The 60,948-nt window shown below is 52.5% G+C and overlaps 1 protein-coding gene across 1 annotated transcript; it reads right to left on the reverse strand.

Annotated features, from left to right (window-relative positions):
- Positions 1–12,845: 12,845 nt before the first annotated feature.
- KREMEN1 (kringle containing transmembrane protein 1) lies at positions 12,846–60,498 on the reverse strand. The gene is made up of 9 exons (XM_043977991.1): positions 60,308–60,498; positions 42,041–42,203; positions 38,604–38,695; positions 24,733–24,857; positions 23,022–23,175; positions 19,259–19,591; positions 18,381–18,539; positions 17,424–17,508; positions 12,846–16,481 (listed from the first exon to the last, which is right to left on the reverse strand). The coding sequence occupies exons 1-9, from the start codon at positions 60,447–60,449 to the stop codon at positions 16,313–16,315; spliced, it is 1,422 nt and encodes a 473-aa protein (XP_043833926.1). The 5' UTR covers positions 60,450–60,498; the 3' UTR covers positions 12,846–16,312.
- Positions 60,499–60,948: the final 450 nt, after the last annotated feature.

Below are 60,948 nucleotides of genomic sequence, written 5' to 3' on the forward strand. Positions count from 1 at the left end.
CAGTTTCCTCATCTGTCAAATGAGCTGGAGAAGGAAATGGCAAACCACTTGCCAAGAAAACCTCATGAAGAATTGGACATGACTGAAAGTTTTATTTATTTTTTAAAGTAATAAACATTTTGGGGTTCCAATTTTTATCTCTCCTGCCCTCCCTCCCCTCCCCCTTCCTTGAGGCAGTAAGCAATCAGGTATGGGTTATACATGTACAATTATGTAAAACATTACCATATTAGTCATTTTCTATAAAAAGACTCAAGTAAAAAAAAAAGCACAAAATAGCCTGCTTCGTTCTGTGTTCCATCAATATCAGTTCTTTCTCTGGAGGTGGATAGTATGTTTCATCCATAGTCCTTTGGGATTGTCTTGGATCATTGTATTGTTGAGAATAGTTAAGTCTGAAAGATTTATTTTTACATATCGTTTACATATTATGGAATACCTTTGGGATTAATGAAAATGGCAGTTGGGAAATGTTGACCCACAGTTAATGTGTATATTTTTCTAAGCATCATCATAATAATCCTTCTGGCTTATTTAGATCTTTGTTCTTACCAAAGCACTTTCCCCATCCATTCTTTTCTCAGTCTTACCAGACCTATTTGCTCTCATGAAAGGCATTTTTTTTTTGCAGGGCAATGAGGGTTAAGTGACTTGCCCAGGGTCACACAATGAAAGGCATTTCTGTTGCATGGTCTCTCCACAGAGAGTCAGTGTGATGTGAGTGGCGGATTTGGAGCCACTTGCTTCGTCTGTGACATTTACTGGCTGCGTGACCGTGGGCAAGTCCCATAATGTCTTGGATCTTCAGATTCTTCCTCTGTAGAACAGAGATGATAAATAGCTGCAGCTATTACAGTTGTGAGGATTAAATGGGACCAGGTTACCAAAGCAAAAGTTAGGGCGTGATAAAAATGTATGCTATGGTGCTTATTGTAGCTATTATTAATTATTAGTCTGGACCTAGTGCAGTCTAAACATCTCTGCACATAAACTCTGCCACTAATGAGCCAAGTGGCCTTGGGCAAGTCAGTCTCCCCTGCTGGGCCTCAGTTTTCTCATCTGTAAAATGAGTAGGTCGGGCCAAGTGATCTCTCAGGTGGACTGACAGACCTTTCTCCATTTGGAGGGTCAACAGGGAGGGTGGCTCCAACCCATTCATCTTGGGGGCACCCCCCATCACTGAAACTTAATCAGGGATTTTTTTTTTTGTTCCTTTTAACAAGGTCTCAATGGACATGCCCACACCTTCTGAGAGGAGCAGTTTGGACTTCCAAATAAAGGGTCATCTTGTTAGGATCATCACATTGAGAACTGATTTCAGATGGATCCTCTTTTGTGGTTTTGGGACCCCCCACTGTCTCTTGTGCTTATAGATACCTCCAAACTTCTTGTTGGATTGGATTGCTTCTGTCTGAAACAGTCTGACTTGGAGTCAGATAAATCTAGATTTAAATCCTATCTTTGACACTGTGTGACACTGTGTGAATTGTCTAACCTCTCTGAGTTACAGGTTTTTTTCATTTATGTAGTTGGGGCAGGAGTGTGTGTATGGAGGGGGGAGTCAGCTCTTGAGAGGAAGGGTGAAGAGGAGACCCTCTTTCCTCTCTCCACTATTGGCCCAGCAGTCAGAAGGCCTAAAAACAAGTCAGGTCAGGAGATGGTGTTGAGGTGTATGACCCTGGAAGTGAAGAAGAGAGCCAGCTATGAATTCAAGAGGGAATTAGACATGGTGGTCAATGATCCATCTGTGGAGAGATGCAGTCCTGGGGAACCCCCAGGACCCCCCAGAATGAGGACACCCATGAAAAGAGAAAGGACACTGGGGCCCAGGAAGGCCAGAGGTGTGGGTTTCTATGCTTCTCTCTCTCACTGTACTCATGCACATGTCCACTCTTCCTACCAATGATGTGTGTATTTGTGGCAGAGTGTGCTCCAGGTTTACCAGAAGAATGTTTTATAGCCATTATTCTTACTATGATATCACAGTAAATGCCTTTGCTTTGAGCCAGTGGTATCTACTGGCTGATTATTAAAGTTAAGTGCACCAGTGGGGCTCATGAGCTGTCATTTTAGGAGGTCAAATCTGCAGCCTTTAAATGCTTAATTGGAGAGGTAGCCCTGAGGATTGTGACTTCTACACTGAATTAGATGTACTTTCTAAAGTACCTTTTAATTCTAAAGTTAAATGCTCTGTTTCTAGGATATTTGAGGGGGCTTTTCAGTTTTGCGTTGAAGTTACCAAGTCTCTCATGCTTTATTTAGAATCAGCTTTGTTAGCCACATTTATTTATTTGTTTGTTGGCTTTTTCTTTATTTATTCACTCATTTATTTATAAATAAATAGTAATTTACAGGGAGATTTTCTCAGCCATTGCTGCCTCAAGAATTCTGAGAAACTGACATGATCAAAGAGCTTAAAGACTCTGGAATATATGCTAAAACATTCCTCTCTTTGCTTCCCCTAATGTGCTTCTATTGCTAATATATTATACAATATCATTTGTTATAGATAAATATTATATATTACATACCTATCATATTGATAGTAAATATAAATATATAAATATATGATATAGGGGCAGCTAGGTGGCGCAGTGGATAGAGCGCCGGCCCTGGATTCAGGAGAACCTGAGTTCAAATCCAGCCTCAGACACTTGACACTTACTAGCTGTGTGACCCTGGGCAAGTCACTTAATTCTCATTGCCCTACAAAAAAAATTTTAAATTATAGAAAGAAATATATGATATATGATGTTATAGTATATAATATCATATATCATATAACTACTGTTCTTGTATCTTATATCCTATAAATTAAAATTCTCTCCTAAAGGGGATGGTAACCATTTGTGTTTCTGTCCTGAGGAAGTTTTCAGGTCACTTTCAGAATATTATTTGTTGCCTACACTCCTAATTGGAGGACATGCTAAAATTCACTTAAAGGTCAGAAAAAATCAAGCTGTGATTTTTTTCATCCAAGCTCACAGATGCCATAAGTCTATCCATGGTATCCTTCTGAGTCCAGGGACCTTAGGTTAAACCCCCGTGTTTTAAGGGGTTATTTTGGGTTAAATCCCTGCATATGGCATTTTTCAGAACAGAAGTCAGAACGTTTTCTGGAGGGCCCTCTAGATATTTAAAGAACCAGATGCCCTAATAATTATAGCAGTTAACATTATATAGAACCTACTAGATGTCAGCCACTATATCTCATTTAATCCTCACAGCAACCGATCTGGGAGGTAGGTACTATTATCTCCATTTTACACCTGAGGAAACTGAGGCAGATAGAAATTGAGGGACTTGCCCAGGGTCACACGGCTAGGAAGTGTCTGAGGCTGGATTTGAACTCAAGTCTTCCTGACGTCAGGTCCCAAGCTCTCTGCACTGTGGTGCTCCTCTAGCTGTTGCAGTTGGACCGTCTTAATGGTTTCATCTTTTTTTTGGGGGGGGGGTGAGGCAATGGGGGTTAAGTGACTTGCCCAGGGTCACACAGTTAGTGTCAAGTGTCTGAGGCCGGATTTGAACTCAGGTACTCCTGAATCCAGGGCCGGTACTTTAGCCACTGCGCCACCTACCTGCCCCCGGTTTCATCTTTTTTAACAAATAAAGGTTTTGGGTTTTTTTGAGAGTCAATTACTTCCCTTCTCACCTCCTCAGAGTATCCCTACTTTATTCAGGAAAATGGAAGCCCCACCCCTACCCCCCGCACTTGTTCCTGCACCTCTAGACTCCATGCTTCTGTCTCCTTTAGTCCTCAGACACCAGCCTCACCGAGCAGGGCGGCTGCCACTTTGGCATCTGAGTGAGGTGGAGGATGAAGCTAAGGACCAGTGGCAGGCAGAAGCAGGGTGGGATGGGCCAGAGCTTTGGGAGAAACAAGAGACGAGCCCAGAACCTGTTCCTTCTCCAGCGGAAAAGGGGAGAAATAAGGACCAGATGGGAGGAGGAGGCCTGAACTCTGTTATACATGAGACTTTTCTCTGTTGGATGTGGGCATTTGTTCGGATCCCTGTGTCTGATAGCCTGGCTACTCACTATGCCTGTTCCAGACTGGTGACCGTCCCTGGAAGTAGAACCAGGGCAAGGCATAGGCAGGCAGCAGGGAAAAGGGACACTTTCAAATAGAATAACATCAGATGTTTCAACTGATAATTATCAGACCTGACATTCTGTGATCTATGTTCTAAGGCCCCTCCCAGCCCTGCCATCCCCTGTTCTAAGGCCCCTCCCAGCCCTGACATTCCCTGTTCTAGGGCCCCTCCCAGCTCTGCCATCCCCTGTTCTAAGGCCTCTCCCAGCCCTGCCATCCCCTGTTTTAAGGCCCTTCCCAGCTCTGCCATCCCCTGTTCTCAGGCCCCTCTGAACTCTCAGATTCTCTTGTTTTTGTTTTTTGCAGGGCAATGAGGGTTAAGTGACTTCCCCAGGGTCACACAGCTAGTAAGTGTCAAGTGTCTGAGGCCGGATTTGAACTCAGGTACTCCTGAATCCAGGGCCGGTGCTTTACCACTGTGCCATCTAGCTGCCCCCAGATTCTCTTATGATTACAGTTTCTTCATCCTCCTGTCCATTTTTCTCCCCATGGGTTCTCCCTCTATGCTCCTACCATATTTTGCTCTGATCTCTTTTTCTTTATTCTCTCATCTCCCTGATTGTCTAAGCAGGCTTCTCTGCCCTGTCCTACATTTTCCTCTTTCTCCCCCTGAGTTTTCTCTTTTCTTTCCCCTCTGTTTCCCTCCCCAGGCTGCTGGGAAGAGCCGTCTTGCTCTTTGAAGTCTCTATCTTTCCTCCTCCATAAATGTTTTTTGAACATGCCCCAGCACTTTGGCATCTTGAAAGGGAGCGGGCTTCCCTCCCTTTTGAAGGTTCTTCTTATCACATTTTTAATTTCTTCCTGTTTGAACAGGAATTTGCTCATCTCCCATGTTCTGCTGCCAAGTCTGCCCGCGTGGGAGAAAAAAATCCCAGCTCTTTCCATGGCATGATCAGAAGAGATGAGGCGGTATCTTTCACTGTGCATTTCACAATCTCTATTCTTCCTCTCACAAAAATCCTCTCGACTCTATTGTCCTGCTTCCCCTTTTCAAAGTCTATTCCAAAGCATTCTCACAGGTGCCTAAACAAACATTCTCTAATCCTATATTGTCAGGGACTGCTTCTCAGGAGCTGGGCTCAGAGGTCCCTTTCTGGTTTTGTCAGGTGTAGGTGAAATCCTCTGCCCCAAATACTAATGACTCCAATTTTGAGATTACTTTGGAGCCTGCAAAGTTCATAACAAACTGGTGCATTAGAGAGTGTAAGGACTAGCATCCTCTTTTTACAGATGGGGAAACTGAGGCTCAGAGTGATTAAGTGACTTGACCATGGTCTCACAGTGGAGGAACCAGGGTTCAAACCCAAGTCGCTTGACTCCAAGTCCCACACACTTCCCACTGCTTCCCACTGCCCCCTAACTTTGCCCTTCTTAGTTTATGCAAGTGTAAAGGTAGGGCATTTCCATCCATAGGAGCAAAAACTTTTGATTGGCACTGAGGCAGAAAGACAGGGAAGTAAAAGAAAGGCCCACACATGTGCCCACATAAAAGTTCTGGTGCCTCTTTGGTAGGCTGAACTGGAACTACTCAGGGTGTAATTTCCTGTGCATGCCACAAGATGGTGCTCTGAACTCATGCTGCTCCAGCTCCCTTTTTGGGTAAAGGTGTGAACAAGAGCTAAGTTGCTCTAAATGCTGAGTTACCTTATAGTACCTTTACATGTATGTGGATAAAACTTCCCTGGGTCCCCACCAGGAGTTCACCATTGCCAGCTGCTTGAGAATTGATTGTTAAATTTTCAGTGTAAGCATTTGTATTTTAGAAATTAGCAGGGGGCAGCTAGCTGGCATAGTGGATAAAGCACGGGCCCTGGATTCAGGAGGCCTTGAGTTCAAATACAGCCTCAGACACTTGACACTTAGTAGCTGTGTGACCCTGGGCAAGTCACTTAACCCCCATTGCCTGCAAAAAAAATAAATAAATAAAAGGGGAAAAAAGAGAAATTAGCAAATGCTACATGCGATTTATTGTTTTTCTAGACTTAAGAAAGTGATGGAGAAAATTTTCACAATGAAGATTAAACTTATGTGTTTATAAATGAACATGTTTTTCCCCTTCAGAGAACTGGTTGTTAAACATTTAGCAGAATATCTAGATGTGCTTTCCAGCTTTTTTGTTAGTTTTGTAGCTTGAATCTATTTTAGTATAGTCTAAGGGTCTGCATGCATTCTCCAAAATAGTCACTGATTTATCAAATGGCCCAGTCCCCATCCCATTTTCCACTTTTTATAGGGTCATAGTACTAGACCTGAAAAAGATCTTGGGGATCATCTTTTCATGACATGAAAAGATTATTCACTTATGTATAAACAAGAGGAGAGGTGGCCATTATGGGACTGTAATTGGGAAATATATAACTAAATAAATAAAAATATGGTAGAACATAGCTCATGTTAATAAATAGTTTTCTCAGCCAAAAAGTCACCAACAGGGATCTTTTTTTTTTTTTTTAAGTGAGGCAATTGGGGTTAAGTGACTTGCCCAGGGTCACACAGCTAGTAAGTGTTAAGTGTCTGAGGTTGGCTTTGAACTCAGGTACTCCTGACTCCAGGGCCAGTGCTCTGTCCACTGTGCCACCTAGCTGCCCCCCAACAGGGATCTTAATGCATGATTTTTCTATTTGAGTTTGATGCAACAAAAAATGAAAGATACAACATTAAAACTCCAGAGTAGCCGGATCCAATTTCTCCTCATAAGGTTTATATCTTCCACTCCTCCTATCCTATCTTCAACCTGGTTCTCACTTGAATAACTCAAATGACTTCTTTAAGGAAAGCACACTTTAGTACTGCTACTAAAATCTCACGGGAGAAGGAGAGAAGGGAACAGCTATTTATTAAATTCCTATTGGGTGCTAGGAACTGTGCTAAATGTTTTATAAATATTATCTGAATTGGGGGGGGAGGGAGAAAACCATCTCCCTGTCATCCAGTTCTTGGAGTGACTGTTTCTGAAATTTTTTCAGGGTTCCTTCAGGTTCCTAGGTAGCTGCTAGTGAAAACCCTGATGAATATTTGATGGGTTTGTCACTGGAGGATCTCCAATGAGGGAAGCATAGTCCTGATGTCTCTCAAGATTGTCTCCAGACCAGGTGAGGGGTCCCTAGTCAAACTGAAAGATGGATCACCCCTAAATTAGAACTGTAACCCTAAGCACACACTCCCCAGGAGCACTCAATCCCTTGCACCTCTGGTTTTTTGTTTGTTTGTGTTTTGTTTTGTTTTCAGCACTTTTCCATTCAAGCATGAGAAACTCTCTGTTCTTCTTTGTCTTGTCAGTTTCTTCATCTGTAAAATAAGTTCAATAATGTTGTTATTACTTAGCTCTGATGGGGCAGATCCTAGCAATGGGTGCCATGTTTATTTATGAAAACAAATCCCTAGGGATTTGTGTATGAGCTTAATAGCTTTTAGTGCTTCTTTCTAGTTTAAAAGAACAATAATCTTGGGGCAGCTAGGGGGCATGGTAGATAGAATGCCAGCCCTGGAGTCAGGATGACCTGAATTCAAATCTGGCCTCAGACACTTGACACTGGCTGTGTGACCCTGGGCAAGTCACTTTACCCCAACTGTCTCAAAAAGAAAAAAAAGGGGCAGCTAGATGGCGCAGTGGATAAAGCACTGGCCCTGGATTCAGGAGTACCTGAGTTCAAATCCAGCCTCAGACACTTAACACTTACTAGCTGTGTGACCCTGGGCAAGTCACTTAACCCCAATTGCCTCACCAAAAACAAAAAAAAAAAAAAGAAAGAAAACAAAAGAATAATAATCTTATGGAAGGGGAGGGTAGTAGGAGACATGGGATGAATTTAGATGAACTGTATCCTTTTTCTGAGATGTTTGGACCCCAGGGGGTTACATGGGACTATGATGAACTGGTTGCTTTTTTCAGGGTATGTGTGTGTGGGGAGGTGGTAGCCCTTTAAGCAAGGCCCTACTGGGACTCATCATGTAAGGAGATGCTACTGATCTCATACGGCTAGCAAGTGATGAAGGCAGGATTTGAACGCAGCTTTACCCGCCTGCAGGTCCAGTGTTCTATCCACTGGGCTGTACTGCTTCTGACTAATGTGGCATGTGCCGGGTCATGCCCTCAGAAGCCAGGGCCCCCAGGGTGAAGTCACCTAAGCCGGCCTCAGACGGGAAGATGAGTGAGGCACATTTAGGCCAATCCTTCTGCTTACTTTAGGGAAGGATTTGGGTGACAAATGGAAGCCACGTGCAAGGAGACGTGTAAATTCCCTACCATCCACCTCCGTCCACCAGAGCAGACCTCTGGGGATCTGAGAACTCCGACGAAGGGCCCGGAGGAGGGCCAGAAAAGGAAATCTTGGTCTTAGCCCAGCCTGGGTGTCTCACAAGCAGGCAGCACCAGCCAAGAACCAGGAGCCAACATGAGTGAGGAACCGCTGAGGGGGGTGGATTGGTTATAATTAAGAGACCTTGAGCGAGGGGGAGCGGCGCTCAGCCCTTCCAATGTCCCCGACTGACTCCCGGGCCTGACAAGATGTTTGGAAACCTTCCTCCTCCAGGGAACCACTGGCCAAGCTGAGTCCCCCACAGCCCAGGCCACCAAGGCAGAGCCATGGCCCTCCAGGCCCGATGCGAGATGAGCAAGGCACAAAGAAGGTGACGCTGAAGTCCCAGCAGCTCCCTATTGCCTTGAGGGCCAGCTACAAATGCCTCGTTCAAAGGCCGTCACAGACCAGCTCCAGTGGACCTTAGCAGCCTGGCTAGCATTGCCCTTTGTGCCTCTATGTCAGGCCGCATCGTCGGGCTTGCTGGTCTCCAAACACCACATTCCATCTTCCGGGCCTTTGCACAGGCAAGTCCCCATGTCTGGCTGCCTTTTCTCTCTACCCCTGATACTTAGGATCCCTAACTCTTTCAATGCTCACCTCGAGGAGTACAGTGGAGTGAGGGTTGACTCTAGAGTCAGGGGACTTGGATTCAAATTATGCTTATTACCTGTGGGGATGTATGGCAGGTCACTTTTCCTCCTTCAGATGGGGGCAGTTAAAGTAGATGACCTCTGGAATCCCTTCCAGGTCTGGAGTTTGAGGCTTCCCTTGATGTGAGCCCCCCCCCCCGAAACCCCTAATTGCTATCTCCCCATCCCCAGTGAAACCGCTTTGTGTAGTGCACGTCTAACAGTTATTGTAAGATAGAAGCGATTTGGGGCAGCTAGGTGGCGCAGTGGATTAAGCACCAGCCCTGGATTCAGGAGGACCTGAGTTCAAATCTGGCCTCAGACTCTTGACACTTACTAGCTGTGTGACCCTGGGCAAGTCACTTAACCCCCATTGCCCCACAAAAAAGAAAAAAAAAGAAGTGACTTGGGGGAGGGGAAGGAGGAGAGAGTTAATCAGAAGAGTTTCCATATCAATACTTTGATTGGAACCTTTGTTTATTCATCCTCTCTCCCTATAGCATATACCACTGATATCTTGTTAAATAGACCCAAGGCAACTATTTGAAGTTTCAGGGACAGGAGCTGCCTCCAAAAAGATCTGATTGACTCCTACCCTTGGGAGGACAGATGTTTATGGGAGGAGACGCCCAAAGTGAGCCAATCGCTTTCCTTGGCCTTTTTTACTTCTTCCCTGTTCAGAGTGCACCTAGGTTTCTGGGACTTTGCTGGAAGTGGAAGGGTTGTCAGAGGGAGCAGGGGAAAGTCCATGAATACCTAGGCCCTGTGGTTATGTCTTCTCCCTCCATCAAGAGCTTTGGAATAGAAGCCCCAAAGGCACCCTTCCTGAGCATTTTCTTTTGAAAAAAATTTTAATTTATTTTTTATTTTTTGTGGGGCAAAGAGGGTTAATTGACTTGCCCAGCATCACACAGCTAGTAAGTGTCAAGTGCCCGAGGCCGAATTTGAACTCAGCTCCTCCTGAATCCAGAGCCCTGCTTTATCCACTGTACCACCTAGCTGCCCCTTCTGAGCATTTTCTAGGACAAGAGATGGTAGTAATTAGAGCAGTGGGACTACCAAGAATTCCCACAGAAACTCATGACAAAGGTATGCACATGCATGTTTGCCTACATGGCCTGAAAGGGTCATTCATGGATGATGTCCTCGAACCCCAAATTCCTTGGTAGAGGAGGGGACATTCTGATTTCCTAGGTGGCATGAACCTAGAATCTAGCCTTCTAGACAGAGGAGAGAGATTTCTTGGGCTACCCAGGTCTTGCCCTCGGTGGAACCCCAAGTTCAAGAATTTGGAGATTTGGCTTTCTAGAGAGGAGAGTTCCTAAAAAGTGGAGAAAGAAGATTTGGACAGTGATGATCCTATGGGGGCCCCAGAATGTGTTTGCCTTCTGAGAGGAAGTGGCACCAAAAGGCTGGAAAAGATTGTGTAGGACTCTGGGAGAGGAATCTCATAGGAATTTCAGGGTATTCCCCCATTGGCAATCCCAAGTTTAGTTCCCTTCTGAAGGGAGATCATGGGCTACTGTGAGTGCCCCGTGCTCTTTTTGTAACTTTTTATGGGCTCCTCTAAGTTGTTTTATTTTTAATGTGGAGGGAAATACAGGCTGTCCTCTACTGGACATGCATTTTTACCTAAGTGCTTGTAGAGGAACTGGGAACTTTATTTCCCATATTTTTGAACACCTAGACATGAGCTATAAACAAGCTATCTTCAGATATTTTCCAGAGTCAAATATGGAAGGGAGCAATAACAAGCCAAAGAAAATTGATCTTTTACAGTCAATCCCTGGAGCTTCAATCTAATTTCTATGAGCCTTGAGCAAAGTGCTTAGCACAGTGCCTGGCATGTTAGTGGGTACTATATAAATGCTTATTTCCTCCTTTCCCAGGCCATGTGTTATGGAGATAATGGGGACAGCCTGGTGAGGTGGATAGAGTGCTCCTGGATTTGAATCCTACTTTTTAGCTAAGTAATTTCATGCCCGTTTTCCTAATCTGCAAAATGGACCACACAATACCTCCCTCATGGGCTTGTTGTGGCATGCTAGCAAACTTTAAAGCTCAGTAATGACTATGATGGGCTAAACAGTCCTTTGAAATTCACCCATCAGGCCTCTGAGTGTTTGGGGGGCCCTTAAAGAAATCGAGGGGTGCAGCTGCAACCTTACAAGGTGGTCACCAGGCTGTGAGTCAGTGTGGCTGCCGTCCCTAGCATCTCCAGCATCGCCCCCACTATGGCCTCCCTGGGGGCCTGTTGGAAACCCAGTCCCACAGAACTCCAGCTGGAGACCAGAACCAGAGATTTCCAGCTATAAGCAAATGTTGCCTGTTCCCGGGCCTGAAACATTCCACTCCCCCCACATCCCTCCCCGCTCCCAGTGCCCCTTTTAGGAGAGGAAAAACAATCCCCCCCATGGGGACTGGACCTAGCCATGGAGAAACAAAAGGCGGCCAGTTTTCTGAGTCACAAGGTCGCTCTGAAGTTGCAAGTCTCCCAAACACGCACGCACGGTCGTGGCAGGGGACATCACGTGACTTCCAGGCCTGGAGACAAGGTCACCCTTGTCCGGCTCTTTTCTCTCGACAGGAAGAGGGGCCTTTGAAACCCTGACAAGTGATGAAGCCAGAGCTGCCCCTGGGACCGGCTCCCTGATGGGGAAAGATTGGCATCTCGGGCACCTCGGAGGCTTCTAGTCAGGGTTGACAACCTCCGAGTTCTTTCATCAATCATAGAATGGAAAAGCCGGGAGGAGCCTTGGAGATATCTGGTCCAGCCTCCTCCTCCTTTTGACAGGGGGAACTGAAGCAACCATCCCTCACCCCTGGTCTCTTCTAAGCCGGTGAGTTTTTTGAGACACAGCAGCCACATGCTGTTGCCCATAGGGTTCATGTTGTTCAGTTATTTCAGTCGCGTCCGACTCTCTGTGACCCCATTTGGGGTTTTCTTGGCAGAGATACTGAAGTGCTTTGCCATTTCCTTCTCCAGCTCATTTGACAGATGAGGAAAGTGGGGCAAACAGGATGAAGTGACTTGCCCAGGGTCAAAGAGCCTGGAAATGTCTGAGGCTGGATTTGAACTCAGGAAGATGAGTCTTGCTCACTCCAGGCTCAGTGCTCTATCCTCTGAGCTACCCAACTGCCCCAGACAAGAAAAGTCACTAGATAAGGACACCCCCACTCCTCCCCCCGCTCCGGCTTGGAGTGGGAACTGAAGTCTAGCTTCACAAAGGTACTTTTCCCTTGGGGAGGGCATGTGTTGTTGGGAATGCCATAGAAAAAGGAGATCAGGCAATCTAGAAGAGAAATAAAGCCAGAGAGTAACTTCAAGGGAATCAGGTTTCCCACTATGGGGCCCTACTTCCCCAGAGGCATGGCTCTTCCAGTAAGTGGGGGCCAGATAGTGAGCATATGGAGGGCAGAGGGAGTGCAGCACAGTGACCCTTCGCCAGTTTGCTGCACCTGCTACCTAGTTCCCTCTCCTCCTCACTGCCCACTATACACGCACTTGGACCCGAGTCCTGCTCTTCTCTGTGACCCCAGCACTTGGCAAGAACACCCGACATACCATAAGTGTCTAATAAATGCTTGTTGGCAGGAGGACTCTCAGGCTACTTTCTAGTATATGAACCTAGATTAAGGCTGATGCCATCAGGTGCCTTTAGCCTAAATCCTGTGTCTGGACACAGCTCTGACAACTGAAGCATCTCTACATTAGGAAGGAGCCTAGAATAAGCCACAGGCCAGCACTTGGGCTGCCTCCCTGAAGGCCTCTGGAGATGGCTGCAACCCAGGGGGAAATGAAAATGTCTGGGACCACCACTGGATTTACAACGAGAACATTTATTTTCTCCAGACAGTAAAATAACATTTCTCTCTTTTCTGTAAAGTACCAGCACATTCCTTTTTCTTAAATAACAAAATTCCTAAAAATATATATTAAATTGTATACAGTGTGTCACACTTCATCTTCTAGCTCGAAATTCTCAACGTTTCTATTTGATTCCCAAAGTTGCACATCAGGAGCGTATTTACAAATCAAGCTTCATCTTCCAAAGAGAAACGATCCAGACGGAGGAGAGACTCGGAGTGCTCCCCCCGCAGAAAGCAAGAACGCCACTGGTGGCCTCTCTCTTTGGCCAGTGGGGAGGGGACCTCCATTTCAGCCTTCACACAGGCTCCTCATTTGGACAACTGTAAAACGAGGTCCAAGTCTTCTCCCTCCAGTTCTTGATAAGGGAGGCCATTCTGCTTGGCAGGTAGATGGCCAGAGAAGGGGGGGTTCACTTGAGGGGACTTGGAGAGGGGACAGGGCTGAGGCCCAAGCTCTTTAGCAGAGGGGGAAGTGGAAGGTTAATAGGGTCAGAAAGCTTGGGACTCAGACCCCAGGCCAGAGAGGCCCCTGCCCAGAGATCTCCAGGGGTCTAACTGCCAGCAAGGGGAAGGTAAACAAGGGCAGCAGAGGAAGTACCATCAAAGGCTGTCAAACTCCCAAGGGGATGAGAAAAGCAGACACACCAAAAGAAGAGAAACTCATGAAAAAAGCCAAGAGGAAATGGCCTGACCTGAATCCAACAGAGGATGCCAGGGGGTGTGGGTATGGGTGTGTGTGTGAGCGCGCGTCCAGACTTACAGAGAGGCTGGCGGGTCTGGGATCCACCTGCCCAACAGTGGGGGAGTCAGGGGAAACGCTGCTGTGCTTCTTGTGACTCAATGCAAACACCCCAGAGTCCACACCTGCAGACCTCGCTCGCCCACAACTCAACCCCGTGGAAAGTAAGGCCCCAGGGGAGACCGAGCATCAGGCAAATGGGGGATAGAGCTGGAAAAGCTGCAAGAGGTCTGAGGCCGAGGGTCCCGTGGGGGGCAAAGCCTCAAAGCTCAGTGGCATTTCCCTTTCTCCACACAGCAGCAGCAGCTGTGCCTGGGTACTGGGTATGATTCTGGAAGCAGGAGGGCTCAGGGTCCTCCTTCAGAAACACTGGCTTTGAGAAGGGGGGGTCATCTGGTCTTCCAGTGCTTCTCCCTCCCAGACCTGTCCTGAGCTGCAGTTCCTGGGCCTGGGTCCCAGCAGACACTGGGAAATTCAGCAGGGCCCCTCTGTGCCAGGGGCCCTGACCCACTTGGGATTAACAATGGGCACACTGTATGTATGTATCACAGGGAGAATTTCCCAGGGAGGTTCTGAACCACCTACAAAAATGTACAGGAAGCACTGCCCTCTCCTCCTGGGAGGGAAGCTGGTCCACTGGGGCACCAGGCCCAGGGATGCCCCCAAAGGCTCTCACCCAACAGAAGCCTGCTGGGGAGTCTGGTGTCCTGGGGCAGTGCCACACAACAGCTGATGAAGTCACGCAGTTCATCTATCACTTCCGTCCTGCGAGGGAACTCGCAGAGTTTGTCTGATGTTCCTTGAGTTTTAAGTCTTTTTGATTTAATGGTGTGGTCAGTCCCTGCTTCCCCTGGAGGTGATTCTTAAAAAGGATGGGCCGTTGGGCCTGGGCTCCTACTCCCTTCTCAGGTGTTTTCTTTGAGGTGGGGCTGTTTACCAGCTCACTCTGGAGCCTGGCCCTAGGTCCTAGATGGCTACTCCTGGCTTTTGGCCTCATCTCCCACATGCCTGAGTGGAGGTGGGGTTGGGGAAGATATCCCCGACCGCCAGCATGACAGCTGCTCCTGTCCTGGGACAAGACCTCAGAGAAGGGTAAGTGCCTCCAGCAGGGCTATTCTCAGCCCTGGCCCCTTGGCTGCACACACCTGCCCCAAGTGTTTTAAGCAGATGCCAAGAGCATCAAGAACAGCCCATTGGGATGGGCTGGCTGCCTGGGCTCGCCTGCTAGCAGACGGCCCTCCCCAAAGATCCCCAGCTATGAAGACAGCTCCTGTGCCCTTGCCTCCTTTGCTGTGTCAGAACAGGCCCCCGGAGCCCACTGGAGATGCCTGCTCCTTTCACTCCCATCCCAGTGGTCCCTTAAAGCAAAGCTGTGGCCACGTTTCTCCACCTCACTCAGCCTGTGAGGCATCTGGTTTGTGTGTCCTCTGCTCTTCCTTTTCCTTTGTCCTTGCCCCGACTCAGGCTGCCAGCCCCTGCCCCCTGCGGCAGACGGGGCCCAGCTGTTCTTCCCCTCCCTCTACAGCCTTGGGATCGCCAGTCTGGCAAGGCCTTGGGACGGGCCTCGCCGGGGAGCGGCTTGGGGACTTTGGGGAGGTATGCACAGAACTGAAAATACCGTGTGTGTGAAGTCAGAAGTGAGCCCAGCACGAGGCCCCTCCTCAGACAGATGGTACTGGCCAGACACCCACACAAAGCCCAGGGGCCCCCAGGAGGCGAGCAGCTCTGCTCTCAGCTGCTGTTGACACAGGGGCTGTTCTTGCACGGCCTTGGAGCTCAGCCCTGAGCAGGAAGTGTAAGTCACAGCCTGGGCCAGCTGGGGCTCTCAGGCTTGGGGGCCCAAGGACCAGAAGCCTGTCAGAGGTCCGTGTGCGGGGCCCCCTTTGGTCTCAAGGTGGAAGGGATGGAACGTGTGGGGTGGGTGTGAAGGGGGAGGGGAGAAGGCAGCGCCCTCCCTGCAGTGGGGCAGCATCCCAGGAGCCTCAGCCACAACGACTCCCATCCAGGGTGTCGTGGTGGCGTCAGAAGGCCTTGCATCAGATCGGGGGAGCGCCCACTCCTCAAGCTCCCTCTAACAGACCAGCCACCTATGGCGACAGCCTCCCAGGAAATCAGGCCCACGCTGTCTGCTCCCGGCCCCCTAGGGAAATGACCTGCCTTGAGTAAGCAATCTTCAGCACCAGGCAGGGACTCGGCCAAAGCCCAGGGGCCAAAGAGTGTCCCACAACAGCCTCTCTTGGACTGCTGAGAGGACCAAGGCCTGGGGGTGCCGGGGGGCCAGGGAGAGGCGCTGAGCAGGCCACAGCCTAAGCCAAAGTCCCTCTGCCTAGAACTTGATACTCAGAGAGCCCTTAGATTGATCAAGGCCAGACCCAGGCCAACCTAAAGCTCCTTGGGCCGATCCTGCTTCCAAATGCTTACTGACCAGTAAGACTTGGGCACAGTGGTGGTGTCCCCAAAGGGCAAGGTAGGAGAGGGCCCCCTGCCCAGGCCAGAGCTTTCTCTAAAGCCTACGGCTGCCTTCCCCTGGACCAGATAAAGGGGTGGGGGCCCTGCCCTTTGTGGTGAGCACAGCTGTGGGTGAGGAGGGTGAGAAATAACAGGGAGGACAACGGCCGGGCCTGTCACCCCTCCCTGGCTGTGGGGGGCCCTGGTGTGAGGACCAGGCCCAGCAGCCTCTTTAGTCACCCACGAGGGGGTTGCGGTCATCCTGCCGGCTCTGGCCCTTGAGTTTCTTCTTGAAGATGGAGACAGAGGTGGAGGGCTTGTAGAAGATGCTCCAGACCTCTCCCGGAGGTCCGCCCTGGCGGCAGTCCCTCAACTCCCCGGGGGCAGCCACGCGCTGGGCCCTACAGAAGCCAAACACACAGGGTTTTCCCAGGCCAAGCATCCAAGAGGGGTCACTGAGTCAGCACCTCCCCCAGGGTCCCTGGACCTGCCTCGGCCCATGCCCCGGGGAGCCGCGCAGACAGGAGCGGACCAGCTCGGGCAGGGGGAGGCCCTCCTGGGACGTGTAAAGGCATGAAGAGGAGCCTGGTAAACATTAACGAAGGGCATTCTTGCAGAGACAAATGAAAAGCTTGGAGTGGAGAGGCTCTCGAAGGGAGGGAGCCCCTGGAGGGCGGGCAGAGACAGACTGTTTGAACAGGTGTTCAGCAAGGCCATGGGACAGGAGAGCCTGGTGGGGGCGGCGGGATGGGGAGGTGGGGGCTGGAGATGGAGGGAGCTGCCAGGGCGCGCTTCGGAAGGCACACCCAGCCCCAAACAGGCTTGGCCCCGCTCTGGGGGCCGGATGCTGGGAGAAAAGGAAACCCTTTTCCCAAAGAATCCAAGCTGAAGGCTCCGACTTCCCAGAGAAAATACCCGGAGCAGGAAACAGCTGGAAAGCGGGAGGGAAAGGAGTAGAACGTGCCCACTGGACACTGCTCCCTTGGCACGGCGGGTGCCTGGGCTGGAGGGCAGCCTGGGGTCTGCTGTCTGTTCCCCACAAACCGACCTCGATCCCGGGGCATCAGATAAGAGAAGAGCTGCTCACTCCCTGGTTATCCTCAAATCGTTCCAAGCTCAGGCAAATTTCGGGCCCTTCCTCCCCTGAGACCTTAGCCCGGGGACAGCACAGGGACCGGGTGGCAAGGAGGGGGCGAGAAAAGTCTCTCTCCCCAGGCCCGGGAGGGATTTTCCCAGTCATGTTCCTCAGTCAGCAGGATTGTGGAATACACACCACCCAAGGCTGGGGGCCTGGGGCCCCCCACACCCTCTCCCCCCACTGGCTGGGAGCGACCCCTACTTACTTGAACGTGATGTGCAGGAGGACCTTGGCTAAAATGGCTGTAACAGTGAGGATGAGGAGGCTGGCAAGGCCATACACCGTCCACCCTGTGAAAGGCAGACAGTGGGGATTACCTGTTTGCTCAGTCTTCATGGGAAGACCCCCTGCTTCTCCAATCCAAGGGCAAGGGACAGGGGTTGGGAAGGCCTGGGCTCAGATGGGCTGGGGGACTCTGGACAAGCCCCTCCCCGAGCCTCAGTTTCCCCCTTTGGCCCTCACTTCTGGGAGTTGCTGTGGGGGTCAGATGAGCTAGTGCACAGTCAAAGCCCCCACCAGCCTCCTGGGGCTGGATATGGGGCAGCTGTGGTGGGCCGGATGACAGGCGATGCTGCTCAAATGTTCCGAGCTCTTGTTACAGAAGAGCTCTGGGGATCAGGGAGCAGCTGTGGTCTGGGGGGAGGATGGAGACTGGGGCTTCTGAATTCTAACCCTTGTTCCACTGCTCCTTGCGGGGGGGAGCGGGGCCAGGATTATGTCACTTCCAAGAATCAGAGAATGTCTGGCTGGGAGTCATCTCAGCAGTCACGGAGTCAACATCTCTCATTTTACAAATGGGGAAACTGAGACCCAGAGAGATGCCGTGACTCATCCAAGAGCTTGCCTAACGAAAGGCAGCCTCATAAGCCACAATTCAGTAAACATACAATAAACACCCAGTGTGCTAGACACAGCAAAGAGAGACAAGAAAGTGAACTGACCCCTGGCCGGGAGGAGCCCACACGAGGAAGGCCCTGGGGCCTAGCCCTCCTGTCGCTGATGTGCGGGAGTGCCCGGCAGTGCCCAGAGCCGGTGCCCTCTGAGTTCCCAGGCTGCGGAGCTCAGCCTTCTGAGGGAGGCAGCCAGCCCCATCCTAGGGGCCGTGCTGCATGCCCGGAGATGCCGCCCTCGCCTGACATGGGGCTGCTGGGGCGGTGACTACCTGGGACAGCCCGTGGAGGGTGGCTGGGGCTGGTGGTGATGACGTAGAGGACCTTGGAGGCTCGGGCAGCACTGATGCTGAGGTTTGCTTGCTCGGTGATCACCTCAGTGAGGCTCTGGTTGAGGGTGGGCCCTGCCTGAGGCAGCTCCTCCATGAGCGCTGAAAGGCAAATGAAACGTGGGAGGTTTGGGGTGGAACGGGGCTGGGGGGGACCCTGAGGCTGGAGCAGCTGGAGGAGGCCACAGTCAGACCCAACAGCCAATATACACTTTTACTTAAGATGTGGGGACCCCCCGATACCCCAAGAGATGACAGATCTCATGGGCTCCAAGCACATCGAATCATTTCCTGCCTCTTCACCTCTGCTCATACAGTGCCTCCTGCCCAGAGGGACCTAGCTGCTCCCCCCAAACAGCAAGATGGCACAGTGGGCAGAGCACGGGGCCTGGATTCAGGAAGGCCTGAGTTCTGATCCAGCCTCAGACACTTCCTAGCTGTGTGGCCTGCCTCAGTTTCTTCATCTGTAAAATGGGGGTAGTGGCACTGGAACCTGTGGTGAGGATCACAGGAGATAATGAATCTTGGCAGCTGTCTGCCAACACTGGTTTAGTGGTCGCAGCAGTGCCCTAAGCGGAGAGTGAGCTCAGCCTCATCTGGAAGCCCACCCCTGTCATCTGTGCCCCTACCCTTCACTGCTCTGAGGGCACGGGCTGCCTGGATGGGAACCTTTCCCAGAAGAGCCTCATCATGTGACTCAAAGGCGAGTGTGGGAAGAGTCAGCTTCAGAGGCGCCTCCCCCCAGCTCTGTGACCCTCTCTGGCTCCCATGTCCCACCCACAGCAGTCAAAAGGGTCTGCAGAGAGCAGAGGACTTCTTACCTTGGTATAAGACAGCAAATCCCTGGGCCTGATTGATCCGATCAGAGAAGAAGTATAAAATGACAAAATCCAGGGAGATGTTAAAAGACGGGGGAGGGCGACTCCGGCCCCCGAAGCGCACCAGGACGCGATGGGTGTAACCGTCTAGCAGCTCAACCATGTCTGCTGAGTCCCTGATGTCAAAGAGGGTGAAGTTGAAGAGGATGTAGGAGGCCCCTGGGATGTGGATGGTCCAGTAACAGGCCCGCCCAGTGGCGTACGCATCGGGAAAATCGGGAGAGTAGATGACCGAGGACACGGCGGTGTAGTTGCCGCCACAGGCTCCGACGAGTGCTGCCCAAGAGAAGGAGACAGAGGGAGTTGGGGGGACAAAAGCCACTCCCTGGTGCTGCCCCACTCGGCTCCTGGGGGGGTTTCAAAGTCTGGCACCCTGTGATATCACAGGCTCTTTCGCACCATCTAATGAAGGAATTCTGCCAGAAACTGGGAGATGGGGTCTGATAGAGGAGCCTCCCCTGGCTCCCTGGCCATCCCCTCCTGTGCCTCTACTCGCCAGCCACCTCCACAAAAACTAGGGTTCCTCCCCACTGCCCTGGAACGGCACTTCTTTAGTAGCTTCTGCCCCCAGTAAGAGGGAAGCTCCTGGAAGCAAGGACAGGCTGGCTTGCTTGGCTTGGCATCTTCACGGCCTGGCATGGAATAAGCATTTGGTAAATGCTCACCAGCTATCGGCTGATCTATCCATCTACCATCCAATCACTACCCACCACCCACCATCTATCTACCTATCCATCAATATATTCTATCATTGATCCATTATCTATATCTCTCTGTAATCTAACACCTGTCTATCCATTCATCTATCATCCATCCATTCACCAGCTACCTATCACCTATCAAGCCATCATTTATCTGTCTGCCCGTCTGTCCGTCCGTCCATCTTTCTTTGTTCAGTTCCCATAATCCTCTTGCTCTCGGTAAAACTTCTCCTACCCCAAGCTGAGCCAGAAAGAAAGTGGATGCTAGAATGAGCCAGGCCTATGTAAGTTTCTATGGGGTAATACACTAATTTACCCCCTATTCCCTGGGCCCTTTGGCAAGCTGCTTATGACCCTCGCTTAAGTCAGTGAGCCCTGGCCTAGGATGGTGGAGGCTGGCATGAGATCCATCTGCCTCCTCCTCTGGGCTTTGGATAAGCCTGCTCTGCTCTGTTTTCCCAGTCCGTCCAAAGGGAATGAACACCCCAGGCTCTACGATAACTAGTATGGAACAGAAAGAATGTGGGCTAGGAGCCTGAGGACATGCATTCAAATTTTGCCTCGGCCACTTCCTGGCTGTGCAGCTTCTCAGATGCTCAGCCTTCTCCTCCAACCTGCCCACACCACAGAGATTTCTTCGGAGATCCAAACGAGACCATGCCTGGAATGGGCTCGCTACCGCATTGTGCTGCTCAAGTGTGAGCTATCGTCAAGAGCACAACAAAATAATAAATAATAAAAGTAGACACTCTGAAGTGTCTAAAGCAGAGATGCAGCAGAAGTGTATAGAGAGCTTGGCCTGGAGTCCGGAGACTTAAGTTCAGATTCAGACTCAGACACTTACCAGCTGTGTGACCTTGAGCAAGTCATTTCACTTCTGTCTGCCTCACTTTCCTCAGCTATAAAATGGTGATAATAACAGAATCTCCCTCCAAGGTTGTTGTGAGGATCAACTTCGATCACGTCTGCAGAGTCTTAGTGCAGTGCCTGGCACACCAGAGGGGCTGCGTAACTGCTTCTTCCCTAGTGCTGTCAGGGTGCTGAGCTCAGCAGTAGAGCCTGCATTTGAACTCTGAACCCATGGGTCCCAGGCCCTAGGCCAGGGCCCTGCTGTTCCCATATCTTACCCCAGATCTGATAACAACCAGATGACATCAGCCATCCATGCATGACAGACCATTACGAATCAGTGATAATTCAATAGGACACTTGAAGCTAACAAGGACATTCACCGTCTTCTCTTAGAAGGGGGAGATTAGCCTGGAGAGTGGCCATGTCGGCCACGGAGGAGAGCCAAGTGTCATCTGTGCTGCCTGGGATTTCGCACTTGTCCTACTTCTCCCAGGCCCTCATTGATAGGAGCCCAGCTAGCTTCTCAAGGGACCAGGAGCCTGGGTCGTCCTCTGGGAACATCTGGTCTGCACAGGACAAGGAAGTGTCCAGGTCAAGAGAGCTGACCCTAGGATCTCATGGCTCTGAAGTGGATTCACAAGGGACCAGCAGCTGGCACAGGAGAGGCCTGTGGAAGTGGCAGGGCCCCCAGAGCCAGCTCCCCCTCAATGCCAGCTGCCACAACCTTCTTACTGCCTCCAAGGGGCCTGTCTGCTGCAGCATTGCCCCCCCCCCCCCTGGGAGGATCTTTACTCCCAACAGGGAGTCTCTGAAGTAAGACCTTGAAGGGATCTCAGAGATCCAACGCTCAAAGTTTACAGAAGAGGAGACTGAGTCCTGGAGAAGTTAAGCGGCTTGGCTGAGGTTGGACAGAGGGCTGCTATTTTGGGGGATAAACAGCTTGAAAGGAAGGTCAGCGCTCAGAGGAAGGCATTAGGCATGGCCATGAGCCAGGGAACCGTCGAAAGCCTAGGGGGTCCAAGCAATCAGGAGAGCTGCCTTCTAGCAGGGCCAAAGAGCAGCCATTATTAGAGCGAGACACGGAGGCGAGGACGCTGAGGTCATGCCCGCTTTCTCCCGTGCCTGGTGCTGCCCAACACTTTGCAGAATCCAGCAAACCAGAACAAGGAGATGTGCAGTCTGAGCAGGACAGACACCACCCTCCACTCCCCAAGTGTGAGAGGGGGCAGCCACAGCCAGATGTCACAGCGATGAGAGGAGGGGAGGGGGCTGGACACAAAGACGTGCACCGAGTGTCTAGGCCCGGCGGGTGGCAGGCGGACTGTGCCCGTCCTGGGCCCCCCGAGAGCTGGGCGCCACCCCAACTAGGCTGCAGGGGCTGCCCATGGCCTCTACAAGTGGATGTTTGGCTCCTAAAGCCTCGCCACTGGTCAGTGTACCTTCTACGACATCTGTGACAAGGAGCCGTCTTCCTTTGATTCCCTCCCTGTCTCTTCCTAGTGAGCTCCCTTCCCTTCAGCCTTCCTGCCTCCCTTCTGCTCAGCTGCTCCCTGGCCATTGCAATGCAGGGACAGATTCCTGGGGCTGGGGGTGCACCTCAGAGACCACAGACCCCAGCCCATACCTGCTCAGGGATCTCGACTACAGCCCCTGACAAAGGGCAGCCAGCCTCTGCTCCCAGCCTTCAAAGGAAAAGAGACCAACCCAGCTAATTTGTCCTGGCGGGAACTCCAGTGTCGAGGGAGACTGTTCTCTGCCAAGTGGAAGTCTCCCTGGAGGGCCTCATCCCTCCCCCACAGGCCAACCCTGTCTAGGTGGTCAGTGTCCTTCAAACAGTTCACAAGCATGAAGGAAGTGACCACTAGGCCCTGGGTGGGGTGTTGGGGGCTCCATCAGACACACGACCGAAGCAATGAGGACTTGTTGGGAGGGCCTGGGGGCAGCTGGGGTGGGGGCTCAGCTCTGAGCTGAAGAGAACAGGTAGATGGGAGGCAGGGAGGCCCGCTAGGGCCAGGGATGCTGGAGTTAGGCGGGGTCATCAGCCTGACCCAGGCAGGTGCCCTGTGGCCCTGTTTCTCATCCCTGCCTCCACTGGGATGGGGGCCAGCTCTTCCTCTCACACATAGAGATGGCGGGACACAGGGTGTACTCACTGTCGAAGAGGATGATCCGGCCGTCTCCGCCGCAAGGCTGGGTGTGGTCCCCAAAGCAGATGCTGTTACATTCAATGCTGGCGGTCTCTCCGTACTTCCAGTAATCGGGATTGTTGCCACAGAAACAAGCGTAACCAGATTCCATCCCGGCAAACTGTGGTGAGAGAAGCAGAGGCACTGGGACTGATGGGGGCTGAGATGGGATAGAGGGAAGAAGCCGCACCCATCTCCAGGCCCCCCGCCCGGATGCCATTCTGACTCTGCCTCCCCCGGCTGGCCTGGTCCGTACCGCAGTGAGGGATTGTGGAGGATGAGACCAAGGCCCTTGGTGTACAGAGGAGAAGGCCGAGGCCCAGGGAGAAAAGATTTCCTTTAGGTCACCCCAGGAGTGGGCAGCCATGGCCCTCCTTCTATAGGAAGAGCCCAAGGTGTGGAATGACCTGTCAGGTCACAAGGGCAGGACTCAAACACGGGGCTCTGCACCGTGCTTCTCCTGTCCCCTGGTATCTTCTCTGTGTCGGGACTGAAGGGTGAGCAGACGGCACTCTGCCTACTCAGAGGGCTGTGACTGGAGCGGGCTCTTTCTGGGATCAGACGCAAGGATAGATCCGTAGGGCCGGGCACGAGCGTCCCCCACCCCTTCTGCTCCTGAGCAAACCCCCCCCCCCCGCCAGCCCGGCCCCAAGCCGGCACCATCATGGTGCGATGGGGCAGCCCGAGACCCTGAGCCCTGGCTACAGGATCAGAGGCCCAGTATCCAGACCAAAGGAGATGGCCCCCTCTCTGCACCCTGGTTTCGGCAGACTGCAGCTGAAGGTCTGGGTCAAGGCCCTGCATTTCAGGGGAATGTTTCATCAGGTCCAAAAGGGCCCACTGGTGAAGGGCTGCAAAACCCTGTCCTCTGAGGACCCGTGGAGGGTCTGGGGAGCTTAGAAAAGGCCAGAATCGCTGCCGTCACGAATCTATCTACAAGGGCTGACATAGGTAGGAGGCATGAGATTTACTCTCTGTGGCCTTGAAAAAGAGAACCAATGGGAGAAGTCAGAGGGAAAGGGATTTCAGAGGCCCAAACTGCCCAACAATGAGAGCTGTCTGAAAAAGAAATGGGCCGTCTTGTGAGAGAGTGAGCCCAAGCAGAGGTGGAAAGGGCTCTTGCTAGATTCTGAGGTCCCACCCTGCTCTGACCTACTTTACATAAGAGGATTCACATAAGTTGGGGGGAGAGGCAGATGGAGTCAGTCTCAAATCTAGATAGTCACAGGTTCAAGTCCCACTTCTGAGGCATGTGGGCTGTGTGACCCTGGGCAAGTCACTGGCCCTCCCAATGGCCCAGGCTAGAAGTTGCAGAGAAGGTGTTGCTCTGCCCTGGGTGAGGGGGCTTCCTTGGTTTCCCTAGACCAATGAAAACCCAGGCCCAGCCCCCAGCCCTCTTCCCCCCCCCCCTTAAGGCAATCGGAGTTAAGTGACTTGCCCAGGGTCACACAGCTAGTAAGTGTTAAGTGTCTGAAGCTGGATTTGAACTCAGGTACTCCTGAATCCAGGGCCGGTGCTCCATCCACTGCGCCACCTAGCTGCTCCAGTGCCACCTAGCTCCCCCTCCCCAGCCCTCTTAAAATGATTCTAAATCCGCTGAATCAGACCCGGGGTTTGGGCCTTCTCAGAAGGTTCTAACAGGAAAAAGCCCCTTTGTAGTGGGTGGAGATGTCATCACCTTGAATTTCTGACTCCGACAGAAGCTGATGCAGTTCTGGATCGTGAGCTCATTGGATGTCTTGCTGGTTCCAGTCAGAGGAGGGGGGTTCCCATGGTCTCTGTAGCAGCCAAGATTACCAGGCACTAAATGAAAAAAATGACAGAATGCTAAAGATGGGGAGAGACTCTTTAGAATAGATACTGTTTGAGCTTGTGAGGAACCTTAGGCTATAGAGCAATGGATGGTAAACCTGGAAAGGGCCTTAGAACACATATATGGGATGGACCTTGGGATATAGAACATGGAATGTCAGGGCTGAGAGGACCCTTAGAACAGGGGATGTCAGGGCTGGGAGGGGCCTTAGAACCTAGAACATGAAACTTCAGGCAGAACTGGGAGGGTTATTAAAACCACCAAGTCCCAATCCCCTCATTTTACCCATTCCCAGAGAAGGGAGATGATCTGCTCAAGGCCTACAAGGAGGTCAGGGCAGAGCCTTCCCAGAGAGGGAAGGCGGCCCACATGGGTCCGACAAGGACAGTGTCTACAGTGCTCTGGCGTTGTCTCTCCAGAAGTGGGAGAGGTTTCCCAGAGGGGTCTAATGACTCATCTGAGCATGACTGGAGGAAATGTTCCTCCCAGGGTCATGCAGGGAATAAGCAGAGCAGACACTGGAACCCGGGCCCCTTGGCCCCCAGCCAGCCCCCAGCCTGCTCTCTCTGGAGGAGCCACTGCTGCCTCCCTGTTTTTCCTCCTCAGTCACTCACCCCTGGGGTAGCTGACGATGCGATGAGGCACGAGGGAGCCCGGTCTCCAGACCAGCCGGGGCTTAGAGCCGCCCAATTCCCAAGTGACAGCCATATGGTTCAGCAGACATTGGGGGGACTGCCCAACCCAGCCCAGCCCAGCCCAGCCCAGTTTAATAAGCTCTGTGTGAAGCACATTCCCTGGGAAGATCAAAGGCAGAAAGACAACCTTGGCTTTGGGAGCAGCTCATTCTGAAGGAGCAGATAATCTCTCTGCAAAGATGAGAGGAGGGGAGGAGGAGGGGGAGGGAAAGGGACTGTAGGGAGACCCAGCCCCCTCCCTCCCAGCATGGCTCACCTAAGGATGCAGCTCCCAGAGCCACACAGAATGACCTTCTGAACAAGCGTGAACAGAAGGCCCAGCCCTTTAAGTAGGGGCTGCCTACTAAGGGTTCCTTGGGAAGGGGAACCAATAATGGTTGCTCCCCTTCCTCCCTCCACAAGCTCAGTCACCATTTTTCTCCCCCCCCCCGCCCTGCCCAGCTCCAGCCTCATGCTGGGGGATTTCAGCACCCTCAAATACCCTAACCACTGAGCTCCTCAGACCAAATCTCCTCCCATGACTCGCTCCTCCATCCCACCTCAGCCATCACCCACAAACACGTGGCCTTCATGCTGGAGAGTTCTCAAATCCCCTCATCTCATCACAACCTATTGGCTTCTCACCGTTCCCTCTGCCTCCCCTACATAACCCTCCTCTTTATCTTCACTGTGTGTCCCCTCAGTTCTTTTCTAGGCCACCGCCCGGCACTGGCCACTCTCTCCTCCCCATCTTCCCCTTGGTGATCCGATCCAACTCCAAACTGTCTCAAATCCCCAACCCCTTTATCAGCATGTTACACCCCGCCAAGGCTCAGCCTTGGCTCATTTCAGCCTCGAGTCTACACTGCTCTCTCCAAAGGCACCAGTGATCTCTGAGCTGCCAAATGCAAAGGCCTTTTCTCCATCCTCCTTCTCGACCTCACTGCTGTGCTCCGGCACCCCATCCTCCCACCCTCCCTCTCCTCTCCTCTTCTCTCTCTCTCCCCCCCCCCACCCCCCCCGTTCTCCTCCTCCCTCTCTGACTGCTCCTTCTCTGTCTCCTTCCTTGGGTCCTCCCCTCAGGGCTCTGACCTGGGCTTCTCTTCTCCCTGCTGAGGAGACATTGGGGGTCATCTCAGAGAGAAGGCATCAACATTAAGGAGGAGAAAAGGCTTTTTGCGGAAGGCAGAGTTTTATCTGAGACCTCAAGGAAACCAGGAGGTGGAGATGAGGAGAGAGAATTCTTGTTGTAGGGGACAGGAGATGGATGGGGCTTGTGCAGGAACAGCCAGGAGGCTCTAACAAGTGACACTCGGGAACGGGATATAACTAGACCGTGAAACACAATGAGTATAGAGGGTTGGAGAAGCTTTGGAAGATTTCTATGAACTCGTACAGGGCATGTGCAACGGCAGCAGCAGAGACAGAAAGAACAGACGACCACCTGCACGCCTCCCCCTGGAATAAGATAACACTCCCTCCCTCCTTCCCTCTCAGAGGCAGGACCCATGGTCTGGAGGGCTGCAGAGAGGACCAGACTCTGCTGATTCAGGTGAATGGCTGATTTTAATCACAAGGTGCCCCCCCCCTTTTTTCTTTCCTTTTTTTTTTTTGCGCTGGGCAATGAGGGTTAAGTGACTTGCCCAGGATCACACAGCTAGTGTCAAGTGGCTGAAGTCAAATTTGAACTCAGGTCTTCCTGAATCCAGGGTTGGTGCTTTATCCACTGTGTCACCTAGCTGCCCCTTAAGAGGCAGGACCACATTCATTTGGGTACATTGTCTTACCTTTTTTTTGGGGGGGGGTGCAGGGCAATGAGGGCTAAGTGACTTGCCCAGGGTCACACAGCTAGTAAGTGTCAAGTGTCTGAGGCCAGATTTGAACTCAGGTCCTCCTGTGCTTTATCCACTGAGCCACTTAGCTGTCCCCTCAAAGTGCTTTTTAAACTTGCAAATGTTCCCTTCATGCTAGCTGTTATTATCAGTCACATCTGATAGCTACCGAGATAAGGAAGCGGGGGTGACAAGTTCAGAAATAAAGGCTACATGGAAACAAAAACTACCAAGAGGTTTAAAAACCAAGGAAAGTTGGGGCAGCTAGGTGGTGCAGTGGATAAAGTACCGGCCCTGGAGTCAGGAGTACCTGAGTTCAAATCCGGCCTCAGACACTTAACACTTTACTAGCTGTGTGACCCTGGGCAAGTCACTTAACCCCAATTGCCTCACTAAAAAAAAAAAAAAAAAAAAAAAAAAACCAAGGAAAGTGGTGTCTGTGTGGCTAAGGACACACCAAGGGCAGTGAGGGGCTCACTGGGGAGCAAAGTCCAGCAGATGGTGCACCGGGTGGGTGGGTGAGGGGCTCACTGCAGTTTTGACAGTCTCCTAGAAGTTCAGACAATTAGAGCCTAAGAGAGGGAAGCTCATCTGGATTCTATGGAACCGAGGACCAGAGAGCATGACTCAGGCAAGGCCCCTCAGCCAGTCAGTGGCAGAGCCAACTGTTAAACCAAGGTCCAGAGTCCAAATCCAGAGGGAGCTGGAGAACTGGACTGTCATTAGCTGGTATGAGGCCTTAGGCAAGTGCTGTGGAATCCCTGGTAAAACATGGGGCTTAGGAGAAGTCATGTCCACTGGGCCTGGAGTCAGGAAGCCCTGAGTTCAAATCCAGCCTCAGATACTTAGCAGCTGAGTGGGCAAGCCGCTTAACCTCTGCCTCGGTTTCTCCACCTGTCAAATGAAGATAACAATACACCCACCTCAGGGGTGGTCGTGAGGCTCAAATGAGGTGACATCTGTAAACAGTGCCTGGCACACAGTAGGTGCTATGTAAGTGCTTATTCCTTTCTCCCTTGCCCTCCCTTCCAGGACAGGACAACTCTTGAACAAAACCTTATGAGCCCAAGCCAAGGTCCGGCTCTGTATCACACCCTGAACAGAAGCTCTGAGGGACAGAGGAGCCACCACTCGGCCTCAGGTGACACGGTACAGATGAAGCGGTGACATCATTCACTGTCCTTGCCCCTGGCTGTTCCCTCTTGCAAAGTTCACATTGCTGCTGGGGGCGCCACTAGGCGCCAGGCACCCATGCGGGCCCCTCGGCATCACCCCCAATCTGAGCTGTCACCAGGTCCCACAGATACTTGGAAGTGTCTCTCGACTTCGCCCCTGCCCGCACTCTGGTGCGGCCCCTCATCACCCCACACCAGAACTGAAGCTGGTGGGTTGGGGGCCTCTCTCCAGCTGGTTGCCCCTGCAGGCTACCAGCCAGCAACCTCCATTGCCTGCCCCGCTCAGCCCTTCCCAGCCTCTTCCTGAGCCTCCCCCATGTACTCTGCTCTCCTGCTGTTCTTGCACACATCACATCCTCTCACCCTAACGTCTTCCCGGCTGCCCCCCACGTCTGGAAATCTCCCCCTCCTCGCCACCATCTGGCCTGCCCTGGCTCCCTCCCAGGCTTGGCTCATGTGCCACCCTCTGCCGGAGCCTTTCCCAGTTGCCCTGCCTCTGTGTCCCCTCCCCCTCAGACTGGGTGTTCCTTGAGGGCAGGGCCTGCCTGCCTTTGCCTTTCTTTGCCTCTCTAGTCTACTGCAGGCACTCAGCAAATGCTTCCGACTGGCTCCAATCCTCGGGCTGCCCCAGGGGAGCAGAGGTCCCAATGCAGCCAGAGCCCGGGGGCCACCCAACAAATTTCCAGCCCTTCTGGCCTAACCAGAGGGGAAAACCAATCCTATTGTTTTCAAATCCTAGTTCCTCACGAGGCTGCTCTGAGATCTCTGTGGCTTTGCCCTGCATTCTCCCACTTCAGCTTTAATTTTTAAAAAATCATTTCAAAATACAAACGATCCTTTGTTAGCACCATGACTCTAAAGCTCATCGAAGCTAACCAAGGACACCGTGCTCAGCAGATGTCTGGGAAGGCTCTGACCAAGACAGAATTATGGGACAGAATTATGGACAATCTTCTTCAAACCTTACAGGTACCTGCCCCGCCCCCAAATCAAGAAAGAAATTTGAAGTTTTACTTCAAATGACAAAGAGCTGCTTGTTCTTTTAAAAGGTGTGCGTGGTGGGGGCAGCTAGGTGGTGCAGTGGATAAAGCACCAGCCCTGAATTTAGGAGGACCTGAGTTCAAATCTGACCTCAGACACTTGACACTTACTAGCTGTGTGACCCTGGGCAAGTCACTTAACCCTCACTGCCCTGCCCCCTCCCCCCCCAAAAAAGGTGTGTGTGGCGGCAAAGTCCCTTCACGGTGCTCATCTGCAGATGAGGACTTGGGCAGCTGTGCTCGCATACATACAAGAGGCAGGTGCTGCTCAGCTCTGAAGGGCAGAAGCTGGAGGAGCTGGGGGGGGGGGCGCAGTGGGCTGCCCCCAGCGCTGCTGCACTCCCCTCTGAGCTTCGAGTGAGGGTGGAAGGTTGTTTGCTGTGTGTGTGAGTGAGGAGATCTGGGTCCTGGGTCTCACTCTTGAGGTATCTGCCAACTCTGTGACTCTTATTCTTTCCAGCAAGATGCGACATAGGTACCAAGACTTGACCAAGGTCATAGAGGCCACAGCTGGCTTGAAATGGAAGCCTGAGGCCTCTGGTGTCAGCCCAGCTGTGGAGGGTGAGATGGGGCCTATGCTCTTGCCTGAGAAGCAGCTGGTGAAGCCTGGAGAGGTTTTGGGGGCACCTGAGGCCTATCCAAGGACCCTTAAGGATCAGAAGGACCCCAGAGAGGCTAGGTACCCGCTGCAGGGCTGGGGTGGACTGGATGGGTGCTGAGATCTCTGCTGACTACAGCCTTTGAGGGAATCACCGCTTTGGTCCAGAAAAGCCTCTTTTCCAGAGAACCCTGTGCTGTCCAGTGCCCTTGGCGCTGGCCTAGACAGATCTGACCCAGAGCTGCTCAAACCTCATGGTATGAGCTACCTCCAAGGGCCGCCCATGCACGCTCCCGGGTCTGCCAAGATGCCAGGCCCCAAGGAGAGCAAAGCGGTCTGGGCAACAGAGCTGCTGACAGGGTAACGAGCCCCCCCACCAAGAAGATACGAGAGGCAGAGCCATGAAGCGAAGGGCCGAGGGAACGACACGCCAAGCCACGGGAGCCACACTTCTTGCGCCATCCCTCGGGAGAAAACCAGGTTTGCAGTGTTTGTCCTGCTGCTTAATGCTGCCTCTGGGCTTCCCGAGAGGTGGCCGGGCCCTCTTCTTGCTCCTCCTCTCATCTTCCTCCCTCTCCAGCCTGGCATCCTTTATCCCTGTCCTTCTCCAGGGCCCTCTAGGGGATGTTCATTCTCCTCTAACAGATGGAAATAATAACATCTGGCAGCCCCCCTCCTGGGGCTCAGAGGATCCCAGGGGCCTGGAGCCAGAGCAGGAGGGACCTCAGATTGTGTGAGAGGGTAATGACACGATGCATGGGAAAGGGCTTTACTGGCGTCACCAGGAAGACATCAGTAATGCCCGTGGGGACATTCTGAGTCCCCTGCCCCACCCCAGAGGCTCCAAAAGGCCAAAGCAGCCCGAGAGGAGGTCGCCAGGGGTGCTGGGACTCTGGGTCAGAGCTGCTATGCAGAATTTCACGCCGAGTCTTCCTGGAGCGCGGTCTCCCAGCTGGCAACAGCTGCAGAAGCAGCTCAGCAGCCTCCTCATGGCTAACTCAGTGCACAGGGAATGCTTCCCAGAGACCATCACAGGGCCTTGGGATGGAGAGAAAAGGCAATGGCTTCCACCAATAGCGAGAGCTCAGACCGCCTGCTGCCCGCCTACTAAGCCAGAGCTTTCTCAGTTCCCAAAAGGCAACTGTGATCCCCGACACAGGCAAACACACTGCAAGGGCCTCCCAACCCCAAGACCCAGTGAGTCGGAAGGCATGGGAAGGGGGGAGGAGCAGGGGCAGGAGAAGGAGAGGTGGCCAGGAAGCTCCTGATCGGGCCATCCCCAGATGAATGGGCCACTTTGGGCATGGCGGGGGCCCTCCCCACTGAAGGTCTTCACGAAGAGATCATTTGTTGGGTTTGGTGGAGAAGGACTAGAAGATAAAAGGATGCCCCCCTCCACTGCCTCTTCATGACAGGGAGGCAGCATTGGGCCCCTGCAGGTGACAGCAGGGAGTGTGAGCTCAGAGGGGCCCTACATCTGGCTCAAAGGCCAGGGGAAGGCCACCTCCCGGGGCACAGATGAGTCACACCCTGCATGGGAACATCATGGGGTAATCAGAGGCCCCTAAAGTACTGGATTATGGCACTGCTACCCCACATCCCTGACAGGCAGTGCCGCTTGGCCCATGCCACTCCCTTGACTTGGTTATGGATTCCTAGAATAAATCTTCTTTGATTAGGGACAACAAGGTCTGGATCAATGTGCTCAGTACATCATTTGATTACAGGGATCACAGAATTCTTGATTGAGAAGGAACCCCAGAAGGCCATAAGACTCCGTACCCCAACTGAAAGATAAACACCTTCTTATTCTCTCTCTTTTTTTTTTGGTGAGGCAATTGGGGTTAAGTGACTTGCCCAGGGTCACACAGCCAGTAAATGTTAAGTGTCTGAGTCCAGATTTGAACTCAGGTCCTCCTGACTCCAGGGCTGGTGCTCTATCCACTGCGCCACCTAGCTGCCCCTTCTTTGAGTGATTAGCTTAAAAGTTTTTGGTGATGAGGAAGCTATCACTGAGAATACTGATAGATCACTGTACCTAGATTTAGTTAAGACCTGAGTTCAAATCCTGCCTGGGACAATGACTAGCTGTATGACCCTGGGCAAGTCACTCTACCCTGTCTGCCTCGGTTTCTCTATCTGTAAAATAATAGCACCTACCTTTCAGGGCTGTTGAAGGGATAAAATGAGATAATATGTGTAAAGTGTTGTGCAAACCTTAAAGCACAATATAAATGCTAGCTATTATTACTGTCATGATGGTAACAGGGAGCTTACTACCTTACATGGTATAATCTACCACATCCTCTGTGTGCCACCCAGAATAGACTGGTAGCCATTCCCAAACATTCCCTATGCTGGCATAGGGGAGGGTCCTGGACTCTGAGTTAGAAGATATAGGTTTGAGCTCTGGCTTTGTGGCTTAGAAGGGCATGACTCGGAGCCTTGGTTTCTTCATTTGTAAAATGGGACTGGAGTGACCCCTCCAGAGCTAATACTCTGGGATTTTCTGTAACATATCACCTTTTCTTACGAGCTTCTGTTCACAACACCCATTCTACCCAGGATACCCTCCTGCCTCATTTCAAATGCTGCCTCCTACCCAAGGCTCACCCCCATTCATCCCCAGTCTGCAAGTTACGTGGACCTCTGGCATTTGCTGGTAACTATCTCAAGGCCCCAAGCACACAGGCTGTCTTCTATCTTCATTTTTGTAGGTGCCTGGTCCTCCCACTGCCCTGAGAAGTGCTTAATAAAGGCAAGTCTCATTCTTCTCTGTTAAATCAGCATGCCTGCACACGGTAGGTGTGACTCCTCCTATCGCCATGGAAGGACAGGGCTAAGAGAAGACCGTCTCACCCACCTGTGCTCTTGCCTAAGTCATACCCGCTCCCATCACCATCAGGATCCCTTAAGCTTACAGAGCTCTTCCTGCCTTTCAAAGCACTTTACAATCCTCTGTCTTCAAACCTTTACAGCAACTCTGGAAGGAAGACAGGAAGGCGGGGTCAGCTCCTTCACTCCCATTTTACAGAGAAGGAAATGGAGGCCCAGGGGGATGACGTGTCTATGGCAAATCAGAAAAAGAGCCAGTCCTCTAACCTGTTTTTCCGACTCCGAGCACGGTTCGCTCGGTGGGCCCATAGCTCCCCCTTAAGGAAGGTCCCGGTGGCCAAACCAGACAACAGCTCGACCATCTACTTGCAAGGATGGAGTAAATCTGGATCAACTGAAAAGATGAGGCCGGGGGTGCTAATGGCCTCAATGAGGACGGTCTGGGAGAACATGCCCAGCTCTGCTCTCAGCACCTTCTAGGAACTGGAAGCCCAAATGAATGTTGGGAAGGACACACAACCTGCTCACGCTTCCTTAGGCTTAGTGATTAACTAATTAATGAATTAGTGGTAATTAATTAATTGGTGATAACGAATTGGTTGTAAAGACTCCCACACATTTCCTTCCTCCTCTGAAAACGAGGGCACTGGACTAGGTGGCCCTCAAGGCCCTTCCATACCTAATGGTCTGGACTTGAGGCTGGGAAACACCTTCCAAGATGGCGTATTCCGCCCATTTAACAGTCACAGTGGTCGGCAGAATGATCCCCAATAGGGCATGAGCTCCTTTGAGGCAGGAATGGCCTGGTCCTTATCTCTGGGTTTCTAGCACTTAGTATAGGGGCTGGTCATCGAAGGTTAGTGATAAGTGTGTCTCACATTTGATGAAACCTACACGGAAAGTGACCAGAGACTGCCCCAAACATGGGCCTTCATCAAGGCCTGGGGGGAGGGGGCGGGGGGGGGGCTTCTAGAAACACTAAGAAAGTTGGAACTCTTCCCCCAAAACTGGGGACGCTCTGACTCAGCAATACTGCTACTAGGTCTATACCCCAAAGAGATCCACAAAAAGAAAAAGGATCCATATATACAGAATATTTATGGCAGCTCTTTGTGGGGGCAAAGAATTGGAAACTGAAGGGATGCCCATCAACTGGGGAATGGCTGAACAAGTTGTGCTAAGTGATTGTGATGGGATACTGTTGTGCTGTAAGAAATAAAGAACAAGGGGCAGCTAAGTGGCCCAGTGGATAAAGCACCAGCCCTGGATTCAGGAGGACCTGAGTTCAAATCCAGCCTCAGACACCTGACACTTACTAGCTGTGTGACCCTGGGCAAGTCACTTAACCCCAATTGCCACACACACACACACACACACACACACAACAACAACAACAACAACAAAAAAAAAAACAAGAAATAAAGAGGATGGTTTCAGAAAAACCTGGGAAGACTCATATGAACTGATACAGCAGAGGGGAGTGAGCAGAACCGAGAGAACCATTTACACACTAACAGCAACACTACATGATGATCAGCTGTCAATGACTCAGCTGCTCTGATCAGCACAATGACCTCCCACGACTCCAAAGGACTTGTGATAAAAGAGAACTGACGGGCAGACTGAAACATATATATAAGAAATGTGTTTATTTTCCCCGGAACATGGCTATTGTGGCTATTTGTTTTACACAAGCCCACATTTGTAATGGGTTTTGTACTTGCCATCTCAACTCGTGGGGAAGGAGCAGAGAGAGGGAGAGGGAGATGCCTTAATCCAAACACAAAATAAAACTGAATTTTCCAAAACCACTGTGCAAGCAGATTCACTGCAGTTTGGACCAACCTTCAAGAATTGACTGAGCAACAAACGCGGGTCCTGGTGGTACCAAGAGGCAGTGCTGACCCTCCAGAAGGTGCTTTTCCACAGGGGAGAGAGTTTGGGGGAGGGTATTGAGAGGGGCGTCGGTGTCAGTCTGATGGCCTTTGAGCTGAACTTTGAAGGAAGTCAGGGACTGATTCTCAGAAACTGGGGTGAGGTGGAAGGGCATTCTAGGCATGAGGTACAGCTGGTGCAAAGACACCAAGGCGGGATGTGGAGAGACCGGAGAATGTAAGGGAAACTGCGCTGATTATCACAGAGCCAAACCTGGCACCTTCTTATTTCAGATCCCGTGATGATGGAAAAGACTCGTGCAGATGAGATGGCTATTGAGTTTGCTCTCGTGTGTCTTGGTACCCCCTGAAAAATAGGCACTTAATTAGAGCTGGCTGGTTGTTGACTGAGGGGATGGTGCCCTCTGGCCTAGGACTGCTGGGAAGAAAACTCGGCGGGCCTTGAAAGGCCCCTTAGAGAGTGTGCCGAGCAGCCGCCAGCTCCGTGTAGAGCAGAATGACGAGTGCCTATTCCTATCTGGTGTCTCTCGACACTAGTGAAGTCTGAAGAGGGTCAGTGTGCGAGGTGCAGGCCCGACTTCAAGACCTTGCCGGGTGAGGATGTGTTGAGCTTGGTGGTATGCCGGACATGGGTCTCTGCTCTCGAAATATAGCACCATCCCATTGGCAACAAGAAAAGAAAATGCATTGGCTCCAGCCACCACCAGGAAACGCGCTGGCTAATGGTTTCCTCTGAGTTTTTCTCTTGGCAGGGAGGGTAGATCGTTCTCGGCAGGTCACGAGCACGTACAGTTCGGCCTCCCCACTTGTTTGTCAGCACCCTCCTTCCTAGGCTGCAGAGAAGAGATTCTGGTCCTGACACAGCAACAACCCCCCCCCCCCCCCCCCCCCCCCCGCCAGCCTTGCCTCTTTCTGTAAACATTCCTGTCCCGATTCCTGCTGGGCCTGCCCTGGGTGGACGGGAACTTTCCAGGGATCTGATCAGAGCCAAGGCATTTTCTCATGATGAGTTGAATGAATAAACGGGCTTCAGGCAGAGGGGGAGTATTATTCAGGAAAATTATGACTCCTTGTCCATAAATAGGGCAAACATGCCTAAAATAGTCAGGCCAGGGCCTGTCGGGTGCTCCAGGCCATTAGCAAGGGCTCTGGCCAGAGCAGAGGCACCAGAGGGGGTGTCCACTGTGCTCATCAGGCAGGACAGCGGTGGGACGTCCTTCCTGCCCAGAGAAGAATGGGGAGGCTGTCGGCTTTCCCTGTGGGCCTCAGCCTTGTCAACCGCTAAGCCCCCAAACCTCCAAGGAAACGCCCACGCTCCTGTGCACACCATGGCAAAGCCCAGATACGAAGCCCTCGAGTGTCACGTGGTGAGACTTTGTGAGGAAAACGGCAAGGGCTTCTGAGAAGGGGAAGAAACACAAATGCCCAAACTCTGCTCCCAGGGATGATGGAGACTGTAGCAGGTTTGCACTAAGAACTGGAAGGGCACGACTTGGGGAGCATGGACCACACTGCCACAGCTTCTTCCTCAGGAGCCGAGGCTCCGTGGGCCGGGCCTGTCTAGGATGGGAGGACGAGCCTCCAGGTGCCAAGCTCTTCTTCCCTACCCCAGACTCAGGCCGGCACTAAAAGCCTATCTTTGTGCAGAACAAATGGGCTGAGGACAATCTGTTCTCCTCTCATTTCTTTTTAAACAAGTGCTGAGAGATGTTTTCCATTTTTGAAACTTGACTAAGTGCCTGAAGAAAGGGTTCCTCCCTGACCACTTTCTCAGCTTTGTGAATGAATGATGACCCCCAGGTGGGAAGATGAGCACAGCCAGGCGCCAACGGTGGGAGGGTGGGGGTGGATCTTGGACACTGGTGGGCAGGAGGGTGTGGCTTAAATCACAGATGAGCAATCAAACCAAGGGATAAGCTCAGGGAATGGCCCTTTTCCTTCTGGGCATCAGAACTGAAAGTCACCGATTCTGGTGACCCAGTCCTATCTGAATCTTCATGTGATGGAGAATCAGAGACTGTGCGATTGTTCCCCCCCCCACTCCCCCTGCCTTGCCATGCCTTGTACATGGGGGGTGCCTCAGAAATGTGTGGTGGACTTGGCTTAAGTGGTGACCTCTGTATACAGCAGACCTGTGACTGACCAGGTGCAAAACGGGCAGAGCAGACTCGAGTGCGCAGCTAACAGAAGAAGTCACAATGAGCACCGTGGAAGAGCAGGTCACCAGAGGGTGGCTTGTGTCAGGTGGCAGGGCAGGACATGGCAGGGCAGCCCAGAGGATTCCCCAGCACACAGAATGAAGCGTGATGCCCAGGAGACAGGAAGTCACTGAGCCGAGGGACCTTAGAGGTCGCATACTCCAAGACGCTCATTTTTTATTTTTTGTTTTTGTTTTTTTTTTGGTGGGACAATGGGGGTTAAGTGACTTGCCCAGGGTCACACAGCTAGTAAGTGTTAAGTGTCTGAGGCCGGATTTGAACTCAGGTACTCCTGAATCCAGGGCTGGTGCTCTATCCACTGTGCCACCTAGCTGCCCCTCGTTTTTTATTTTTGCAGATCCCAAACCAGGCACAGTTAGGACATATCATTTGTCCAAGGAAACCTGAGGCAGTAAATAATCTCCAGCTGCCGATTTTGTGCTAAGTAGCAGGAAAGGAACCCACATTTTCCAAAGGTGGGATGAAAAAATGAGAAAATAGGCCCGTAGTTTCACCAAGTCTGGGGCTGGCTTCTTGCTCTCTGGACAATTTTCTAACCACTGGTGAGGACAGGCAACTTTGATTTCTGGGAGGCATCAGACAGATAGACAGGCTGACCAGGCCCCGTGTTGGTCAGAGCCATGCTGAAGGACTGAATCTTCAGGACCACAGATATAAGAGAGTGCAGACATTGACTCGGCCAACCCTCTCATTCTGCACAAAAGAGAGCTGAGTGCCTGGGAGGCAGAGGCAGAAGGGGGTGCTGGGACCCACGTCCTTTCCACTGCCCCCTCCCCTGATCTAGTCACCACTGTACTGAATCTGCTATCAGGCACAGGGAGGGAAGCAGTGAACACCTCCCTCCAACGGGGTAAAATGAGACCTTTGGCATGTTGAGCTTCAGGGTCTATACGTAGCTTGATCAGCTAGTGAGGGGGCGTGCAAGTGTTATTAGTCCATTTTGTGGATGAGAAAACTAAGTTCACTGAGAGAAGGCCACTAGTTCCTGGTTACCCAGGTGCCACATGTGGGGAGATGTTTGAGCTCAGGCCCCCGACTCTAAAGCTGGGACTCCATCCCTCCCTCCCAGCTGCCTGTGTGGACTGACCTGCTGCCAGGCTGTCCTGGAGCCCACGAGTCTGGGGCCTGAGCACCTTGGCAGACCATCCACTGGGATGCTGAGGGCGTGAGTGCAAGCTGGGGTCTGAGCACCAGGGAAGCACAGGCCCCGTCATCACTCCAACAGTTGTTTCCAGACCCCAAGAAGGACAAATGAAGGAAACATAACCACAGGTTGAGTGTGTTATTAGGAAGGTCAGCATGAGAATGGGCTTTAGCAGGGACTGTGGAAACCTCTGGGGTTCCAAACGGCGACGGCAACCAGATGCCTTCCCATCCATCACCAGTGCTGGGAGTCTAGCCCTGAGCCTGTGGCATCCAGCCCATGGCCCTCCCCGCCTCCCTCATGGACAACAGCACCCTGGCTTACTCTGACAAGCTGGGATCTCGCAGTATTTCCAGTAGACGCCATCCTCGTGCTCAGCCACATAGCACCAGGGACTCACGTCTCCGTCGGGGTTCCTGTGGGGACAAGAAGACATGAGATCCCGTGTCAGGCCTTGTCAGGGATCCTTCTGGTCAGCCCCTTTAGTCTCCTTAGCGCGGATGCCTCCCCCAGCAGGTCGAAGCCCATGGTGGATTGTTTGGGAGGGAGCCGGGATAGAGGGGGACGTGTCCACACAGTTCCAGAGCCGTGAGCCAGTCCTTGGGGAGGTGAGTGTTGTGGTCTGGATGGTACCACAGCCTTCACTTAGAGAGCGCCGTGCCAGCATGAGGGCTGTCCTCTGCCCTGAGCAGACCACAGCCGGGGATCGTGTTCAGTTCTGGGAACCACATTTCAGGAAGGTCACTGACAAGCGGGATGCGCTCGGAAGAGGGACCTGACATGAAGCCAGCAGAACAAACAATGGCTGAAGAACGGGGAACGCTCAGCCTGGAGAGGAAGGGGCTGGGTGTGGAGGAGGTGACCTCGACTCCCCGGGTCTCCACACTTCTGCAACATGACAGCCTTGGACTCAGTGGCCGCCGAGCCCCACCCCCCAACTCCACAGCTCGCATCTCCTAAGCCCCCGACAGCCAGAGAAGTCACCAGAGGGAATGGCTGCCTCAGGAGGGAGGAAATGGCTTCCCCACTGCTGGCAGTCTTTAGGTGGATGGGCCCACCAGGGAAGGGAAAGGATGGATCTTGTCAAGGGTAGAGGAAATAGCCTCGGAGCTTCCTTCTCAAGTTTTATCCCACCACAGTGGAGTTGCCTCCATGACCCACCCTGGGGGCAGGCCCCCTGGGGTTTCATGGGCCGCACGGTAGGGGCGGTCAGGTCAGGTCTCCACTGGTAGGCAGCCGCAAGGCCAAATACTCAGGCTGATGGCATGACCTCGGCTCGGCTTTCTTTCCAGTAGGAGTTTTGTTTCATCTTTATGTTTCCTTCAAAGTCACCAGAAACTAGAAATAGGAGTGTGAGGGTGGGGATGTGGGGGCACTGCGGGCTCTCCCTTCCCTAGCTCCTCTCCGAGGCTGGAAACCTGACCCTCTTGTTGGGCAGGAAATGGGCACCCAAAGCCTGGGGCCTGGAGCCTATCGGACTGGGAGGGCCAGGCCTATTGTGTGTCCAGACTGAGGCTGGAGATAAGCCTTTGCAGAGCACAATGGGGTCCTTGATTCCTGGGCCCAGGGGCAGGGGCCTGGCCAGCCAGCTCCTCCCTCTGCTCCTATCATTCCCCATCTCTCAGACATCTCCAGCTGAACAGGTCTAAGCCAGTGCCTAAGATAAACAGGGTGTTGGGTGTCTCTGGCAGAGAAACCCAAGGGGCCAGGAGGTGCCGAGCCTCCCCCAAACACCAGCTGGGGCCACGGTCAGGATCTACCTCTTTCAGCTCAGGGCTCTGCTCAACCGCATCCTTTGGTGAAGCCCTTGGAGACAATGCTCCTGTCTTATGTCCCGGGCACTGGGAATACAGTCAGAGCAGCTTCGCCTCTAAGAACCAAAGGCACCCCAGGGTGGTGGCTCGGGCCCCACCTGCTCTACAGGGGGATAGGGATCCGCCAGGCACCTGTGGGTGGCTCCCACCTTGTCTGAAACAGGAACTTGCAATTCAGGTCTGGGGTGGACAGTTTTCCCCAGCACCGGGGGGTGGGGTGAGGGGCAGGGCAGCAGCGAGGGGGCTGGCGGGCAGGAGCGCTCCCCAGGCTCGCCCCAAACTTGCTGGGAGCTGGTGGGGCTGGGTCGGCTTGCTGGCCCTCCCCTCGCAGAACGGGCCTCACTGCATTCCATGTAAGGGCTACTGGTTAGTGGTCTCAGCCTCCCTTCTGCCCCACTCACTGCTTGCTCAGGAAGCACCAGGTAAAGAGTGGTCTGAATGCATATTCAGACTGACTTTCCAGGCAGATAAAAGCAGAAAACTGGGGAGGACCCGTCTGGGCATGGAGCCATTCTCTAATAAAGGGAATCAGAGGAAACTGGGAGGGAGGCCCCGGGTTCAGATCTGGCTCCCTGCTGGACAGGACTGAGCCTGCCTCTCAATCACGGACATTCAGGCCACCCCGGGGGCCTGCCAGAGAGAACCACAGCGAGGACAGGGCAATGTGAGAGTGGAGACGGAGCACACCTGCCCTGTGTGCCCAGGGCCTCCGGGTAGAAAAGGACTCCCAGAGAGGGGACAGGAGCCCAGCAGGGAAATGGGGGCCAGGGCAGGGCTGAGGGGCCAAGCTGGGTAGAGCAGGGGGGGTCCAGGGGGCACGAGGAGGCCGGGCAGCCACTGCCTCCCACTTCCAACGGCCTAGAAGTGCTGCTTTTGCACCTGTTCTAATAATTAAATGCTATAAATTCCTGAGCCATGAATCAAGTTACCAGGGTCTTGTACACAAGTACCTCAAGTGTGGCGTGAGTGTGCACAGCTGCAGCCCAAAGCCCTCGGCCTCTTCAGTCCCTCTGGGCCGGGCCCTGAGAAGCTGGCCCAGCCAGTGGGCAAACAGAGCCGGTCTGATGAGGATAGCCAGCTGTCCCCAGGCCGTCCTGAGCAGTCCCAGGGCCAGGTGTCACAGGCATTGCAGGCGCAGGCTGGACGCTCTCACGCGAGGCAAGGACACAATAGCTTGGGGGACAGTGACTATAAGCCTCATCAGCCCCATGTGACAGATGGACGAGGAAGCTAAGACTCAGAGGGAGCAAGTGACTTGGCACGGCTACGGTGTGAGGAGGATTTGAACCCAGGCCTCCCTGACTCGGGCTCCAGTGTTCTCCCCCCCACGCACCCCCCCTACGTGGCTTGGGGGAGCCCCTGATGTCACCCTGCCAACATCTTAGCACACAGTGTGCTTTCTGTGGGAGGTGTAAAGGGGAGTGGTCAGGGCCAGAAGAAAGAACCTGCCTGAGACAGCAGCCCAGGCTGGATGGTAAGGAGGACAAGGGGTCAGAGCTAGTGAGGGAGAGTGAGGGAGGGTGAGGAGGTGGTGAGGAGGTGGTGAGGAGTCACCAGGGGGCCCAGAGGCCCCCAGACTTGAAGTTCCATCAGGCCAAGCCACAGAGTTGGAGCCGAGCTCCAAGAAGGGAAGAAGGGGGACGAGAGGGCAGAGCAGATTTTGAACCCAGGTCCCACAGCTCCAAAGCCCATGCTTTTCTCATGGCACCAAGGGGTCGCTTCCCAGCCGAGAAAAGAGGATGGAGATGGTGTGATGACTTTCTTGATTCCCTGAGGTGCCTCTGCCCTCCCTGCCCAACTACCTGGCACATAAGTCCTGTGTTGATGCTCCTGAGCATCCCCTTTCCATCTCCGCTGGACAGATTTCTCCATGCCCTTGCTGTCTCTCCCACCACTGTGGGTAGGGATCCCCGGGGCCCGCCCACTGAGCCAGTGATCTCTGGTCACCTGCAGTAGTTGTGGTCTCCCAGGCCCCCCTCTCCATGGGGGTACTTCAGAGTGTTGTAGGGGTGCTGGAAGGTCTCGTTCCAGAAGAGGCAGGCCTTCCCTCCATGCAGCGCCGTCCAGTTCTGCCTGCCCCTGTAGTCGACTCCATTGGCCGTGAAACATTCTAGAAGAAAGAAGAAGCAAGAGGTTGGTCCTCCAGATTAGCCTTCCCCTCCCCTCACACCACTGCTCTGCTAGATGGTGAGCCCACGACCAGGGGCTGCGTCTCGCTGCGGGCCCCCAGGCAGCACTGCGCACCTGAAGGATGCCCACCTAGGGGCAATGGAGAAGGCAGCGCTGACCACCATGTCTTTGCTGAAGGCAGATGTTGGGGAGGGGGTCAGGAGCTGGAATGTGGCAGGGCCCTTGAAATGAACTAAGAAACCCTGATCTGGGAAGAGTTGGCAGCAGACGCTCCTCTGGAATTCTGGGTACTTGGAGGGGGTCACGGCTCTTGCCAGTGCCTTTGTATAGTAACTAAAACCAGGTCTCCCAGCTGTAGCTCAGCACTCCCCTCCAAGCCAGAGAGGCAGCTCTGACACTTGGATTTAATCAGCCCCTCACATACAGAAATGTTTCAGAATCCCAATCACACAAGTGGGGGAATGACTCAAATTCCCTGGTAATGACTAACAGTCGTCCCTACAGTGTTGGGGATGGAGGTGCAGGGGGAGAGAGGGGCCAGGCTGGGGCTCCCCCCAAACCCCTATTCCCAAGCCTTCATTCTGTGAATGCCCATGAGCATTAGTCCCCAGGAGCCCCTCACTGACCAACACAGCAGGGCATGGAGGGCACTGCCACCTTGGCGACTGCGGATCTCAGAGTGGGGGAGAATGGGTGCTCAGGCCAATGGGCTCCTGTCCCTTAATGTATCAAATCCAGAAGGGTTCGTGACAAATGCACAGCAGAGACAATAATAAACGTATTTGCTAAAGCATCAGGGCTGCTTCCAGCACATCTCGTGTCAGAGCCTCTAGAAGTCGGCCAGTTACAGCCTCCTTCCTGCTCTGCTCTTTGCCTCCTCCTCTGACCCGGAGATCAGCTGGTTCTCCTTCTTGGTGCCACAGGCCTGCCCCGGCCCCAACCCCACTAGGCACATTCCTCTGGAAAGCATTTCTCGGAGCATTCTGGTCATTCAGAAACTATGTTTGCAAGAGCCTATTTCCCCACTCAGTACCCACTGCCTGTGCTCTGACTGCAACCACCCAGTTCTCTGGGTTAGAAGAATAAACTGGCTGCCCCAAGCATGCCCACAGCCCAAGTCATTTGGATTGGCGCAGCAGCATTAGCACAAAGCCCACCTTCAGTGAACTGGCTTTACACGTGAATGAAAGTGTGGGCAAGGGGAAGGCATTCCAAGGCAAACTGGGGAGTCGGCTGGTGCCTGGAGGGGTCCTTGGCCGGGAGACCTGATTCTGGTCCTCGGCTCTGCTGCCCCTGGACCAGTCATTTCCCTGCTCTGGGACTCAGTTTCCTTGTCAGCAAAGCAGTCTTCCCACTGTGCCACACTGCCTCCTGTCACTCATTTCTTTCTAGTTTTGATTCTATGAACATCAGACCTACTGCTGCCAGCCACCATTTCCCTATGAATGCCAACTGTGAGAAAAGATGAAGAAAAACAAACCTGAGGAACTCTTGTGAGTTCAGGCAAAGTAACAGATGCCTGGTCTCAGTTTCATCAGACTATCCGAATGGGTCCTAGGCACCAGGGGCTCTCCTCTACCCACCTTCTTTATACTAAAAAAATTACACCACTATAAGGCCAACACATACTCTGAATAGGAAGTCATTCAGTTCCCAGTGGTTCACCAAGGGCTCACTGGGACACTTGTCTAAGGGCCCCAGAGAGGGATCTCACACGCCCAAGGTTAGTCAGTCAGCCAACAAACTTACTATGTACTAGGCCAAGTGCTGGGGATAGAGACACAAGCCAAGAGAAAGACAGTCCCTGGCCTCAAGGGGCTTACATTCTAACAGGGAAAGACAATACAGAAAAGGGAACAAAAAAGCTGCCCCAGTGTCCTTATCCCCTTCATCACTCCTGCCTCCTCCTTCCACATGCCTAACACTGAACATTGGTAAACCCTTTGAAATCTGGGAAACAACTTGCTCTCCCCTCCCTTCCATATCGAGATTCTTTTTCGGCTCTATCAGCTCTCACCCTTCTGTTGGGGATTCAGTAGGTAAAGGGCAGCTAGGTAGTGCAGAGTATAGAGCATGGCCCTGAAGCTGGGAGGACTTGAGTTCAAATCTGACCTCACTCTTCACAAAAAACCCCAAAGGGGGCAGCTAGATGGCGCAGTGGATAGAGCACCGGCCCTGGATTCAGGAGTACCTGAGTTCAAATCCGGCCTCAGACACTTCACACTTACTAGCTGTGTGACCCTGGGCAAGTCACTTAACCCCCATTGCCTCACTAAAAAAACAAAAAAACAAAAAACCCCCAAAGTACAAGCCTTAAGCAAAAGGCTGCTGAGATGAGAGAGCTGAGGACAAAGCTCACCTCTGGGCTGAATCTACACAGCCCATTTAATAGGGACCAAGGTGAAGTCATCCAGATCCAGACAGCAGGTCCCCTGAAAAAAACAAACAACAAAACCTGGAGGGTTTAGGCCCAGAAGTGCCAAGTAGTGTCTTTTTTTTCATATAAATATTTTATTATTTTCCAGTGTCTTTCTTAAAATATTGAATAATCTTTTAAAAAATTCCCAACACTGGGGCAGCTAGGTGGTGCAGTGGATAAAGCACCGGCCCTGGATTCAGGACGACCTGAGTTCAAATCCGACCTCAGACACTTGACACTTATTAGCTGTGTGACCCTGGGCAAGTCACTTAACCCCCATTGTCCTGCAAAAATAAATAAATAAACAAATAAATAAAAATTTCCCAACACTGGAAAGTACCCCTAAAGAGGAACAAAAGAATTTCCTAATTTGCCTTCATTTCCAAAGCTGGAATCTATTTCCTCATTGAACAGGCAATGGATCTTAACTACTATGATTAGGTGGGGATGTCTCAGTTCTTTATTATTACTAGTTTTCTACCAAAATCAGAATCAGACTTCATTAGTTAGCTTCATTACTTCATTAATAAACCCAAATGGGTTTAAACATGAAAATTAAAAGAACTAATTATTAGGAAGGAAGGAAGCACCACCATCCCCTTGCCCAAACTACACGACATATCATTGCATATGTATCTAGAATTTCGACATATTGATAGAGAAAATCTGTAGACTTTTCTATATTTTTCTGCAGAGGAAAATTAAGAGGAATTGCGGGCAGTCTTCAAAGTCAGGGAGACTCCCCATAGGGGGAATTAGGCTATCACAAGTATCACAATGTCTAATACACCCCTGGGGAGGTGGGGAAGAAAAAGGTAGAAGCCAGTGAAAATGAGGTGGCTTCTTGGAATGCAATTAATGGAAATAATCCTGGCTTCAGCCATTAGTGTTGCGAAATGTTCTCAAGCCTCCTTCCAAAGGAGATAAGGATCTTTGTGTACATTCTGCACGCTGTCCAAATCACAGAAGTGCAAATATTGAATGATTAGAAGTGTTAGCAAGATCCCAAGTTACCAGAGCTCTAGGCAAATTAACTTGGCCAGACTGGACATGCTATCTGCGTCTTAGAATCACATGGTAAAAGATGAACAACTGCTTTGGGGGGCAAGAGAACAGGAACCCTTAGAATGGGCATGAATGGATGGATAAAGCCCAGTCAAGCTGGACAAACTCTTCAAGAAAGCTCCATCTCAAGGTCATGGCTAATCATGCTTCTCCAGAATGCACCCATCTGAGACAATCTACTCTCTCTGGTCTCAGGAAGGGACTAGCTTTCTGTTTGAACTCCCAGGGAGCAAACATGGCCTTCTCAGGGCTTCCTGGACCCCTTATGAAGGTGCCTGGTTTCACCACCTGTTTCTGCTCAATTTCATAGAGTTGGAAGGGACTTGAGTGGCCACCCAATCCAACCCCCCATTTTTCAGAGAAGTAACATGACCAGCCCAGGGTCATTCAGCTAGAAAGTGTCTGAGCCTGGCTCTCTCACCTTGCCGCCTGGGCTACTACAAATACCTCTAACGGGTTTTTCAGACCTTCCCAATCCTTTCTTCATGCTCAACCATCCAGCATTTTGTGATATGTGGGTAAATTACAGAGATTACGTGCTTTCTGGAGGGAGACAAGAGATACTACAGGTACAACTTAACGGGAACAGAGAAGGGACACAGCAGGCTGTTAAGGGCCATGGACAACATTAATTTCTGCTCCTAGGAATTTCCAGTTTCAAGTGGTTTTCCCATGGAGATTGAAAAATATAGAATACAACTAAAGGTAGGGGAATCATAGAAGTGAGAACAGTATTTATTCATCATTTAGGGCTAGAATGGATTTAAGCAATCATCTAATCCAATCCCTTCATTTCTTTTTTTCTTTTTTCTTTCTTTCTTTTTTTTGCATGGGGCAATGAGGGTTAAGTGACTTGCCCAGGGTCACACTAGTAAGTGTCATGTGTCTGAGACCGGATTTGAACTCAGGTCCTCCTGAATCCAAGGCCAGTGCTTTATCCACTGTGCCACCTAGCTGCCCCCATCCAATCCCTTCATTTCACTGAAAGGAAAATGGCGAGGGGGAGGGGGAGTTGAATGACCTAAACAAGCATTAGGGTCAAAATTTGAACCCAGGTCTTCAGACTCTAAATCTGGTGCTCTTTCTACTAACCCATCTGGAAAAGCTAGCCACAGCCTCAGATATACTACATAAATCTTCCTGAAGCATATCTTGTGAGGATGAAAACAGTTCCAGGTTTGGGGTTCAAACACTGGCATTCCTGTGTGACTTTTGGCAAGTTGCTGAATCTCTCTAGCCTCAGTTTCTTCAAATGAAATTAGGGAGTCATATTAGGTAAGCAAATACAGTAGGAGCTTAATAAATGCTTGTTGTTGCCTCTAAGATCCCTTCCTGTTCTAAATGAAGAGCTTGCGCCTTGCCCGCACACAGAAGTCAGAGACTTCACACTTTTACGGTCAAAGAGAATTCTTTGTCAAGAACTGTAAACCAACAAAGCCACACTGGAGGCTACTGTCCATGGGATTGCAGAGGGTCTACATGACCTCGGAGGCCACCTTGTTCACTCCACAATTAAGCCACAAATCACTCCGACAACCTCTGTGGCCCAGAGGAAAGAGCCCTTGCTCTGAAGTCAGAAGACCAAGGTACAAACCCAGCTCTGATGCTTGTGATCTGTGTGACCCTAAGCACGTCCTTTAACCTCTGTGGGACTCGGTTTCTTCATCTGTAAAATAAAGGAGAAGCTGCACTAGAGTCCCTTTGCACCCTAGTCTAGGATGTGTGGCATGATAGGCCTAGGATCTCTGACAAGGGGGAATCTATTATTTTGTTCACCTGGGAATTCCATAGTCAGTCTAGGATCGGGGGCTCTTAAACAGGAGTCCATGAACATTGTTTTTTGTTGTTTTTTAAATACCTATATTTTGATACATATGTAAATTGGAACTATTTTAATTTGATTGGTTCCCTTTATAATCCTCTGTTTTTTATTTCACACATTCAGTTTTCTTTCTGGACAGGCATCACAGCCTTGTGGAATGGGGAAGAATTGTATGGGGATCCTGCCTCTGGCCCTGAGCTGGTGAGTCCCAGCCCTCCCCTGAACTGCTTCCTTGGGGGGGGGGGCAATAATTTCCACAGGCCCTTCTTCCCAGGGATGCTGTGAGATGCTCTCAGTGAAATCATGTCTAGAAGGGAAGGCCTGCAGAAAGGTCTGCTGGGCTCAAGGAGATCACCCTTGAGCTGAGATCATCCCTTGTTGGGGGTTACAGGGGATGGAGCTGCTAAAAGCTCCTGGGTCAAGGACACTCCCTTTCTTTGTTGGTCCTTGATCATCATCACAGAAACCCAAGGTGGACATGGGTGCTGAATCATCAGTGAGTGCTGATCGGCCATCCACCTGAATGGTACTGCCCATCTTCACAGCAACTGTACTTGTGTTCTACTTCCTTTAAACATTTAAATGCCAAACCAACCCCATTAACATATGAAACCCTAACTTTGAATACGCAATGGGCTCAGCAGAAATGTCACTAGTCCTGGGTAGAGGAATGGGAGTGGGGGGGGGCAGCCAGCTTAACTGCCTTTGTCAAAGGCAGAACCAAGAAGGCCTGTGCAGAGGCTGGTGTCCTCCTTGCCAACTCCCAGATGCATCAGGTGGCACGACAGCATCTCCACGTGCCTGAGGGACCCACTCTCTGCTAGCTGAGGCGCCTAGGGTATCTGAGAGCCCCTCCGTGGGAGACGAGAGCCACTGCTCAGGACTTCTAACACCCACAACTTCCATTAAAGCTCCCACAGGTGACCCACAAGCCCTGGTGCATCCCCCACCTCTGGAAGCAGGAAGGGCTAGAAGCACAGACCCCACCACAGAGTGAATGTCTGTCATCCCAGGACTGATTGGGCCATGTTTGGAAAGGTTGCTCATCACCACAAGACCGGCCATCAAGCAGTGGAATGTTTTGGCCACAGCGACTCATCAAAGGGTGAGGAGGCTGTGAACTGAGTCTGAGGGAAAAGCCATACTGACGAAGTCTCTGGTCTTTGAAGTGCTAAATACAGGGGGCAGTGGGAGCTGAAGCCAAAGGGGAGGCCTATGGGAGGGACGTGATACTCAAAGGTTTCTTGGAAAAGTGACCTCTGGATCCATATGTCGCTTGAGGCCACGCCCAGAGAAGGGCCAGGCCTGAGTCAAAGGGAGGCCTCCACAAGGTCTGGAAGGGCCAGATCCACAGCAACTCAACCAAACTGCCAGGTCTTTGCCAAGGTCATGCTTGCCAGTCGTAGAGTCCCCTCACGGTCACGTGAAGCTCCACTGATTCGTGGAATGGGAGCATCTTGGAGAGAGCCTGGAGCTTTGGTTTCGAATCCTGCCTCAGACACTCAGCCCCTGTGGGACCTTGGATCAAGCTCTTCTCATCTTTGGGCCTGAGTTTTCTCATCTGTAAAATGAGGGGCTGCACTCAGTGGCCTCTAAAGAAGGTCCCTTCTGGCCCTAAATCGTCTGTCCTGTGCAGTGAACCTGCAGCCTCCCCTGAGAGAACTGTAGGGATGGAGACTCTTCAGAGAAGCCGGACAGAGACGATAATAAAAACACCTGACATTTATAAGAGGCTCTACAGCTGGGGCAGCTAGGTGGCACAGTGGATAGAGCACCGGCCCTGGAGTCAGGAGGACCTGAGTTCAAATCTGACCTCAGACGCTTGACACTTACTAGCTGTGTGACCCTGGGCAAGTCACTCAATCCTCATTTCCCCACCCAAAAAAAAAAAAAGGCTCTACGGCTGCCAGAAATGTGTGAGGAAAGCAGGGCAGAGACACAGAAACCCCACTGAGCTGCTGAACAAACTGAGGACCAACGAGGTAACTGGCACAACCCTAGCTAACTGGCCTCGTGAACCCTTACCTCCAGAAGGAAGCCTTGGGCCGCAGGCCAGGCTCAGTCCTGCCCAGTCCAGCCAGACCTGCCTCCCTCTGCACCTTCCCCACCTGGCTTCACATTCCTTTGTCTCTGAGGTCAGGGGAACTTTGATTTGGAACCCAGGGGCCTTCAGTGACCCTCGGATCCAATTCCCACCAGAGCGAATTCCCCTCAAGGTCCCCAACAAGTGGCTGGCCATCCAGCATCTGTCTGTCTGTCTGTCTGCAGATGGCAAAGTCCTTCCTTTTCTACCTATTTACGAACTGTCCCTTTAAAAACTGACTGAGGACACTAAACGCTCCAAAATTAGAGCGGCCAGGCTTGACCCCAAAGGAGAGAGAGGAGGCAACCCCTCCCCTGCCTCTCTGCCTCAGGGCAGCATGGGCCTGCTGCACTATCTCTAAGCTCACGCTTTGGGGATGCCCATGAAGGACAGGTCTCGCTAGAAGGATGTTAGCACAGAGTTCCTCTGTGGTTGGTTCGGCCCCTCATTTTACACTCCATGAGGAAACAGGCCCACAGAGGGGAAATCACTTGGCCCCAGGTCACATAGGACCGTGGTGCTGTGGAGAGAGCAGCAGCCTGGGAGTTCATTGCCCTGGTCGGGCCACAGGTCTCAGCTGTAAAATGAGGGAAAAAAGAGAGAGGTTCTAGATCTGGCACCCCATGAGTCCCCTGTCTCTGGACCCTGTGGCCTCCCATGATGGCACGTGGCCTCCTGTGTCCATGTCTTACTTCCCTGACTCGGCTCTTCCACCTGTGTCTCTGCCTGGCAGCCAGGCCCTCAGGAGGAGCTAGGTGCTCAATGTGGCCCTAGCTACGCTGAGCTTGCTCAAAGCAGGATGGTCAAGTTCCTTCGACACTGCCAAAGGGTCAGCACCCCCTTCCTGATCTTGGTCACAATCCCTCCACACCTAGTTGACCATTTCCTCAGTGGTCATGGCCACAACAATTAGAAACTTTGTGGGGAGGAGATGCAAGGCTCTACCTGACTCTAAGTCTCCTGCCCAGCCTCCTCGTGGCCGCCATGAGCAGAGCACCCCGTCAGACCAAAGACAGAGCCAGGGGTTGGTTTTTCTGGCCAAATCACCCATGAGGGCCCACAAGGAACTCAGGTGGGCACACTACCAGCAAGAAGAGCCAACACTGGGCACAACTTGAAGTTACTGACCAGCTTGACTTTGTGTGACGATTAGCCAGAAGCTGGTGAGGAATGCTGACCAATCCCCGTGCTATAGAGAAAACAAGCCCTTCTTGAGACTGGGCAGACTTAGCGTTTATTAAGTTGTCTGACCCAGGAATTGCTCACCAAGGGAGCAGCTGACCGGGAACCACGAGCTTCTGGTCATTCAGGACTCAGAACCGGACCATCAGGAAAGATGGGGCAGGGCCTCGGCAGGTGTGGCCTTCCAGAACCCCAGACCTCCATGCCACAACAAGGTGGCAGAGTGGCATGTGATGCCACCTACGGATCTAGACACAGATACTAGATATCAAACACCATTTTTTTTTTTCTGGGAAAAACCAAAACCTTGTCCAGTGAGATGCATAGAAAGCTGAGACTTGCTGATTTTGTGCGGTGCTTTAAGGTTGGCATTTTCCCATGTGGCCCTGGAAAGGAGGCACAGCGTTTACTCTTAGCCCCATCTCCCCAGCGACTCGACAGGCAGATGAGAACCTCTGGCTCTGGGTGGACGGTGTCAGAGCCCAGAGCTGGTGAGGGTTTGGAAGCCCTCAAGGCTGCTCTCTCTCTCACACACACATATACAGACACCCACGCACCCACACCAGTGATGAAGGGGGCAGCCCCCCCAAGCCTTTGAAGATGCTCCTTTTACGCTCCCCTCCCCTCCTCTCTTTCCCAACCTCTTCCTGCCGTTTGGAACTTGAATGCTCCTGAGCTGCAAAGGCCTGTGCAAGCTGGGTGCAGACGGCAGCAGTTCCAGCCCCTAACCAGATGCTGCCGTCTCTAATTTGATTGAAAGGATATAATTAGACAACAGAAACACTTTAATGAAAGAGCAAAACATGGCGGGAGGGAAGGACGGAAGGCACTTAACTGATGCCAAAACACCCACTGGTAATAGGAGCTGAGTCTGGGGAAGGGACGGGAAAAGCCCCTTAAAAGGACAGTCCCCACAGACAGAGGAAGAGGGCTTTTATGACTGTAGATTTCCACCGTATTTTATGTGGGAACAATCTGATTCAAACCAGAAGGGACGTCAGGGGGACATCAAAGGAAAACCAATATAGCTTCTGTGGTCATTATTAAAAATATTTTTACCAGCCCAATAATTGTCTTTGAAGATGAATTTTTATGGCTTGAACGGCAGCAAGTCATTTACATACTGCCACGGGATTGGCCGCGGTGACGGGAGGCCCACCGCACCCCATAAGGCAGCCGCAGCTCAGCCCCCTTGTTTCTCTAGAACCCTTGAAGATCCCTCCTATTCCTTCTATCTGTTGGAAGAGATGAAAAGTCATTTCTCAAAAGCCTAGTCACATGCGCTGATGGTGACACCCTGACTCATCTTGAGCTGCTGGGGGGAGGGGGGAGAGGGAGGAGGGTGCAGCTGCTGATGCGGGGGGACACTTGGGGCAGGCATTCACTCCACTTGGGAGTTGGGGAGGCCCCCCAGCCCACTAGAAGTACAACCCCACCCTTGTGGCAAGTCAAACAATCAAAAGTTTAATGCCTGGGCTGCTTGCCAGGGATTCAATCCGGGACGGTGGAAACCAGTGGGGCGGGAGGCAGGGGAGGGGGGACCCAGAGAGGATCCCCATGCCCATGGGAGGGAGGGATAGACGGGACCTTGCACATCAGGGGCCTGTCTACCAAAGGGTACTGCCCACCACCCAACTGCGCACCTCCTCAAACTGTCCTGGTACAAGTCCAGACCATGGAGGTATTTGCCTGGAGTGAAAGAGGATCCCCTTGTGGGCTGAAATGCCGCCTGGCTCCTTGTGGGGAATCGAGAGGCCCCTTTCTAACAGTCTCGCCCTCTGCCCTCCCTCCTCCCCAACTGTTCAGTGGCCAGGTCCCGCTGCTTTTAAGGCCTCCCCCCCACTCCCCACCCAGTTCTTTCTTACTCATCCCCTGCTGACACCACCCAGGGCCTGGCCCTCTCTACTTACCATTGCCCCATTCATTCCGGGGATATCCAAAACATTGTCCAGTGAGAAGCCCACCACTCCACTACCGTTAATGTAAGTCCAGCTCTCATCACGGTCATCCTTTCACCATCCCTCTGGGCCAGATGAATTCTGGCTGGACTCCGAGGCCTAGCATTCAAGGCCTACCATGAATCGGCCCCAGCCCACCCCTCCATGACTCAATGTGCCACTCACTGGACTTCTCGCAGCTCCCCCAAGTACCCTTTATCTCCCACCCTTATCCCCTTGTGGCTCTGCCCTTCTCTCTATCTGGAAGACAAGACTCCAACCTGCTGAGACCCCACACATTCTGTACTCAGGGCAAATTGATCTACTGACCATCGCCCACAGAAGACACCTTCTCCTGCCTCTGTCCTCCTTCCTCGTTCCTCTCCCCCCAGCCTGGAATGCCCCCCAAATCTCCACACTCTATTTCCTGGGGTCTCTGTCTCCATTCGAGGCTCAGCTCCAAAGGCACCTCCCACAGCAGGTCTTTCCTGAGCTTTCCAATTTGTGGCAATCCCCCCAAAAAACCCCTCAAAACCCAAAAAACCAATTTGTGTCTATTTTGTATGGACATAGATGTATACATCTCACACACACACACACACACACACACACACACACACACACACACACACAGCAGAATATAAACTCCTTGGAGGGAGGGTCTATTTTCACCTTGGTCTTTGTAGTCAAACCTGGCCCTTTCAAACTGAGACGGGACAGCGCTCGCTACTGGTATGGCCTTAGACAAGTGTCTCCACCTCTGAGCCTGTTTCTTCATCTGTAAAAGGAGGGGAACGGTGGCCTGGATAACTTTGAAGGCCCCTCCAGCTCCCCAGTCCGCTCGGCTCCCCAGAGTGTGCCGGGCTGTGTGCGCACATGCAGACATATTCATATTCCTAAAATCGGACGAGGGGAGGGAAGTGCACAGGGTCAGGCCTTGTTTTAGAGAAGAGGAAACAAGCTGTATTGTGGGGCCGGCCTAGGCTTGAGCAGAGGGAGAAGGGATCGAGGAGCCTATCAGTCCTGAGCGCTGATGCAGGTCTAGGCACTGGGGATCCAGGAAGACAAGAGTGGGCAGCTCCAGCCCTCAAGGGGGCACCTGGGAGATGGGGGAGACAAGTCCCTGTGCATTTTTGTCTAAAATGAGTATGAGGCAGCTTGGGGGCCCCTCTCTGCAGCTGAGACGGAGGGGGAGGGATTAGGAAGGGCCTCAGCCTTCCCCCCCACTTGCTGCCCAGGGAGCTGTGGGGCCCTTGGGCCCCCTGGAAACCTGTTTATGAGCATTTTCCAAGGCAGTTGTGGGGAGGAGGGTGTGGCCAGAAAATTATGCACTGCTCTATTCTCCTGGTAACTGGGCAGGGGACAAAAACTGTGTATACACACACACACACAACACATGGACACACAGGGCAAGCCTTTCTTCCTGAGTGTTTCGCATTAACTCTGTGTTCCATAGTACAAACACAATCAACTTGGTATGTCTGAAAGTTTCATTTTTTTTGGCCAAGAAAAAAAAAAGTCTTAATTAGAACAAAATAACCATCCATACTAAGCATACTGTTGTTTTAAAAAAGGATGCTCCGCTTAACGCCGACCGACAGAAATGGCGAGATGAAATCCGCCTTAAAAGAAGTGACAAATGTTTTCTCTGCTGGCCTTGGGCAGCACAGCCCCCAGAGCCCCACCTGCTGCCACTTCCCAGCTGTTCCCTTTCTGGCCCCCGGCAGACGCCACCGTCCCTGCCGTGGAATCCTGGCTCCCCAGGCATCCCTCCCCTCTCTAAGCCTCTGAGAGCTGGGGCCCGTGATGTCTGTGCTTCCCTCTCAGGGGGCTTGGTCAAGGTGCCCTTTCTGACCATGAGGCTGTCCAGCCTCACAGACATTGGGGCTGTGTGATCCCAGCTACGTGACCCACCCTCTGAGTGCCCCAGGCAGCTCTGTGTCCAGAGTCACCTGCATTGGTGGGGGGGTGTCTCCTCATCCACCAAGGAAATCCCAGGTCAGCCCTAAGCCTGGCCAAGACTTACCCTTCCCTAGGTCCAAGACCCCAAAGTCCAGCTGGGCTCAGAGCCCCAGCTTTGCTTCTGTGTCATATTGCTGAAGGACTGCCCCAGAGCATCCCTGCTCATCTACCGTTCCTAGTCAATATGTCTGAAGGAAAAGAAACATGGCGGTGTTTGGACCCAGTGTTAACGAGGCTGCTCCAGGGCACTTTGGGAAACGCAGAGTCACCATCTAGAGAGTCACATGCACAGTCTGAAGCCACCCCAATCCTCCTGGCAAGCTCCCGGACCAGTTACTCACATGAAGCCGCACTCCCACGGGGGACTGCCCCTCACTACAACCCATAGGACTAGTGGTAAGGCCCTGACACAGAGCCTCAGCTAAAGCCAGTGAAGCAAACAGTGAGACGCCTGCTCTATACAAAAAGGTTTGTTAAATGCTGGATTCACAAAGAAAAATATCCTTAATTTGATAATTATCCCCAAAGAACTTTCCCTCTTCTGAGGTGAAAAAACACAGGACTAAGGGCTCAGAAGCAGGAGATGCTGGTACGTTCAACCTTAGGTAAAATATGATGAAGAAACTGAGGCCCCCGAAGCTTACACGCCTCGTCCGAGGTCACACAGGCAGTATAGCATGCTTGGGAGGTAGGAGTTGAATGCAGGGCCTCTGGAGGCAGAGCCAGTGTTCTCCTCACTACTTCCTATTTACATAAACTAAGACAGCCAGGGGGTAGAGCCCATAGCAACAAGAATCACAGCTCGCACTAATATAGCACCCACTATATGCCAGGCCCCTGCTACTGTTCGAAGTACAATGTAAATCCTTTGGTCCTCACAACAATGCTGGGAAGCAGAGGGATAGGTTTAGGTCACACAGCTAGGAAGTCTCTTGAGGCTGGATTTGAATTCAGGTCTTCTGACTCCTGGTGCAGCCCTTTATCAGTGTGCTCCTCTAGTGACCTCAGAGCATCACCGATAGGCCGACTTTAACCTCTACAAAACAATACAAAGTCACGTCGGGTGGGAGATGCATCAAGCCTTGTGGTGGGGAGGAGGGCTCATGTAAGAAGCTCAAGATTTCCAGGAGAGGAAAGGAGTAAGAACTTGCCGCGCACAGGTCACTGTCTGTGCAAAGACAGAGTGGTGGGAAATGGAGAACAGCCTGCGTGGAGGACAGCTAGCCACAGGCTGCTGGCTGAGAGGGCTGCAACTACCAGCTCCCCACACTCTTCTCACTTCCACACGCTCCTGCTGTGGCCCCAGCCAAAGCACAGCCCGACTTACGGCACCTTTAAAATGGGTGCAGCTCATGGCTGGTTGTGAGAGACCAGAAGAAAAAAACACCCAGAGCCCCGATGTTCAAGCAAAGCTTCACCTTCCTTCAACTACCCAAACCACCAGGCACACGACCCTGGTACTTTTCACTCCTAGAGAGTGGCCTCTGTCCTTCAAGGAGCCTGAGCTAAAACCAGGCTGGGCACACCCTCCCCCAATCCTGATCACCATCCCCACTGTGACTACTGCCACAGCTAAACACGAGTCCCTCAGTGGCCAAAGTCACACTGAGCTTTATGAACTCAGTCAAGTCGGGCCAGGGGAAGGTGGCCTTGAACATCCAGGCCTGCAAGTGTGGCACTGTGGTTACCCTCGGGGCCTTTCCTGCCCTGGCCCGTGCTTCTGAGGCAAAGCCTTTAGGGCCCAAGGGGTATTTGGAAAACATGTAGCTCTGAGTGAGCGAGCCTCTCCCTACACTCAGAGATCTTAGGTTAGACTCAATCTGCTCCCACTGGTGTCGGAAACAACAGCTGGATGCACACACAGTGTGAATTGAACGTCACACAATCATAGACTTGGAACCAGAAGGACCTCAGAAGTCACCTAGTCCAGTCACCTTATTTTACAGACATGGAAACTGAGGCACAGAGACATGATATGGCTAGCCCTGGTTAGTGAGTGAAGCAGAATTTGAACCCAGGCCTCTTGCACTCCACTGCCTGGGATCACAAAGCCAGCATGAATTAGTGGCAGGATTTGTATCCGAGCCTCCTGATTTAAGCCCAGTGGCCAACCCACTTTGCCACTGCACTGGAGCCCACAGAGAGGAAGCAACCGACCTACAGCCACCCAGAGGGGATCATGGGGCCAGAAGGGTCTTTATGGACCATCCAGTCCAAATCCCTAATTTAACAAGTAAGGAAACTGAGGTGTAGAGGAAGGAATGGCCAGGCCTAGAGTGGCCCAGTTCCCACCAAGCCATGCTGCCTCCCATCAGCCCCCGCCCACGGTCACATTACTGCCATCTTACACAGTGGCCAACGCAGATATTAAGCCCCCAAGCCTGAACTCCAATCCAGGGCTTCTGGGGGGCCACCGCCCTGCTCTTTCCATGCTGCTCAGCAAGCAGCTGAAGGGGACCAAGAATAGATTTAAGTGAGTTCAAATGAGGTGATTTCAGCGGCTGACACAGGAATGCCACAAGGCCAATCCTTGACCTGGTGCTGGAAGGGACCCCTGAGTCCACTGCACCCAAGGCCCTCGGGTGACAGGAGGAGAGGGAGTAGCACTAGGATAAAGTGTTTCTGGCAGTCAGTCAGTCAGAGACGGATGAGAAGCTAGGTCCTCTGCCCACACAGAAAGACAAGGCAGAAATTCAGGAGGGCACCTGGGGCACGTGCTCTGCACAGGGATGGAAAGAGCAACACTGAATCCAGGCCCCTGGCTGAGCTCTCCAACAAGGGCGTGGGAGGAACCGCTCCATCCAGATGCCCCATGAGCCAGCTGCCTGCCTGCCTCCCAGCCCCGTCTTTGTTCCTCTCTGCCCCGCCATCAGATGAGAACTGGGCTGAAAACAAGCGAGCTGTGCCTTCATCCCCATCATTCCTGAAGGAGGGGAAGATGGAAGATCTGAGGCTGGCTAGATACTGGAATCATGAGGAGTAAGTAGCAGGGAGGGGAATGAGCTAACTGCTCTCAGAGCCAGACTGCAGAAATGCAAACCACCAGTACTTTAAACATTGCAATACTGTGCAGAACCTAAGTATTGAAATAATTTTTTCCATCCACAAAACTTTGAGAAAATTATAGTATAGAAAAAAATAATAAAATGATGCATTTGGCAGATCTTCAGAGTGAGACATGTTTTTTATTGAAATGGAGTTGGGACACTTGTGGGGAACACTCAGGAGGTGACATTGATACAATGGGGGCCCTTCCTGGAAGTGTGCTGGAAGAAGAGAGGACAGCAAAAGCATGAGGCTGGTGTCCTCGGTGGCACCAAACCCCTTTGGAACAAGCGCTGCAGAGGGGAAGTATGGGCTTTGGGCTGTGGCTCTGATGCATGCATACACAGAGCCTTTGGGTTCATATCACTAAAGAACTCAATTTATCCAACTGAAACCAAGCAAATCTTTATCACTGAGGAGATGAATCCACCTTCCAAGCAAGTCCTGCTTGGTTACCAGTACCCAGGAGGATAAGGGCCCAGGTCATTTAAAGCTGCTGTCCTGGGTCAAAGGTGAGCCCAGGTATTTTCACCCCCTCTTCTAGCCTACTGACACACCCACGACCACAAGAAGGAAATGTCAAATTAAAGGGTTACCAAGTCACCAAGGGTTGAAATGCCCTGACTTCTTCAACAACACAAAACCCCTTAGGCACATCACAAATAATATATACATACAGAATGTTAGAGCAAGAGGGGTCATGTGCTCTCATTTTACAGACCAGAAAACTGAGTCCCAGAAACTCAAAAAGGGGTGTTTTCCAAACTTCTATGGAAGGCGGCTGATCATTCACCACCATTTTCTGACCCATTAGGGGTACAGGGACATTTATAGCTTTGTCTCTATACTCACAGTGCCTGGCTCTCACAGCCTTTAGTCAATGCTTGCTGAGTGACTGACTGTTCCATGAGTTGGCCAAAATGGTTTCCCTTCTAAGAGATTTGGAGCTAATGTGAATTCTAGATGGAGTTAGGAAAAACATCCTGGGCACTGCCCTGCTTTCTCTTGCTAGTAAATCCCTACTTTTCAAACATCCTGGATTACTAGTGGAAGAATGAGATCCCTCTGGAGGGCTTTCGAATGAACTTTTTCCCCCCATCCCCTTAAAGTGCTCCCAGGTGAGTGTCTAACCTCCAAATAAGTAGTGAATAAACACCAAACAGCCCCACACCTGACCTCATAAATGATTTTGCTGGAAGGAAGAGTATACAAGTCTACTTCTCACCCCCCAAGCCCCACCTCAGAGCAGATTTTGCCTTGGTTTAAGGACAGACATGGGGCTGGTTCCCTTTACCCTAGTTACAGTGAAATTCCAACAGAACAAGTCCTAATCTATCTTGGGAAAGGGACAGTCATAGCTCAATACCGCACATCTGCCCATTAGGCTGAAAAGCCCCATTCCCGGGTACCAGGTCCCTCCTCCCCCCCCAGCGCTGGCTGCCTGGCACCTCATGCTGTCCAGCTTCCCACCACCCCCTCCCCAGCAGGCCTCTCTTGGCCCGGGAAACTGAAAGAGTAAAGGGGGCTTCTGCTGTCACTCACATTTGTAGACATCCTGCTCTATCTCCGGGCAAAACGGGGTGTGTTCCCTGACAAAAAGCACCGCACACTTGCAGTGTGCAAGAGGAATCTGGCTTCCTCTGAAGGAATAAAGTTACATAAAGCCCAGTGTAGCCGGCTAGGAAGAGACAGGGAGAAGGGAGGCCCCCTGGGCTCCAGGAGGTGCCCCTGCCACTCGTGCCGGGACCCCAGCATTCCGGGCAGTTTTTGTTCAGTTCTTCAGATCTGCTCCAAGCACCTCAACTCCAGAGAGTGCAGGCGGCTAAACCCGGCCTCAGGGGCTCTTCTGCTTCCTCCAGGGCCCTGGTTGGAGCTCTCAGGGACAGAGGCCCCGGGACAGGGTCCCCAGGAAGCCACCCCCCCCCTCGGTGTGTCCGTGTCTGTATGAGGGTCACAGATCTCAGAGCCAAAGCCTGGGGGGGGGGGTCCCTAGTCCAACCGTCTCATTTCACAGGTGAGGGTGAGGGCACTGAGTCTCTTGTGAATGGGGGGGGGGCTTGCCCAGCGCCTGAGCCCCCTACGCCTACATGTGCTTATATGTATAGCTAGGCAGCCACACAAACCCCAAACCCGACATGCGAACACACACCGACACGCACTTTATACAAAGTATCTACACACATGTATTCACCGCCCCCCCCGCCCCCGCCCCAGCCATGCTTGCGCCGCCCAAGGTCAGCCCGACGGCCGGTCACTATGGGACAGGCGGGCTCTGGACCCAAGTCCTCGGACCCCGGAGCGGGGCTTTGCGCACCGCCCCGGCCAAACTCTCGGGAGCCCCGAGTTCTCATCGCACCCCGCCTTCCGCCTCTGGACCTCAGTTTCCCCACATGTAAAAAGGCGGAGGGCCCAGGGCCCCCGCCCACCCGCGGCGGGAGCCCTTGACTCGAAGGTCACGGGTGGGCGGGGGTCCTGCCGGGAGCCTCCGTTTTGTCCGGTGTAGGGAGGGCGGGGGTCCGCACGACCCCTGTCCGAGCTGGTGCTCGCGGGCGCGGCTCGGTCAACTCACCGGGAGTGGGTCCGGGTCCGGGTCCGGGTCCGAGTCCGGGTCCGAGTCCGGGTCCGGGTCCGAGGCCGGGTCCAGGTCCAGGGCGGGCAGCCAGCGCCAGCGCGGCGGAGAGCAGGGCGAGGCGGGCGGCGGGCGGCGCCATGGGCCGGTCAGTGCGGGACCCCGGGGCGCGGCCCGGGGGAGCAGGGGGAGCGCGGGGAGCCGGGGCCGGCCATGGGAGCGGGACGCGGGGCCCCGACGGTCTGCCCGGCCCGACCCCGCCCCGCCGAGCCGGCCCCGCCCCCACAGGGCCCCGCCTACCACGTGCGGGCCGCCCCCTCTGCCCCGCCCGCGCCCCAAGCATGCGCCTCACCTCCGACGGGGCCACGCCCCTACGCCCGCTCGGCTGCAGGGGCCGCTCGGTAGCTCCGCAATGGCCCCGCCCAATTTTCCAGAGACTCCCTCTCGCCCCGCCCCAAGCATGCGCTTCATCTCCTACGAGGCCACGCCCCACTCCGTGTAACCCGCCTGCGCAACCTGCTCAGAGGGCGAGGGGAGGGGCCTCTCAGCTTCGTTATGGCTCCGCCCCCATAACGCCCCTCCCATATTCCAGAGCCCCGCCTCCTTCCCGCCGAGGGGCGGGGACTCTCATTCTTTGCGTC

This window comes from Dromiciops gliroides, chromosome 1, assembly GCF_019393635.1.
Source record: "Dromiciops gliroides isolate mDroGli1 chromosome 1, mDroGli1.pri, whole genome shotgun sequence".
NCBI lineage: Eukaryota > Metazoa > Chordata > Mammalia > Microbiotheria > Microbiotheriidae > Dromiciops > Dromiciops gliroides.

Excerpts from the sequence above, each read along its gene's own strand:
- KREMEN1 (XM_043977991.1), bottom strand. The coding sequence starts at position 60,449 with ATGGCGCCGCCCGCCGCCCGCCTCGCCCTGCTCTCCGCCGCGCTGGCG. Across the intron at positions 23,176-24,732 it reads GTCGGAGTCAGAAATTCAAG|TTTGCCGGGATGGAATCTGG; the intron begins GTGATGACATCT and ends CTCTCACCACAG. Across the intron at positions 17,509-18,380 it reads CCCTCCACGGGCTGTCCCAG|GGTGGACGGTGTATGGCCTT; the intron begins GTAGTCACCGCC and ends TGCCTTTCACAG.